The following is a 72089-nucleotide window of genomic DNA, read 5'->3' on the forward strand; positions in this document are numbered from 1 at the left end:
ATCTAACTTCAGGAGTTAAATTTCAGCATCCATGTGTTTTTGCTTACCATTCCCTGACAGAGAAGCAACATCTACTGACAGCTGAAGCATGCATCAGATCAGTGAGTAGTTTCAGACAGAGCCCACTGCAAAATGGGGTAGAGCTATTAGGGTCCCAAAGATTCAACAGTGACTTTTCCTAGATTAGGGTTTACATTCCTCCCCAGATCATGCACATTAATCAAAACTGAAGAAGACAACAGAGTGACATTTGTAGTGACTAGCATTTTAACCCAAAAATGACAGCAAAGTAGAGAATATATTTATCCTAAAAGACAAAAATTACTTAGTAGAAGATGGGAAAAGGACTGAAAGACAGTGAAAAGCTTAGAAGAGATTCAGGCAGAGGAGAAAGAAGAGATAAGTTGTCTTTTCATCCCCTAAAAAGGTAGCACCATGCAGCAATTTCTACGATGCAGACCAAAGGCTCTTCTTTGCTTCACAGAGTTTGAAAGAAGGGAAGAAAGAGCCAAAGAAGAAATGGAGCTTCTCCAGCAATGTGTTATGCCAGGGTGCTTTCAAGAGCTGCAGCACTGGTATCCAAGTATTAATTCCTCTTCACCACATTGCAGAGAGCCAGTGGCATCTCAGCAGATTCCAACTTTACCTTAGCAATGCCCAGCAGAGCAGCTGCACTCCAGAGAGCATCTCGCTTGCGCGTCCCTGAGCTGTCAGTTTGCAGTACATCATTCCAGCCATCCAAATGGGAGGCCAGCAGAAAGGGGAAGGCTCACAGTGACCTGCCCAATAACATTTTCTGCAGACTGGAAGTCCCAGTCAAAGCTCATACAGTCCCATTGTAGCCTCCCACAACCAAACCTGACAAGGAAAGCCAAGTATGGAATGCATTTCAAGCCTCACCTGATCTCCCAAGAGCAGCTCTACATGCTTGAAGCATTTTGATGGGCTTCCTCAAATGTCTGCCTGGCTAAAGTGACCTACAAATGCCAATGTACAGCACATCCTTTATTCCACCTGCCTCAGTTTTGGAGCCCAAGTGCTGTATTTAATGTTGGGGTTACCTCAGAACAAATCAACTCAGAATGAGGAAGTGGGCAACAGAAGAGCAGGGACCAGCTACCAAACTCTGGTGGAGGTAATTATTATCATTTGAAGGGTATGTTGACAAATATGATGGGGACTATTAATCCTTATAATGAACTATAAAAGTGCCTCCAGAGTAGAATTGTCTTTACTAGCTATGAACCTAAAAGAAGGAATACAAAAAAAACAACTTGCAAAACTTTACTGTCTGATCACAGCAGCCAATCCCTGCTCCACCACTGAAAAGCCCCACATGTTGGCACATGTGTATGCCAACAAAGAGAGCAGAATGCTGTGTACACAGATCTGATCCTTAGCATACTACCTTCTGCTAATGATAAAATAAGAATCATTTGAGGACATTAAAACAGGCCAAACAAACAAAAAGCCTGGGCTGATGTTCTCAGGCAAAGAAAATCAGTGCAGCTTAAGTGATACTAGTCAAGTTACAACAATTTATTCCTACTAAAGTTCTCGTCCATTAAATGCTAACACTATCCTTGGGTTTTATTTTCCCTCACTGGGTTTGGGGAAATAGGCTCATTTTTTTTTGAAATAAAAACTTCCTCCTCACTGTCAAGCATCTGTATTTGAATTCAGCAAAAAGTGAGCAGCGGAAATTACTCATTTTTCAAAAACACTTTTATCACTGCATATACAAAAATAAAACAACTAAGGTTGTGTATATATATGTATGGATAGATTAAAAAAATCCCATATATATGTCATATGATATATATGGCACACACCATACACATACCATATATATTCATATGCATACCATACACACATACACACACAGAGAATATATACATGGGCTTGCATGTTTGTATGTAGATATTTGTGGCAGAGATGTCTGGAGAAAAGGCACAGAGAAGTCTTCATGCAGTCCCGACTTTCAGGTATGGCCTTATCAGGCCCTAGGATAGATATCACTCAATGACCTCGTGGAACAGAAAATTTTCCTTTCTGTAGAATCAGGTGTTACAGAGCATGCAAGCAGGCATTTCCAACCCTTTCCCATCCTCCAGTACGGTTCTCAGACAGAGTAGTTCCCTACTAAATCCTTTGCATTTTCAGAGTTCCTTCAGTGAGGCCTGACAGGTCTCACCCCATCATATCTCATATGATATTTTCCATAGGCAGCAAGAGCAGAGGAGCCATGGCAGCTCTCTCACTTTGGCAGCAGCAGGTACACCTGGGGGGTGCACCAGGGGACAGCCACAGATCATCCTGCCCCAGTCCCAATGGACTCTGGGTCATCATTTTTGCTGGTGCCACCATCGCCACCACGATGCCTGCATGTCCCTCTGGAGTGGGGCTGAGCAAGGATAAGTGAGAGCAGCCAAGTGACACAGGAGTTAACCAGAAGCACAAGGCCTTACATGGAGAAGGAGAGAAAGTCCTCTGGAGAAGGATTTACTCTCAGTGAATGTTTTGTTTGTGCCTTCTAACTGTGCTAACATGGCAAACCATAATTATTTGTGCATTGTCAGCTACTTTGAAAGGGAAGCAGCAGTTACAACCTGAGGAATTTCCTTTTCATTGTTAAATATGTTCTAGGAGAAGCAACGTGTTCTGTGTACGATGGAGGCTCCTCATGATGTGTGCCTGTCACATCCATATAATGGCAGCTTTCAGCATGTGTATCAAAGCCCATTCCTTGGAGCAAGAGGAAGCTAGATCCTGCATGCTTCCCTCCCCCTGAGTTACACACAACTTTAGGCATTCTTGTGCTGCAGCATCCCAGTGCAACACTGCTTAAGATGAAAATGGGAATAAGCACAAATCAGTCATATACAAGGAGCCTAAACTTATGCCCACATTGGAGTAGCCTTATCCTTCATGCCTAAGATAAATGTTTTGCTCAATCAACATTTCAGAGAATTTTTTTTTCTAACAGGGAAAGAGAAGATCTGTTGCACAATTCCTCCCAGCCGCCTCCTGCAAGCAATGGTAAGAGTGTTCTGGCTGGAGCAGACCCAGGTTCCCAGGGGTGCCCCTCTCACCTCCCACACAGCAAAGAGGCAGGGGGCAGTGCCAAAAGGAGTGCCAAAGTTTGCCTTTCCCTTTTTGGAATGTCAGTGCTCATTGATCACTAAATCACTTCAACTGCTTATTAAGTAGATGTCACAGAGAGTTATTGCTAGTCTTCTATTAATTTAAAAATACTAATGGAGTTTTTTTGAATGTAATTTCTTTCTGAATGAAAAATGCTCCCTGTGTTAAAATATGAACATTTTAGACCTCGCTAGCCAGTGTGCAAGGCTGTTGATAACACAGAACACACATATAGTAGAAATTTTAACACTGCAATAGGTTTATAAGGTTGCTCCATATCTTTGTTGTCTTACTTTTTTTTATCATTCCAAAGGATCCCTTCCATTTGGTTTTTCCATTTGCAGACAAACTGACATTCTTCTGATATATATTATTCACAGGTTCATATCAATACCAGCATAAGCAGGAGCTATCAATCACTTCTCTGATGATAACAGTAAATAAATAATGCACACTTTAAACCTTCAAAGAACTGTATAAATATCAGTTTGTTTTTACAAAATTCCTCTAAGCATTGAGGAAAGTAGTTTAACCACTTCACTAGTTTGTTTAATGTTCTCTGGTAGTTTAACCATTTAGGTTCATGAATGGCTTAAGACCCCAAGGAATCATTTTGTACATTACCCACAGAAGCACATACATTCTGATACATAACCTATATTTACAAGACTAGGAAAAGCATATTTGTTCCCCCCACCTCCCCCCTAAAAAAATGAAACTGAAGTCAACTATTTCCTATTTTAGAAGAAAGATAGAAAGCATTTCCATAACATTTCCATGCAGCATTACCGGGTTATGCTGCCCTTCCCTTTGGATACTGAAAGCTTCTATTTCCCAACAAACACACAGGAAACAGGAGACACCACTGCATGCAATCTCCTAGTGCCTTCTTTCCTGCAGGACATGAGGTTGGGCAGAGCAATACATCTTTTTGGCACCTGCAGATACATCTTTATGGCTACCTGTGCTGTGCCACTCCCACACAGGGACAGTACATGTCTGCCACAGGCAGGTATGTGTCCTGGGCACAAAATTAAATATGGGCAAAAAAGCTTTCTTGTGGTGAAGGGGGTCAAACACTGGCACAGGTTGCCTGGTAAGCTTGTGGAGCCTCTGTACTTTGAAATACTGAAAATCCAGCTGGACACGGCTCCGAGCAACCTGCTGCAGCTCCCTCTGCCTTGAGAAGGTATTGGCCTGAATACTCTCCAGAGATGCCTTCTTTCCTCAGTTGTCTCTGTCTTTTGCATAAAGAAGTTGGTAATCCCTCATTTGAACTGCTACATGCTCATGCAAAATAAATACCAAGGTTTGAGGATATCGAATCTGTGAGTACAGCTAGAAATGTCATGCCCATGGCTACAGATGTCATCAACTGCCCACTCCAGCAACAAATGATAAAGGGAACCAGACACATGAAACAAAAAAGCATACACAGAGGACCAAAACTAGACATCTGATTCCAATATTCAATGCAAGGAGCGGACGGGTGTTCTTTGTGTTTGGAAGCCTTTCAGCTCTAAAATAAAACTACTGTTCTTTCTCCAACAAAAGGCTGGGATCAAGTATCAAACTTTTTTCTTTTTTTTTTCTCTTCTTTTTGTTCAACAGCTACCAGCCAGACTTCGTAGCATCCTTCTCCCACAGTTTCCCTTCACAGATAAAAAAACTTTCCTGCCCATTACATCTTTGGTTATTCCACATCCATTGATCATTCTGCCTGTCCACCTAGCAGAACAGGAGCAAATAAACAAGAAAACTAAGATAAGGATAGATTTTTGTCCTGGAAAGCTTCAGCCCTGTGCTGCCTCCCCTGTGTTCTCTCCTTTTCTCCCTCCTTCCTGTATCTGCTTTCATCCCTAGAGACATTTCCAATAGCAGATAAATCAGCACTTTGAATTCTTCTTCTGATGTTGCAACAAGCTGGCAACTGGCATGACATGTTGTAGAGAGACGTATGTGAATAGCTAAGTCAGAAATAATGAGATTTCTCTCTCATATTCAGCATGAAATGAGAGGCAAATGACAACACTGCTGAAAACAGGAGTGCAAGAAGAGGAGTGGGGAAGGGAGGTAGAAAGAGCGGATGTCTAATCCACTTTGCTTACTACAGTGGATTGCAGACGAAAGACTATCTCACAGGCAGCACCCCGGGAAACACTGACTCAGGAGGATGTTGCAGAGCACAGTGTCTCAAATCTGGGCAGCTCCACCCTATATCCCAAGGACACATTCCCCACGGCCTGGCACTGCTGCGCGATGCGGCCAAATGAACCAGCCCTTCAAATAAAAACATAGGAGACAAAAGAAGGAAACAAAAGAGAAAGGGAATAAAAGGTCCCAGTAAATCAATTAATGCAAAAGTCTGCTTCAGTTTATAGACAGTACTGGTAATTGCTGTGTGTGTTGCCTGTGATGAATAGGGGCTGGTTACCGTTGCACAACTCATCCTTCTTTGCACGGCTGGGAACCGGCAGAATGCTGATCTCCACTGAAAGTCTTTAATTATTGTTAAATTAATCAGGGCAGGGTGTCAGGTCTGGGTTCATGCCTAATTGTCCCATTTTCTTGCAGCCTCAGACCCCCATCTTCTTCCCTTATCCTCCCACCCCTGCCCCTGCCCCTGCACATGCATTTTTGGATTGGTGTTGTTTACACAGCAATGAGCCACACAAAGGTTTTTGAGATCCTGCACTTTCACTATTTCAAGGACTTAGTGTCTTCCAAAGTCACAGTGTAACACAAAACTCTGGAAAGTAGAACTCTGGACATACTTAAAATCACAAGACAGAGAGTATTTTACCCCCAGTGCAGAATTCAGAGATACTGTTGCTGTTGTTACTACTTAACACTGCACATGCAACCACTTCCCAGTCATGATCTTCTTCTCCAGGGTGGCAGAGAACACAGGACATCACCATCTTAAACTTCTTCATTCCTATTAGGGATCACTCCACTGAACAGTTTTTGCCTAAAATGCGCATAAGCAAGATGAAAATCTGGTCCAAACTGTTTCACATTTTAGTGTTCAGAGCAGAGGTCGAGAGCCTGTCAGTGGTTAGAGATTACTTGCACATATTTAGAAGTCTTCTTCACAAAGTCTTAAGTCCCTATTTTCTCTCTTCTCTGTCTCCCCAAAATGCTGGATGATTAGTGGGATTTGACTAAGATATTCCACACAACTTTCATGTTAAGCCATAAGTACATAAAAGATTACAGCAAGGAGAAAGAGACTGTGCTCCATGAGTAGAGAGGATGGGACAAGAAATAATGGGAGTAATTAAGGAATAATTAAGTTGTAGGAGAAGACATCTAGGTTGGGTGTAAGGGGAAAAGAGCAGTAAGAGCAGGAAATTACTTGAATAAATTTCCAAGGGAGACTAGGGGATCTGTTACCACGGGTTTTTAGGAAGAATATGAACAATCAGCTGTCAGGAATGATGCAGATGGACACAGCCTGAAGACATTGAGGTGGTCTGAATAACTTCTTCCAGACCTACAGTGGAGAATCCGACTGGTCTAAGGGGAGGGAACTTACAGATAAGTCAGGCAGCAGCAGGGATCCTGAGGACCTCCTCAAAATAAAACTGCAGTGACAAATGCAGTACTCAAGGTTTGACTCTGTAGAATTCTGAAAGTCACCCATGCTTCAGTGTGGGTCCAGTCTTTACAAAGTCACATAAACATGATGGAATTTTCCATGATTCTTATGATGCAAACATAACACTTACAGCAAAGTTTGGAGGGAAAAAAAGGTGCATTAAATTTGACAGTTTATTTATTAATCAAAAAGCATAATCATCCCAACAGTCTGAATTCACCATTTTCCATCACTATGTAGTTACTTCTATAATGCAACCTGTATGACATAATCATACTGCTCCCCTTTCTCACCCAACTGAAATGATCCACATGGCAAGGCACCAAGGGAAAGCCACAGCCAGCACAATCAATATTTTACTGTTCTTTTTTAGCATAATTTAAAGAATACTTCACAGAGATCATTCAGAAAGTTCCTTCACTATTTCTAAGTTTACTGCTTTGAAGAAAATTATCAAGAGATGCCCAATCTAAATAATCTAATGCATCTAACACTGTGGGGTTGCTCATAAAGAAATTGGTCATGAATCTGAGAGCAGAAGCACTTGAACTCTGAAATCTCAGATAAAATCTCTAGTCATTCATTCCTTCGTGTTACCATAAGATTCCTTTACTTTTGGTTTCTCAACAATAAATGAAAAGTCTTCAACCGCTGAAGTTAGGCTGTATAAGAATATGTCTTTGTATAATTACATTTGATAAAGAAGCACTTTAGATAAAATGTCCTTGTATCACTACAATGATTCTTTCTTACTTCCTAAAAATGGAGACAAATTACCAGGTCTTTATTATCCTAGAAAAAGGCATCTAGCTTTTTATTGGCGCTCCCATATTTGCTTGGCTCAGTTTTACATTCATCAGGGGTGACATCATTTACATATTTTTATTTGCATTAGAATGGCAATTTAGATCATTGTGCAATCCCAGCAATATGTATCACACTGCACAGATATGATCTCCTCACTGTTCTGGTAGTAAGGAATCTAACAACAACATAAGTGATGCAATAGTTTATCTTTAGTTAATTGAACTGCTTTCAGCTCCTGATACCTTATTTTGGGAAGGTTGGGAGAAGGGAAATTATGGGAAAGAGAAGGACAAGAAAGAAGAAGAGGGATAACAATGAGATTCACTCTCTCAAAACAAAATGTCTTGTTTTTTATTCAGACGTAAAGCAGCAGAGTTTATAAGTTAAAACTGGTCTTTAAAAGATATGTTTTAGTCAACCCGGTTTTTTCCTGCTGAAGAGCAGATATGGAATGACCTACTTCAGAGACAAATGTGTTGGGGTCACACCGTGGCAGATAGAGGGACTGTAGCAGGCACTCCCACAGCACTGTCCTATCTTTTTCTTCTCAAACCCAGAGTCATGAATTCCTTTGTTTTCTCTTCAGTCCCCAAATGGCTCTAGTCTAAGCAGGCCAGACAACTAGGCTTCAACTGGCTCATTATCTTGGATTATTTTTGTTCTAAAGGTGCTTCTTCTAAGGAAGATGGGTCCCCATTCAAATACTATTATCTGTATAATAACAGATGCTCTCTCATATGTGTGCATTGCATATATCATCTAATTTTCTGAGGGTCACTACACATCTTACCAAGAATGGCATTTGTGGGAGGGTTCTTACTTTTTTTTTACATATACTAAAAGATCTGTCTATTTGACAGAAATCTGTAGCTAAGATGTTATTGATTCCTTTTTATCTGTGTGACACTTGCATAATAAAATCACTGGGTTTCATACTATGAGGAGAGAGTAAAAAGAAAGAGTGGGTAAAAGCAATTCTAGGCACAGCGTAAACCAAATCAGGACATCATGATTTTGCTGGCACTTATTATTCTTCTTTTCTTGTCCATTGTAAGCATCACAGCATTATTTCTGAAAAATGTTCTTAAAGTCTTTTTCTGAGTTTGTTTACCCCTGGGGCTAGCATTTTGTACTGGAATTTTAGCTCTGCCAATAGAAGAGTCAGTTAGACAGTGTTAACCAATGCTTGAGCCCCCATGCTTTATTCCCAGATGCCTCTTTACATTGTAGCAATTCCTGTGTTATCGTTAAATAATCAGAGGTGGAGAAGATGTGAGAAGCAAGTTACATGTATTGGCTTCCACAGGCGAGAATGTAAAAGATAGTTAAACTTCTCTCAAATTGATAATTTCTTAATTATCTATATAGATTTTCTGTCTGTCTTGCTATTGCAACCACTGCATCTCATTAGGGGTTCTTTAGCTTCAGATGGTCTCACAATTGTTGTTTCATGATGCTTTTGAAAATTACTGTAATTTGTTACTTGTGTTAAAAAAAGCTTGAATTATGAGCTTTTTCAACAAATGTTTACCAACTATTACAGAAACCATAATGAAATTTCACTCTGTAACACTTAGTGGTTTATTTTTTATTATTATGTTCTTTTTTTTATTCATCCGAAGCATAACAACCCTACCAAACAGTTAAGCCCTAAGTAGAGTTCTTAAGAGTTAAGTTTTGGTTAGCCTAAAATACTGAAGTAGGACTTCATTAATTTGAGTAGCATGTTATTACAGCTTATACATAACAAATCATAGCCATTAGTAGCTGAAAATTATTACTTGAAGGCTAAGCAGAAACAAGATGACAATCTTGCTTGACCTTCCAGGACCATATGTCACATCTCCCTGCCATAAACACGTTACACCGGATAAAGCCACAAGTGAGGTCAAATCCAAAAAAAAAAAGTTTTTTCCCTCCTATGAGGGAGGGAAATGGACAAAATGTGCTTCAGCAGTTTTGTATTTGGAGAGTGGAAAACAAGAGACATGAAAATGCCCTCTTCTGACACCATTTTTCTAAAGTGGAGACTCAAATGGTGAGTGGAGGGTCTCCTCTGCAGTACTTGTTAGCAGTTAACAAGGTAACAACAGGGAACACTTTAAATGGCCCCAACTTCCTCCTTGGGCTTAAGATGTGGGATATAAACAGCCCTACTGTGAGGTGCCTGAAGGTCCATAACCCCAGACCTTTAAGCAGGGAGAACAGAGTTATTTGTCACATTACAATATTGCTTTTCCTTCTCAGAGTACTGTGCTCATTTTAGTTTATATATATATATAAAAAGAAATCCTTAACATGCTAGCAGGATTTAGCAAAGGTATTGCTTTTCTCCATTTTTAGTCTGTTTTCCTTGTGGACTTGACAACAGGAATCTGTGACTGGCCTTTTTCACTGCATGATGGAAGGTGCGTGTTCTCTGCAGGCTCTACAATAGGACACTTTCCAGAAACAGCAGCAGCAAATCTGAGAGCAAAAGGCCCTCAGGAAGATGAGTAATGCAGAGAGAAAAGGGAGAGATTTCTGTGGCACAGGGCCCAAACTGCAACACTTTATGAAGATCAATAGGGTTTGGATGTCACTAAGCCTGAACAGAGAATGCCTCTGTGTATGAAAAAAGTGCCTGCCCATCACTCATCGCTGTCCCGCAGGAGTCAATTCAGCCATTGGGCTGTCCAGTGTCTCTGCTGTAGAATTTGGTGTCAAACCACATCAGCCTGAAAATTGTATTTCTCCAGGCTAGTACTGACATTCATAGTTCAGAAGACTGCAGGCCTGATTCATCCTCATTTTATGCCACAGCAGTTCCACAGAAGTCAATGGAGCTGCACCAGCACATACCTGGAATGGGTCCGGCTCAGCAGTCAGGAAAAGCTGGGCTCTCTCCTAGACAGTTTCTTGGGAAGAAAAGTTCCTGCAGGGAGTTCCCACCATGTGAGCAACAATGGCGCTTCTGAAAGTCTGCGCAGGATTTTTGAAAGGGAAAGATTCACCTCTGTGGGAAACATAATCCCACTATGAGCACTTCACGTAGATATCCTGTACAGAGGAAAATATGACTGGCAGGGCACTGATTTACTTTAGATCCTAACATTGCTTCAATGCAATTGCTGCTGCATTTTGGTGATGTTGTAGTCTCTTCAAAAGGCATGTTCTGTGAATCATTCTCAGTGCTACTTTTCATGTTAATATTTTGAATTATTAAGCTATGTACTTTGAAATCAGCCCTGTGGTGAGCCTCTGTGAGGCTTGACCAGGTGACCTCCAGTGGTCCTTTCCAACTTATAGTTTTCCCTGAATTTAAAATTCAAAGATTATTTGCTTCTGATGATGCTTATTCTGCCAAGGCCTGTTTCAAACCAGACTCTAGTTAAGCTCTACCTTTTGTAACCCTTTTATCACAAAGCACTAACTTTCCAGTTACTATCAGACTACTAATTAGAGTGTAGTACTGCAAGATCATTTCCAATCTCACTCATCTACACCAAATCTGCTTCCAAATCTGCTTCCAAATCTGCTTTTAACACTTACGTTTCTTTGTGTATGGGAGTTCCTTGTAATTTCTCCTTTCTTAGACATTCCATACACCTGAGAAGCAACATGTTCCAGACTGCCATCATCCATTTCCCCAGAGATTCCATATGGCTTTGAACATCTCGCCATTTCTGTTATCCCATGGTAAATGAAGAGAGCCTGATGGCAGCCAGAATAATGAAGTAAATCTCATTTTGTTTTTTATTTAAAAATAAATGCACTTGCACACTGATTGGATATGTGGTGATGTCTCCCTGTGCTCTATTCTGTGTGTATGTCTATACACCATGTATATGTAAAGTCTGTACAAGCAGCATTCTTTCCCAGGAAAAGTCTGTCTAAGCCGCAACCTGACACACCCTGTTCCTCTCTGGATACACCACTCAAACACAGACAAATTAAAAATGTGAACATGCTACATCACTCTTGTTTCTCTTGGCACTTCCCAAGATTTTTTACACAGTTTGCCAGAAGTGCTTCTCTCCATCAGTATCCAGCTCCTCACCACAGTGGCAAATGCCGAAGTGATAGAGTGGGCACAGATTTATCGAGGGAGGATGGCAGGAGCAAGGGGCTAGGACAGGCTTCACCCTCTCCACTAGTACTAGCTGCCTTGGCCACATTTCTCCATGTCTCTGCTGCCCTCTCACCTCTACCCATATTCTTTTCAGCACTGCGAACACCCTGGTGCTTTCCGAAAGAGCTGCCTCTCCTGGTGGCACTGCTGAAGAAAACCAGTTCATTCAAGCTGGTAAACCTGTCAGTCATTATTTAAAAGATGTTCCAGTTTTGTAGTGTATAAATTAAGCTTGACACTACTGCAGCAGGACCTTTACTTTTCCTGCACATCCAGTTAGACTTGATGGGAATTAATAACTGGAGGCAGCAAGAGCAAGATACTGCTTTCAGGAAAAATAGTGAGGAATAGCTTTCAGGGGACATGAAGATGTTCCTTGCAGTGCAGAATTTTAAAATTAGCTGACAGTCAAATACCCCAAAACACTTACTTTTGTATCCCTTTGATCTTTGGTGCTCAGCCCTGTGGCTTGTTGGACATGGCCTCTTTACTTCTGCTGCTTGCTTTATGCAGGAGTTGTATTTCAAGGCATCAGAGTGCTGAAGCATATTAGTAGAAGGTATCATTTGTTTGGCCCTTATCCTGATTAGCTGTATTTCCACGTCCTTTAATTCACCCAACTAATCCTAGTGATAGTGTGACCTTTATCTCTCACCTCCTTTATCACTCTCAGCTAATGAACTAGTTCCTATAACCTAGGTCAACCATTACAAATAATCAGCCAGGACTAAATTCTGTAGCTTTTGTCTGCAAAACCAACGTACCTTTGCTTTGCCAAATTCAAAGCACAGCTACAGCCTAGGAATCAGATTGTAATGTATTCGTAGGAAATATTTTATGCAAATTCTGGCACCTTTTTTTAATTAAGTATTCAATCAGGTATTTGTCTGTTATTCTAGACTTTGACTAACTTGACTGTAAAATAATATGCTGCAGACATTTGCCACAAGTCATTGCATTATGTTTGAATACACACTAATATAAAAGCAAACTGGAAGAAAGCAGTTCTGCCACAGCTGAAGACATCACTTGTGTTTGGACTGTGCAACCAAATCTAACCTATGGGGAAAAGATACAGCAACATGTCAGGAGACTCTCCCCTACTCTACTTCAGTGCACACACAGCTTATCAGCAAACAAATAGGGCAGTATTAAGCATGAGAAATGAAGAGTTAGTGCTCAAGCCCTGAGCATACCTCCAGTGCGGAAAGAAAGCTAAGAAGGCAGAAAACCCAGCAATCTGCAAAATTGGGCATTAGGTGTTTCACCTGGAAGAGTGGAGCCCAGACCTCTCCTTGGGGTAAGGAGGTAGTCAAAAGCCATAACAACAGCAATGTGAAATGCCAAATACGCAACCAGACAGCAGGTATCCCCTCGCTGCATATAGAGTCACCAGGAGCTGCCATGCACCTGAACAGAGGCTTCCTGGGCTCACCACCAGCAGGCCCTGGAGAGCAGCCACAGATGCAGGCTGTCTTCACCCACAAGAACTACTCCAGTCTGGAGAGTGGTCTCTTAGGAGGGGAGCAGACCTGGGCCAGGCTATCTCCGTGGATGCTTGTATATGCCCCATCGGCTACATATATGCTGGATTTTCCCCCACAACACCAGGAGGTTGTTTTATTGGTCTAAGCAAACTAAAAGAGAAAAACCGAAAACCACACCAACCAAAACCTCAAAAGCATCCTGCTTCTCCATATTTGCACAGCAAATTCAGTGACTCACAGTGTCACTGAGCGAGGTGGTGTCAATAGGACCAAAGCACACAGAGACCAGTGACCCACATCAGAAGTTACCAGCCTGCCTGGCACAGACTCTGAAAGAGGCATCCCCCCCCTCTCCTGCACAGCCTGGCTGCAAACAACATCCATTGTGTCTTTCCAGTGATCCATTCTGTTTGCTAAAAGCTGAAACAGGGCCAGTGGCTCTTCTGTTGGCATCCCAGCCCACTTTTCGGTTGCATGCCTTGTTCTCTCCTTCTATCCCCAGCCGACCAGCCCGCTTAAACAGCCAACAGCATTCATTTGGATTTATCGTGCAGTTATGGCCCAGGTCCAGCCCCGAGCTGGCAGGATCAGTGGAGGACCAGAATCATCCTATTCAGCTACACACAACCTACTTGTCATCCTTTTAGGAACCAGTGACTCAGATGTAACTTTATTGAGTCCTGGCAGCTGGTGGGACCGGGTGAGACGTACAAAGACAATAACTCTGGCACCCATCAAGCCCTGGAGCGCAGAGCAGCAAGCCTGCTTGCAACCCTCATTCAAGCACTGGCATAATTAAAACAACATTACCATTCTTGGTGGCAGATTTTCACCTTCTGTAAAGCCAGACTTTCTGTGAGTGTTTTGTTTTACCAATTGACTATGTCTGAAAGTCAATGGATTATAAAACAGAAGAGTAAGTTCTCTTTCTTTCTTTTGTGCTATTAGCAAAACCACTGCAGCCTACCTTTTGGGCTGTACATATGGTGGTTGCTTGACTGCACCCTTGGCAGCTACCTGGGAGACATCAAATGAATGTAAGAGTTTACTCTTTTGTGAAGTTCCAGATAAGATCTTTTTTCAGGTGCTTTATCTAAGGGGGACAAGTGAGATACATCTTACATTTATCATAGGCAATCTTTCCCTCTCAGGTTGTGGTTTCAGAGGAGAGATGGGAAGCCCCATAGGCTCCCTGTGCTGCCACATTCTTTCTTCCTTGCCCACTGCCTGCTCCCACCCACTGCAGTGCCCTTCCAATCCTGCTGATAGAGCTGGTTCTGTAGGCTTACGGAGACTGGACCAAGGAACTCTTCTGGATGGATGAAGAGGAGAAAAAAAGTATTAAGTCACTCTAAACTGAAAACAAATGCAGCTTGTTTGTCTCCATGCAGTGTATTATTCACAGTACCTGCTCCTTCCCAAAGGGCTACCGCCCCCACCGTAAGCACTACAACATCCCTGTAATGCCCTGCAGAGAGCGTGTCCTGCGGGTAGCTTTGTATATGCTCTAGCTAAAAATCCAGCTCCTCTCTATTTTCTCAGTTACCAAAGATCCAACCAGTACTAAACTAAATTTATGTTTTTCCATAAATACAGATTTTAGCCTGTCTCAACACTGCAGATACCAACAGAAGAGGATTGGGGAAGAAGAAATGCCTTCAGAGCAGTTGCAGGGGAGAAACTAAAAACATCTCCCTCCTTTTCCCTTCCCAGAATGCAAGAAAATGCTGTTATTACATCCCCAGACCTGTGTACATGGATGTGCAGCCAACGTATGCCCCATTCACCTGAGGCAATGCCCACTCCCAGTCTAGGCAACTCCAGCAGCTGATCTCCCTTCTCCTCACATTGCTGCTCGCTGTCCTAACCCATCCCCCAGCTTCAATTTTTGTCTGCTCTTCTAGAGGGAATAACTCCTGCGGTTGCCTCAGCAGCTGCTCTTCGCTTTCCCAAGCAGCAGCAAGAGCTAAATTGACCTAATTCCTGCTTGTTTCCCTGCCACCCACAGAATCTGAAATAGCAGCAGTGAAAACTGCCAAGGCGCTCGTCAGCGGCCACTCTGCCACAGCGCAGGACCAGCTCACGTTCGCTCCATTTTCTGCAGGTCCCGCAAGGGTTAGAAACTTTTCAGACTGCAAGTTTTGAAACCTGCAAAAGTGGAGGACAACTATTGTAGACAGCTCTTTAGGCAGCCTCAAGGACAAGTGGATTTTTTTGTACCCTACGGCACATCCTTACCAGTGTTCTTTATACTGCAAACATCAGACATATCTATTTGCAAAAATCTATGGATAAGTCTCTCAGCTGCTCTCTCACCTACTTTTCAGCTGCAGTTTGGATTTCTAGTCAAGTTTGGACTATCAGGCTGATTTTTTTTTTCTCTTAATGAAAGCTGGGTCAGTCATGATCAAAACTTTGGCAAGAACAGGAATTAAATTTGTATATGTAATTCTGTAGTGAAATTAGCTGTCACCTGCCAGGTAATCTGAGGGACCTGTTACAGCTTCATCAAGAGCAACCTCCTTTAGCTGAAGTCTACAGTCTCAGATATTTAAAAAAACATATAAAAAATTATTCTTTCATGGGAACACACTGCCACAGCCCAAGCTGCCCAACTGCCCCCAGAACTTAACAGCCTACGAAGCAATCAGAAGTGGGAGCATTTATGTTAATTAGTGTGTGGAAAGGGAGCCAAAGATATGGTAAGATTTGATATGGCATATGGGATCTGATAACATGTCATTAGAGGTAGAAAGCAACTCTTCCCAGTGTAGCTTTTCAGCTGCTTATTAAGGCTTTCTGTTCAAACATCTAAGTGCACGGGCTGAAATTTTCCATGCCATAATTGCTACTATTCTGGTAATTAAAGCTTGCTGTAGCTCAGAAACACAAGGGCATTTCCTAACTTCTGAGTGTGTGTCTCTGCAATCTTACTCAGTTTTGTTTCTAGTAACAGCTGAAGGAGGAGGAAGGCTTAAGTCTCTCAGTCTGAACATGAGCAACGCTGGCATCCAAGTTCTCCCAGACTTGATGGGCATCAGCCAATATCATGCAGGGATGTAAACTTTACCAGAACATATTTTCTGTTCTTGCATATGCACTGGGTTTCTACTGTTCTTGAGACGCAAGGTAGTCTCAAATTTAGGTGGAACTGCTGTATCAGTCAGACAAGAGACATCACAAAAAATAATGTAAAGAAGCACTCTCCGAATAATCCTCCTCTTTCCCATACATTTGGCAAAGGGAACTGTTACCAGTGGAAAAAAGCTTATAACTTATCATAACACGAAACATCCTTTTGGATTCAAACTGAATCAAGTGATGCACTGGGCACCATTAATTAAACCTGCAAATATTTGCAGGATAGTGAGAGGGCTTCATTCTAACTAAACCTTGAATTGCTCAGATTTCAATATTTAATTGAAGTTTCTATAGGTATCTTGCCCACTTCCGTATCACAGCCCTCATCAGCACAGTGACCAGCGAATGTCATTCACTTAAAGCTTGCCAAAGCTTCCACTATGAATTTCTGGCACTGCTTAGACTCTAAGGAAACCTCAGAGCCAAACAGCCTGTGCAATAACTATGAAAATTGTATTATTAGCTTCTAAACAGAAGCAGCATGACACTCTACAAAGGAAATATGCAGGCTGTCAGAGGCACTGAGAGAAGGTGTCAGCTACAAATTAATGGCTATTTAAACATATTATTTGTTCCAAAGTGTTAAAAATGAGATTTTTAGCTCTGACGGCAGAAAAGGTGGTGGTGTCAGGTCCCACACCGGCATGCCATCTCTCCCAGCTGCTGCTGCCAGCATTTCAAAGCTGTTGATTGGTACCATTTAAGTACTCACATGGGGAAAGGAAGCCTCAGAAGCAAAAAGAGGCTTTATTCCTTCCCCTTGGTTTAGCTGAGATAGAGACATTTCACTTTTGGCTCTGCTGACAAACATACATGATTAAAGAAAAAAAGGGAAAGGAACAGAGATCAGCTTAAGTTAACACAGATGGACGACTTGTACACAAATCTAGCTCTGCAGTGAGAAACTGAAAGTACAACTAGTTAACCAAGTGTTGGCTCAACTAAACAGTACAATGTGGCCTCTACATCCCAAATCAGGGTTCTGCAGGTTGCCAAAGAGCACTGTGAAAGCAGAAAGGCCCTCACAATCTCACATTTTCACTGCTCTTCCCATTTTGCCCATTTAAAATTTACCGCCCCAAATATGACAGAGTCTAGGAAAATTAAATGGGAAAGTTAAAGCTGAGCCAATGGTAGGCATAAATCTCTATATTTTCTGTAACAGGCACTGTCTTAGCTATCATGCCAGCTCTTTTTTGTGGGGTGGGTATGTAGGGGGGGGGCATCTTAATCATTGCTATTGTAGATGGAATTAATTCCACATGTGCTGCCATTGAAGGTACTTAGGGACTAGAGGCTGGTACTGCTAAGTGGAATTACTACTGAAATATTTTCACAGCACTTGCAAGGAGAGCAAGCAAGTGTGATACACACTAGTACTGTACAGCACACAGGTGGAGAAAGGACCACTGATTTTAATCTATTTGAAAATGTGTTTCTTGAACCTACTGCAAACATAATGATGAAGACTTGTAGGTCAAGATAAATAATTTGCCACACTCATCCGCAAGAGTGAGTTGGCATAGTCAGTGCTTGGCATGGCATGCAATACCCATATTTCACATCAACATTTCTTGAAAAATCTTCCTACAGCTCCCTGAGCCTTCCAGGGATGGAAATGCTCAAGGATATGGCATGTGCAGAGCTTCTGAGGAGTTAGGCTGATTTCAGAGTACTCTACCACCTGAGTCTCATTGCTCCGGTGCTGCAAGACCAGGCTACCAAGGACACAGATCTGAGACTTCCCTGCTGCTGGCTCCTATGTGACTGCTGGCTAGGTGGGGATTTGGCAGGGAACAAGGCAGGTTTCAGATCCTGCATTGCAGAGAAAGTTCTCTTGAGAAGCTGACTGGTGCCTGTCAAAATTGTATCATCACGAAGTCAGAGTCACAGACTTGTCTGATTTCAATTTGGCATTGTCCAATAGAAAAAGTTTTGTATCAGAATATGCCCAAACAACACATCTGAATATAAAATGATGAACGAATTTCTCTGAGTCCACTGTGTCTTGGGGCAGGCCATCTGAAAAGTCTGGGATAGTCCAGATATTTCTCAGTTATCTTTTGAGCCTATAATCCAACAGCAACTTCAAAACACTAGCCTTTTAAAGCCATTTCTGTCTAGAGAACTTTAGAGAAGAACTCTAGACAACTAACCAACCTTTTGTACTTATAGCACACCTTCCTTATCTGGTCAAAAGCACTAAAACATCACAGTATTGGTGCATCCATAATTACATTGACACTGTCAGCTTTTGAAAAATAAAAAAAAAAGAAAATCTAAGAAAGTACCATATGAACTCAATATGCTATCTAATGCCAAATAGCAGGCATCCTAGCCTAGTTACTAACTCATTTCTCTTTTCAGTGAATTACATCTTTCTACAAAGTTGCACAAACCTCTCACATCAATCTCAGACTCTCACTAAATGTCAGTTCATGCAGAACTTGGGTGCTCAGAATAGCTGAGCTGATGAAAGGATGCAATAGTCTGAAGTACAAAAAAAGGGAGCCCAGGGATAGAAAGAGAGGCAAATGCAGGCAGCCTGCACTGGTAAACACTCCAGAAAGAAATCACACTATGGAAGTTAGAAAGGGAGTTTAAATTAGAGGAGGTGCTGTTATTCTTAAGGTTTGTAATAAAGAGCCTGTGGTTCCAATTAGGAAAGCAAAGATGCCTGGCCAACACACTATTACCAGCCTTTTTGGCAGGCAAAGCCATTTACAACAACCAGGCTGCCTCTCCTGCACTCAAGTATTTGTTTTTACATTCGTGCGTTCTCAGACTCAATAGCTCTTGGAACAGACTCCAGCCACACTTGTATAGGGCAAAGTCTATATCAGATGGATCATCAAGCAGAACAAAGTGTTATTACTTTTTCAAAGCTGCTATTCAGTCACACCCCTTACATTATTTCTGTGAAAATGAGGGAGTGATTTCAATTATGGAAGTATGGAAATTTCAATTATTTGAATATGGATAGAAAGAGGCTGAAAATAGATGAGGTTTTGCTTTTTTTTTAACGTTCAAGGCTGAAGTTCATAGTAAAGCTCTCCAGAATAGCACAAAGCACCTTCCTTTTGCCTTTCATCTATCAGTCTTTGGAATGTGTCTGGGAGCACAGCAGTGCTGTGCAAGTTGTTGAGTGTTGGAGGTGTTTGGTTATACTGGAAAAGAAACAAGGAAAGGAAGGGATATTCAAAAAGACTAGCCTTTGCCTAGTGAGAACTGGGGCTCCTAAAGTCAGACTCCTGCTCTGCAGGAAGACCTCTTCTATCTGTCTCTCTTTCTGTCTTGATATGTCTTGATCTTCAGTGACTTGAGTCCCTTGGGTAAGTTTCAGTCTTCCACGCAGTCTCAGCCCAATGCAGAACTGCATGTGTTCAGCAGAAAACGTCCTCCACTTTTTATTCCATGTTTATTTAAAGCTCCACTTCATTATATTTACTGATATTCTGACTTTAATAAATAATAATTGCATGCTTCTTGGAGGCTCTAGGCATCTTAACGCATAATTAATCATACTATCAAACCCCATGAGCCTTCAAATCATCATTAGAAAGAAAATCTTCCAGCCAAACACCTTGCTAAAAAAGTGAGATCCTTTCCTTTAATTGGTCTGGGAAGCAGAGAAACAGCTCTTAAACTGATATCTTCCTCACAGTACTCTCAGATCTGGACTCAGACCAAACCAGGGAAATAAATTGCAGAGATGCACAGTCCCCACAGGGGCACATCCGGCCAGCACCCATCCCTCTCTGCAGCACAGTGTGTCAGGTTGAAATGACCATGAGGAGAAGGAAGAGGGAAAGAAAAAAAGGGAGTACCTTTTCTCCTCAAGTTAAGTAAGAATAAATACGTAAACTGATACTTCAAGGACAAAACACTACACATGGTTATGGGTGACTTCACAAAGCTGCTGTTAACTGACTCATGCTAGTCTTCTCCAAAAGGTGGAAGTGTAAGAGTAAGGCTTCAGAAGTGCTTGAGCTCTTTTTTCACCCAACACCTCCTTAAATCTGGAATTTAAGGAGGTGTTAAACCTTCTTAAATCTGATTTCCTTTACAGTAAATATCAGCCTTGATTACAGCTGGAGAGTCAGCACTTATCCCTAACAATAGCAGAAGGTTGCTTCTGGTCTATACAATAATACTAATCATAATCTAACCTAAATGAGCACCATGTTCACAGGCCGAGGGTTTTCTTTTGCCTGGACACAGGTCCAGGTTAGCTCTGTCCCTGTGTTCTGTGGTAGCTCAGAACTCAGGGAGAGCTTGTGAACTCGAACCTCCCTGCCAGCCTCAATAAGCAATAAAAAAGTACAGCCATCTGGGAGCAGTGGCATAACGTCTCCCATGGCCTTGGAGCATGTGGTCAGGCTGCCCTCACTGCACCCCCTATATGCCCCACTGGGCCCAGCCACAGTCACTGGCGGGTCCCCATAACACAGATGTGGTGCAAAGCTCCAGTTTTCCCAGTTTGTAACTCCCAGCTCACTTCATTCACCTGCGGCACTTGCCATCGGCACGACCCCATCACGGGGTCGCAATTCTAACAAGTAAGAGTAGACAACTTAAAAGACAGCTAATTTCCTTTGTATTATCTAAATTCCTCTTCAGTTTTCACTTCTGCTACACAATGAAGAAAGGTCTAATATGTAATGGACTACCAGCAGGGCAGAACGAGCAAATAGCTAACTTATTTGTTTTAGATGGAGTAACACAATAAAAAGCGTGCAACCTACTATATTGTGCCCATGAACTTTATCCTTCTGAATAACACACAGTGTCCAAGAAAAATTTCCTGCTCTGAGAGTCTGCAACCTGGGACTGGAGCCCAAAGACTCCCAAGAAGTTCCAGCAGACAGTAAACAGCTGCATGTCCTGAGGGAATGGCTAACCTGGCAGTGGTTTCCCATATACTAAATCCTTATTGCTTTAACAAGGTTGCCTGGAAGTGGCTTGAACAGAAGTAAAGGGAATGCCGCTCTGATCAAGCGACTCATAGAAAGAGGGAGGGAGGTCTTAAGATACTCTCTGGAAAGGATTTCAAAGCTGAGCATATTGTTCCAGGAAATGTTTACAGGCTGGAAAAGAGGAAGTTTTGACTTTCATTGGCTTGTTCTGTTGCAACATGGCATGTTTACCAAAAACACATAAAGAGAGGGAAAAGAAAAGCTCCCTTCTGAAGAAGAGCTGGGCAGGAGGCAAAAGAAGTGCAGCTCTGCCCACTTTAAAGTATGAGCCAACAGGAGAAAATTAACTCTGTCCTGGCTCCACAAGGCACACTCATACCTCAGCCCCAAAAACATATCAAAAAGGAACAAACGCCAGAGTAAATCAGAAGAGGTCAGAGCATGAGGAGTATACCTGTCATATACTGCTTGTTCTGCAGACACCAAAGAAGATGGTGTTCCTCCCTGGAGATGTTAGCAATGACTGGGAGATGAAGCAATTAGAGGAAGACTACATTTGGGTTTGTGGCGAGGTAGGAGTTTTTTTGTTTTTACAGATTGAACAAATTCATAACAACCAAGAGAAAAAGCAGGACTTTAGGGATGCTCCTGTGGAAGGGGCTCAAGAAAATCATGTCATGTTTTAGGTCAGTGGCTCCTGATTTTTTTACAGCTGAGATTACTTTGAGAAAATGTGCCTTTTTGTTTAGTCCTGTGACTGCTTCTTTATGTCTCAAGTCAGTGCAATTTCATTCCCCTAATCTACTTTGGATGTTTCCTCCTATCCATCCCTTACCAAGAAGCTGCAAGATTCTCCTTTTGCTGCCACTGTTTTTTTGGCAGCAGCATAACCCCAGAGGCAGAGCTCATGCTCCTCTCTGACCTTGCAGAGGTGCCAGGTCCCAGGGCTGTGAGACAGCCTCACTTCAGCTGCTCCTTACCCTGGTTGAGCTCTGACTCTCCAAGGAAGTGTTCTCCCACCAAAAAGAGCTGCAAGAACAGAGGCCTCTAGAGGAACACACTTTAGCCCATCAGAAAGTAATGGCTAAAATAACAGTGCAGCTGCCTCTCAAACTGCATTTCCCCTCCCCTGCTATGAAGCTTCAGAGCCTCTCCTCTTTTTTTCCCCGCCCTATAAGCCTGACTCCAAAAAGGATGTGAGCACTTTCAAATAGGCCCCAGAGCTTTTTGGGAGGAAGAACAATAAAAATGAAGGGTCATCACAGGCCATGACAGCAGAGATAATCCAATACCCATCAAAAGGTAAAATGATGTTCATTTAGACTGACAAAAAGACAAGGACCTTGATCAAGGAGGGAAAGAAAGTTTGGCAAGAAGGTAAGCATTTCACTCCTGGAGATGTGTGCTGAAAGATGACAGAAGGCGCAGAAGTCATCTTCTTTATCCTTAGCTCTTTTTGCAAACCATATATATTTATTTTCTTACACTGCAAGAAACCTAATGAGGGAATTAAAAAAAAAAAAAGGTGACTTTGTTCTGCAAGCTATTTTTTTTAAGAAACAGAAGTCCTTCATATGTCAATACCTAACCTGCGGACCTCTATGTGGAATAACTTTAGCTTGGGAAATGAAGGATCCCTGCAGTTCAGTGACTTAGACATTTTGAAATCCTAACCTATTTGATGAGATATTACTCAAAAAGCAGTGCCAGAATGTGTGAATTAATAGGACCCATATGTAACTGCTTAATAGTAACCACTTGCTTAATACTGTGTAGCTAAATGGTATAACAAAAGAATTAGCCAGTGACATCCACTTAGGAAATATGATCCAATCGATACTATGATTTCTTTTTAAGTGCTGAACTGCTTTTGACACATATAAAAATGTGGTTTCAATCAGACCAAACTGCACCACAAAAAAGCCTTGTAAAAAAACCCAGACCTGTGGGCTTTAAACAATGCACTGAAGTGAAGAACATTCACAATGGGATTGAGAGTAGGAGCATGGGGGGAAGAAATAAGTGGTCCCTCAGTCATTATTACCAGCCATGAGATCACACAGACCTTTCATCTTATATTATCAATCTCCCTTAGTGCCAGACCTACAATAAAATATGTAGTGTTGGGCAGAGCTGTAACAGGAGGAACAGTCAAATTCCCCTTGCTTTTCTCCTCCTGACTGCCCTCATTTACATTAACTCCTCAGCAAACAGTAATAGCTAATAGAGTAAGACTGTTACAGTCCTGGTTCAGTGACACTGACTAACTGGGAACACTGAAAGGATATTCAGAAGCATAGACCAAAATGACACCAACTGACACTTGGGGGGAACCAACTAAAAAAGAAATAAGAACCCTAACCCCTCAGACTAAAATAGCCCCCACACCAGGGCCACTGCAGCATAACATTTTTATGAAGAAACCCCACTGATCACAGCTGATCTAATTTTTTGTAAGTCCAAAGAGGAGCTGAATGAACTTTCCTCCTGGCGATGGTCTCAGTCCAAGGCCTCAACCCACCAAGCACTGTAATTGCCTTGGCTCAGGCAAGACACGGTGCCTGAACAATGTCCCACCTGCAGTTTTAAGATGGTGTTTCATTAAACTGAATTATCTTTGTGCAAAATGTACAGATTAGCTCCCAGGCTAGCTCATATTCATAAGTATACACAAGCACCAATGAAGCCGGTCGGGTTTGATCCCTTGCAGAGACCAATGGCAAAGCTAACTAAGCCTTCACAGACCGAGAGTAACACAACTGCACACAGAAAGTCGAAGAGGAAGGGCCAGAAAGAGCATACACACACTGAGCAGTATGTAGGGAGTGTGTGTGTGTTTGTCCATCCCCATATTTGTATGCTTGCATGCCTACCCTCTGACTGTGCTTGCAGATGACAGAGAACAAATATGGCTATGAGCTCTGCACGCATAGAGTGCTTAAAAATCATAAGAGCTATGGCAGTCCATGGGAAACAAGGATACTTCAGTTTAAAAGCTGAAATTATCATAAGGACCTCAAGAAATAGGCTGCCACACTTCCTCAAACAGGTCAGTACTTGTTTTACAGCTTCTGGCATTGCTGCTGTTCCCCCTGGAGCTGCCCCAATGGGTGCTGAGCCCGACACCTGCAGCCTTTGAGGGAAGCCAGCCCAAGCTGTCCTCAGGGTGCAGCTGCAACACAGTCACTGCCTTGTCACATGTACCTCCACAAGATTCATGCTAACTGGGCTTGTGCCCTTGTAGTACTCTGGGTCCATCGGGGTGCTTGAGTGAAGCTGCTTGCTGTGGTATTTGACCAGCCTTTTCAGGCTCTTTGGCAGGCTGCAAAAATGAGGTTGTGGCAGGGAAACAGCTATCAATATCAGGATGGCTAAAGACTTGGCTGTATTTCAGCAGGCTCTGCAGAGCACAGGTGGTGTGGTCCTTCTCCTCCATTCAAGTTAGAAGGTGTAGTCAGCACTCAGTTACTCAGACTACCAAACATTAACTTTCCCAAAGCCTGTCAGGATCAGAAAGAGATTTGTTTAAAAAAAACCTAACAAATTGCTGCATTTAAAAAGCTTCAAGTTTCTTGGCTATTTTTTTTCACAGGTCACACGGGGTAGGTTTTAAGATTCAAAGAACTGTTTTCCTTTTGGAATACTTGCCTACTAGCTTCACAGCTGAGGGAGGGTGGATAGACAAAAGTGGGCTTTCTTTGATTTGCTTTCTGAAACAAATATTCATTCCCACATATCTAAGTCAAACATTAACAGTAATGCCTTACTCTAGGAGCCCGTAACAACATGAAAGGTGAATGTGCAGATATAGAACAGTCATCTTTTAGAAAAAGAAAAATAAGGGTGATGCCAGCAATATCCCTGGGAGGCCCTCATCCCTTTGTACAAAAGAAATCCCAGGTCACCCAGCTCTGTAGTATCTATACACAAAGAACAATTCCTTTGTTGCTTTCATCTATTTCTTTAGTTTTATTGTTCTTTATTCACATGGTTACACTGGCCATGTCAAGATGGCAAGTTGTCCTGAGAAGGACAACATTTTGCCAGTTAGGATAACAAAACTTTCACCAGAGAAAGGATGATGAAAAGATCAGCACAGTCCAAATCGAGTCCTCCCTCTTCAGAAAAAAAAGTGTCAGGAAACTCAATGTTTCAGCAAGAAATTTTATCCCTAGCAACTTAATGTTTCCTCCATCTTCATGAACTGCCTAGCACAAAGCTAAAGAATCCCCACAGCTCACATGGGACAAAAAGATGAGACTGGGGCACATCTCTTCCTCTGAAGATACAACCTCATACAAGAGGGAGAGAGGACAGAGGTTCTGCAGCTGGAGCTGCTACATGGGCTGCTGAGACTGAGCCCACTGCACCACGTCAACTTCACAGCAGAAAGCCAACATATTAATAGCTACAAATTAAAAAATACCAGTCAAATGTTTGCCAAAGCTCTCGTAAGGACCACCAACAAAGGTTATTGCACAACTAGTCCAGTCTAGGAGCAGATTGATAATCTGGTGAACTGCGAGGACAATCCCTCTGCTTCTGAGGATGGAGTTACTAAAGCTTCTGAAATCACAGAATCAATCAGGTTGGAAAAGGCCTCTGAGATCATCGAGTCCAACCTGTGACTTCACACCACCTTGTCAATTAGACCATGGCACTCAATGCCACATCCAATCTTTTCTAAAACACCTCCAGGGATGGTGGTTCCACCACCTGCCTGGGCAGCCCATTCCAATGCCCAATCACGTGAAGAACTTCTTCCTAATGTCTAGAACTACTTCCTAAGGTCTTCCTAATGGCCCACTGGTGTACAGATACAGCACCACGGCAATAAAAATAGAGCGGGAATATGCGAAGAAGTGATGGATTTATTCATATTTATTTTGGGGTAAGCTAAAATCAAATGGAAATTTCAAACAGTGCCCCTCAGCTACATCTCATCACTTTTAACCCAACTCATTACAAAAATCCAAATATACTGTAATGAGCTTAGGACTTGCATTTGCAATTCACTGGTCACTGCATTAAGATCCTAAGTGCTAGCAGGACTCAGGCATGTTTTTATTTATCAATTTACACATTCAGTCATAGCCTAATGTTCAGAAGAGAAATCTTCTTCTTTGTACAGTGGGCTACAAACAATGTAGGGAGACATTTTCCCCTTTGTTCAAGAGAGTGCAATAATATACCACCACTAAATCCTGCAATAGTGTCCTTGAGAAAAGGTATGCTATACATGCTTGGTACCCATTTAAATGCTTGTTGACATGGGTAAGTCCTTGAACGCTAGTCTTCCCACCTGCTTATGGGAGAGGCCCTCTACCATTGTCTTCAGACACTTGTCACTGTACTGCAGTTCCCAGACACTCTTCCTATTCCCTACTGTGCCCTGAAAGGCAAGGATCTCCCTCAATTGCTTCAGGCAAAAATCAGCTGGGTTGGTTTAAATAACTTGGTGGTTCAAGCTAAGCCAGTCCCTCTGGGTTTTAGTTCCTCTAAGACTTGTTCTACCCAAAGTCTCCATAGTAGTCTGACTACTTCAGCTGGGGGTGTGATGTTTTACCTGTAAAATTGAAGTGGTAGCACAGATGTAGTCACACTGATATAAATATTTTGCAGCACAGTAATTTATTTTTCCTTTGTGCTGTGAATACCTGCAGCAGCGGAAACACCTTTGCATTGTTACTAGAACATTGATGAACATCCCATGTGAACTTCATGAGGTTCAACAAGCTCAAGTACAAGGTGCTGCACCTGGTCAGGGCAGCCCTGAGTATCAATAACAGGCTGAGGGACGAACAGATCAAGAGTAGCCCTGCTGAGAAGGACTTGGGGGTGCTGGTGGATGAAAAGCTGAACATGGTCCAGCAATGTGCTCTTGCAACCCAGAGAGCCAACTGTGTCCTGGGCTACCTCAAAAGCAGCATGGCCAGCAGGTCGAGAGAGGTGATTCTGACCCCTCTGCTCTGCTCTGGCTAGACCCCACTTGGAGTAGTATATCCAGCTGTGAGGTCCTCAGCACAGGAAAGACATGGACCTGTAGGAGCAGGTTCAGAAGAGAGTCATGAAGATGATCCAAGGGCTGGAGCACCTCACCTATGAAGACAGGCTGAGAGTTGAGAAGTTGCTGGATGTGGTTACTAGAGCCTGGAGTAGAGAAGGCTCTAGGCAGACCTTATACAGCCTTTCAGTACTTAAAGTGGGCCCACAGGAAAGGTGGGGAGGGGCTCTTTATGAGTGTAGTGATAGGATGAGAGCTAATGCTTTTAAGTTAAAAGGAAGACATTTTTTACAGTGAGGCTGGTGAAACTCTAGAACAGCTTGTCTGGAGAGGTGGTAGACGCCCCATCCCTGGAAACATTTGAGGTCGAGGTGGATGAGCATCCCCCGGTCTTGTGGAAGATGTCCCTGTTAACTGCAGGAAGGTTGGGCTAGGTGAGCTTTAATGGTCCTTTCCAACCCAAACTATTCTATGATTCTATACCAAAGAGATGATGCCATTCTAAGACTTCTGCTTTCAAACCAACATAATGAAAAGACTTTCTAAAAAAACCTCCAAAATCAACAAACAAACAGAAACAAAACCAAACAAACATACACACACCCCCAAAACAAACAAACAAACAAAACAAACATACCCTGCAAGCAGTCTTGTTCAACTGTGTCCTGCCTCAACCATTTGTACTGGCCCCGGCTCTGTATTGCAGTCCCTGTATAACTCAGTAACTTCTGAAAATGCTCTCCCATGTGCAGCTGCAGGTGTCACAATGCTGGAAAGGCAAAGGTGGGGGTGAGCCCAGGTGACAGAAGTCCTCACTTTGAAGGCCTCCATAGCTCCAAAGCAGTGGGACCAGGTCCCTGGTAGGTTTTATTCAATGCAGCCTGCCTTTGAGCATTTTCCATCATGCAGCACAAATGTGGGCAGTGTGAGTATGTAGGGGCAGAGAGCAAGGAAACTTTTCTCCTAGGTTCTCAGTGTCACTTTAATGGGTGATCTGTCTGAGGAGACATATGAGCACATGCTCTTTGGACCGAAGAGAAGCTGGTTGCTGTAAGCAGGGTGTGTGCACATTCAGTAAGACAAAAGCAAATCCCCCTGTCAAGAGCAGTACCAGCAGGCAGGAGACCAGCTCTGAAGGACACACTTTAACAGGGTGAGAAGATACTAATGCTCCGTTTCAATCCTGGCCTCCTCACCACAGCTGCCAGAAAGAAACTGCCAGATGGGACTGTGGGGAATGTGTACAGATTTTCTGCCAATTAGCCAGACAAAACCACCCATCCATTTCATTGGAGGCTTTGCAGTCATTGCTAGTGACTTGGAAAGTGATCCATCCAGTCTAGCTTTTAGATTTTATAGTTTTTAATTTATATTCTCTAGATTAATCCTTCTATCTTTCTTTCCTGCTGTACTGGAAATGGTAATATATCATAGGCAGAAAACAAAAGTGAGGAGGAGGGCAGGAAGGGGAAAGAACAACAAAACTACAAAAGTGATCAGGTCAGCCAAAGCAGGCAACAAGAAGAAGAATATAAAATGTCAGCAGTAAAAGTAGAGGCTGAAGAGACTGGCAAGGCAGAAAAGACAGCAGTGGGATGTGGGGGTTTTCAGCAGAAGATAATCTTTAAAACAACAAATCCGTTCAGGGCATTGTCATAAAATACTCTCTGTGCAGAGAGTAACACAACTCTCCAAACATGGGTGGGGAATAACCTCTCAAGCTATAGCTATAGTCACCCCCTAATCTTTTCTGCAAAGGACAGAGAGGGAGACTGAAGTGAACTGGCTAAATACTGGCAATGAGTCGTAACTCCACCCTGCCTTTTAGCTATTGGCAAGGAAACATACATCCAACCGAATACAGTGGATTTTTATCAGAACTATTTTTTTAATACATCTGTAATATTTAAAAAAATTCTATTTAAATTTTATACTGATAGAGACCACAATTGCTGATCAAGATGACACCCCTCAAGAAAACCTAGTAAACACATCCAGCAACTTTGTGAATTGCATATGGTGGTTTTCTTATAACCCAAGCTGCTGAAGTCAGGTGATTGAGTGGAAGCCAAGATTATCATTTAGTGAGAAGAAAGGAAGAAAAGGTATAAAAAATTAAACTTTATAATTGTGGAGAAGTAGTTAGAGGTGAGCAAATTTTCAAAATAGAGAAAAAATTGAAATAAACCAAAGTATGTGCAAAATTGATTTGGGTTTTTTAAATAAATGTCACTGTTTTAAGACTAGATTATGACTACTGGATATTGAAACTGAGTTCAAATAGATTAATAAGGTCAAACATAATGAATCTGCTTCTCTGCAATTCTTGACTGTTTGACATTTCAGAGCAACCTGCACCAATCCCCAGTTTCAGAATTTAAAGCCTATGAATTAAAAGGAAACACCAAGAACCTACACTTTGTTCACCACCCCTCCTTATAGACTGACAGATAAGGGATCACTGTCAAACAAATATTTTCTGCAAATAGTCCAAAGAAGAGAAATGAAAAAGATGCAATGTCTAAAAAAATTATCTGGAAGTACAAAGTGAAAGAACTGGCATTGCCTAGTCTGAGGAAAAAGAGGGGATGTAGGACAACAGTCTTCAAATACATAAAGTCTATTGTGGAGAAAAGTCAATTTTCTATATTTATGACAAACAGTAAGTAGCAGGCTTATATCATGGAGAATACAATTCCAGTTGGATAGCTGGAGACACTTTCTAATGGTAAAAATAGCAAAGCCCTGGAACATGCTGACCATGAAGTCTTCAATATCAGAGGCTTTTCAACGTAGGTTAAACAAACACCTTCTGAGAAATGACATTGTTACAGTTGATCTGCCTCAGGGTAAGGAGATGGACTGCATGATCCTTGGAGGTCCCTTCCAGCCTGAGCTGTCTGTGACTGCATGAGTTTTAACAGTTGAACTTGATGATCTTAAAGGTCTTTTCCAACATAAATGATTCCATGATTCTATGAATTGTTTATTAAACTAAACCTACTTGCACTTTAGAAATGCTGTGTTTTACTCTGCCGTATAACATGAAATAACCTCTGAAAACAAGTTAGTTTGTGGAAGAACTATCCTTTGCAAATAACTACTGTTCATTAAAAAAAAAATTCTAGTTTTCTTCTTTATTGTAGCAACAATATTTACTCGCTGGTCTCATTTCTGTAGCAAGGTGAAAGCCTTACAGAACATTCCTTTTAATGAGAGTGAAAGCTTAAAATTACTACTCTCTCCTTCCCTAATATTTTGTCTGTTTTTCAGATCACTTGTGGGTGTCTTACCTTGTCTCTCCTCAGATGATCCCTGTCCTCACAACAGCTATACTACAAGGGAACTCTTCCGTTAGTTTCATTTCCACCTCTCTGCTACACTGTAAGTGTAAAAATATGTCCCAGTTGCATATGTAGCTGACCTTCCCCTCACTTGAGGACTGATGGCACCTCTCCCTAAAACACTCTCTCTAAATTTTGCTCACATGAACGTTAAGAGAGTAAAATACAAGTAGATCATCCATGCAGCAGTAAATGAGATTTCAGAATGGCAATATGCTAGAAACTCATCCCGCTTTCAAGGAGTCAGTCAGGAAATGCCTCAGTACTCAACCCCAGACAGTGATCTGCAACCATAATTCAGCCAAGTATGTGAGAGTGTTTGTCAATAGTACTGTGAACCCATGGCATGATGTAACAAAACCCTTCAAAGGTGGCCAAGTCTCCCTTTACAGGATTACCCCTCTCCTCCCCAAACCCTGACAAATGAATCTGAAAACTTCTCTCATTTACAAGTTCAGCCCAGCTCTGAAACATCACAGGGACTGTTCCAAACTCTTTCCCTCTCTTCCACTGAGAAAGAAATGTGAAGTGCAGTAAATTCTCTCCATCATGACACACTGGTATAGGCAAGTTTTCTTCCCGGAAGTGCCACCTTTCTTTTAAACACATTTGTGATAAGCAGTAAGGGAGAGGATGCTACTTAACAATGTGTCAGACCCACCTCTACCCTCCCAGGTAAAGTTCTCAGGGAGACAAGACTGCCATCAAAATGTGGGTTGCCCGAGGGCAAGGGATCAAAAAGAAAGGCCATTTGCAGAAAAATGGTTTAAGATTCCTAAGAAGAGAAGATGAGGAGCAAAAAGGTGAAGCTGTTGTGTTCCCAACCAGAGTAGAGAAATGGTAAACACCAGCACCTTCACAAGTTCATAACAAATCTCAGTCTGGGAGCAAATAGTTTGAAAGAGAGCACTTAGAGGTTACAAAAATATGGTATGATGCATGAGGGAGACCTCCCAGGCATCCACACTACCTCCTAACCAGCCAGGATTATTTCCCACGATTCATCAGTAATATGTTGCACTTACAACAAAAAACATTGTTTTGAATACTGTTATCTTTATTGTAGGGCTCCTGAATAGCTAGGTGCACAGGGGAGAGAGTGAAGAGATTTAAATAAATTAAGTGAGCAGAAACTATTATAGTGGTTTTTAATTTTTCTTAAAGACTTCTGCATCCTACTGTAATGAGCACATCTGACACTTAGGAGGTAGCTGATGCTCTTTGGAGGACAGTGCATTTCGGACAATTGGCCTCTTGAGGGAATATTGAAACAACTAGACCTGAAACAGCTCTATTGTGTCAAAGGCTGACATATCACTGACCAGATAAACCTTAATGTTTCCAAAGAAATCATTATGTTCTTAGGTTGCTGAAGCATGCACTGAAAGTTTTCTGAACAGGACATGCCCTTTTTGGTTTTAACAGCTCTGAAGAGCCCAGAGGAAGGTTGCATGCCTTTCACTTATATTGTTGTAGCTTTTTGATTAAACTACACAGAATCATAGAACTGCTTAATTTGTAAAATACCACTAAAATCATTGAGTCCAACTGTTAACCCATGTCATGGTTTAGGAATGGTACTCCCCAATTTAGAGTTCCCACTGAGACTCTCCAAACCACGTGCTGCTTGCTTGCTCCTTCTCTCACTCTCCACTCCCCCTGTGTGTGGCTGGAGATGAGAACTGGAGGCAGAAAAGGTAAAGATCATGTACTGAGATAAGAACAATTTACCGGAGACAGCAATGAGGTAAGAAAACAAACAGTAACAGCCCCAATATTAATAACATTAATTAAGGTGTACAAAAGAGAGAGTGATTCACCTGCAAAAATGATCACCATGGAGCTCGACCTGACTGCAGCCTTGCCACCCTGATCATTCCTTCTGGCTCTGAACTGGAGCCACCCAACTGCTCCCTCCAGGTCAGAACTGGCATTATCCAACCACTCCTTCTGGGTCAGAACTGGCACCACACTTGCTCAACCGTAAGGAACCCCTTCTCCTCGGAAGAGACTCCTTTCCCCCATCCCCAACAATGACATGAGGTGGTACAGAACAACCTCCGGGTCCTAGCCATGCCCCCTCCCGGCTACTTCAAAAATCAGCCCTGTCCTGGCCAGAACTAGGACAACCTGGCACTGCCAAGTCCACCAGTAAACCACGTCTGTAAGTGCCCCAACTACAAGTCTTTTAAATACCTCCAGGGATGGTGACTCAACCACTTCCCTCAGCAGCCTGTTTCAATGCCTGACAACCCTCTTGGTGAAGAAATTTTTCTTAATGTCCAATCTAAACCTCCCTTGGTGTAACTTGAGGCCACTTCCTCTTGTCCTGCCACTTGTTACTCATGAGAAGAGATCAACCCCACCTGGCTACAAGCTCCTTTCAGGAGCCCGAGCTCCCTCAGCTGCTCCACATGAGACTTATGCTCCCGACCCTTTGTCAGGTTTGTTGCCCCTCTCTGGACACACTCCAGCACCTCAATGTCTTTCTTGTAGTGAGGAGCCCAAAACTGAACACAGGATTTAAGGTGCAGCCTCACCAGTGCCAAGTACAGAGGGACAATTGCTCCCCTAGTCCCGCTGGCCACACTATTTCTGATACAGGCCAGGATGCCATTGGCCTTCTTGGCCTCCAGGGACACTGATGGCTCATGTTCAGCTGCTGTCAATCAACACGCTCAGCTCCTTTTCTGCCATGCAGTTTTCCAGCCACTTTTCCCCAAGACAGTAGCATTGCATGGGCCTGTTGTGATTTAAGTGTAGGACCCAGCACTTGGCTTTATTGAATCTCATACAACTGGCATCATCCCATCAATCCAGCCTGTCCGGATCCCTCTGCAGAGCCTTCCTACCCTCCAGCAGATCAATACAAATAACCAAATTGGTGTCATCTGCAAACTGACTGAGGTTGTGCTTGATGCCCTTGTCCATATCATTGATAAAAATATAAAGCAGGACTGGCCCCAACACTGAGCTCTGGGGAACACCACATGTGACCTGCTGCCAACCTAAGAAAGTGACTAAAAAATCTTTCCCAACTAATGTCACCTGCTAGATCAGCACCCATTACAGATTATTAAGTATTAAAACCAGACTCCTAAAAATGCAGAGTTGGCCTTACTAACCCTAGAAAATGGAGGTATGTGTGGGTGAAAATATTACTTCAGTGAAATAACAAAGCTTGGCTTCATCTTCAAGTGATTTTCCATGAAGCATTTCACCTCAGCATCTTACCTCCAGGGGCCAGGTACTGCACTGGCAAAGGTCGCTTGCTCTACCCCTTGAACTGTTTCAGCCTTTTTTTTTGGAAGCACTCTCTCTTGCAATGAGATTAATTAGAGACAGAGAATGCAGATGGGTGCTGTGGAGCTAATAACTAACTTCGGGGACATAGGAAGGAGAAGTACAGATTCACAGTCTGTTTTGCTGGGTCTCCCATGTCCCTAGATCTATCTTATTAACAATCTCTCTGGGTTCTCTCTTTATGAAAAACTTCAAGCAGTTTTTCATGTCACCCGCATGCACAATAACAAAATGCTACAAGTTGCACAATATAGCAAAGCTGACACAAACTTCCTATCTTCCTTACCCTTTTCAGCCGTTTTTCTATCTGCAAGGTGGGGAGGGGAGGAAGGTAGAGGGTTGCTCCCCCTCCTTGCTCTTGTTTTGCCCTCAACCTCCCATAAGCTACTGACAAATATCAGACTGCTGGCTCAGCTGGAGCATTCGCTAAACAAGAGATAAGGATTACTTATATAGGAACTGTAAACCCATCATCAAAACACTTATAATTGCAGGAAAAACCAGTTGTCCAAAATGTGAAGGTCTCACATGAATTTTGCACACAGCCTGGGGCTCTTGCTTTCCCCTCCCCCTTGTACTTGTTCAAACAGAAGAAAAAAATCCACCTTTAGCTCAATTAGTAGGGGCCATTTCCTCTATAGGAAGTCTGTGTCTCCATAGGTAGTCTATATCTCCAAGAGAGCAAGCATCTGCCAATTAACTGCATTAAGACAAATACAAAATCCCAGATTTTAAAAGGCTTTCAAAAATGATGCCTCTGGTCCAAGACTTGCCTCCCTACCTACTTCTGCAGATAGTGCAAAGCACTTAATCTCTCTCCCTTTGCTCTGTAGCTTGGCTTCTCTAAGGTCTACCAGACACACACACTTACAAGGAACTTTTCATTAGAAGCAGGGCTTTTGCCAGGGTACACAAATAGGAGAGCAGACATAAGCTATCTTTACCCCAATATTGGTCTCTCCATAATCCACCTTCCTTTCTTTGCACCCAACAGTGACCTAAACTGCTCACCTATAAGATCTGGAATAGTATTTCCAGCAACTCATAGAAGCCAAAGTCAGGCAATAGCCCCTCTGTTTTGGTATGTCAGAAATGCTTGATCTCCACAGCACGCCAGCCCACCTCTGAGTAACAAGGAGTCATTTTTCATATACTTTCACAGAAAGAAGGATAAATGGAGGTTCACGCCTGATAAAGCAGCCATCTCAGCCTGTGATTGAGTCATGACGGCTTCTTCAACCATGATAGCATGGTTTTAAGGAATTCTATTTCTGTGCCCCTCTCTCTTTCCTCTGCAGTCTCATTTTATATTTTAAGCTCAGATTTTTATTTGGTTTTATTTCTTCAGCCATTACAAAAACTATGGATCATTTGTACCTCTTGAAATTCCCAATGACAAGTACAGTTTGTACTGATCGATGTTGACTTTAAGTTGTTTTGCAGAAACTAGGTAAATGACAGACTATGAACAGAAAGGGCCAATTAAAGAGGACAGACAACCTGAAGGCTACAAAGGTGACCATTAGTGAGATGAAAAGTAAATCTCCAGGTTTAAAAACACGAATGGAAGTTTATCATAAACAGCTGGTTTATGCATGACTTAGATAAGGGGTTAACAGACCACCAGTGCTATTAGTGAATTAATTATTCATTAATTATTTCACTAATTATTATTAATTCGTGAAACTTACTTCACCTCAACTTGTCAGAAGAAAAGAATATGTCATTTCTGGCCAGCATTTCACTCCTTGTGCCGTTCAAAGCAGCAGCAGACTGACAGAGCTGTGGTGAAGGTAAGCAAAGAGCAGAAAGCCATCCAGAAACAGCCAATGTCCTTATACTGTATTGTTTGCATCCATCATAGGGCAAGATAAGAAATGAAAAAGCAACTTCCTGTTCTTGTGAACAAAAATAGACATTTGAGTTCAGTTGTTACAGCTGTAGTGTTCCCCCACTCTCAGCTCTGTGCCTTTTTTTAATAAGACCCACAACACTCGCAACAGCTTCCAATTTCCTTTTTACCGAATGACCTAAATCTTTGCAGAACCTATCTTCCCCTTGAAACTTTCCTACATCTGCAAGATTTGGCCTAGTGTCTTTGCACTATTTCATGGCCCAAAACATCATCCTAGCGCCGGCAAACTACCTGGAAGAGGGCTGTATTTCCTCATATCAAGTCCCTGTGCATTTATGCAGTGTTGTATGCAATAGGAATCTTGAGGATAACTTCCTGCACTATGTGCCATCTTACATCACACGCTCTCTAGATTTCATTACAAAGAGCCCTAATCCTTGCACAGTCATGCCTAAATCTGTCTGCTGCTACAGCTATGACACCAGCATGGCGATGAAGCAGCTGTATGGGGGGAGTTCAAAAAAGTGCAGCAAGCTTCTTTTTTGTTCAACATACATTTTGTCTCCCTCACACTTATGTTACTTGCAGTAAAGCAAATAATTCATGGTCTCAAATATATATATGTTAATTTTGCTGTTAATGTTATTATTAATGTTTAATTAGTCTTTGCTCTGAAGATGAAAAACAGTGAAGCACATAAGTTAGGCTCCTGCAATTACTGTGATTGCACTCACAAAACCAGCTAATTGCACTTGCAAATTACAACTTAGCTATTTGCACATGTACTTCCGCAGTCTGCCGGCACCACCATGATAAATGTGGAGACAGACTGGAAAAAAATAGGGTGAATTATAGTAATTCTGTGGACCATTACTGGGTCTTTATTTCCCTTCATACACTCTAGGATTTTCTGATTCTGTTCACATGGCACAAGGGTTTTAAGGTGATCGCATCCTATGATGCATGTGAGACCTGGAGCTGATCCAGGGGCTGTAGGCCCCAAGAGGTGCCATTGTGGTTTCCCTCAGCCAGAATGAGCAAAGAGAGGTCATCAGGTGAGCTGATGGACACGGGCCTTCTACCCTCACTGCGTCAGCCCTAAAGGGCATTGCTTCACCCCCTCCAGGTGTGAAGTCCAGCAGGCTCATCCCCTCCGTGATGCATCAAAGGCTGTTGGCCCTCAACCTCTGCTTTCAGTGTGCAAGTGTTTCCTAGTGCCATGGTGGCCCAAAAGCTGGATGTGGGCTGAATGAGATTGATGAAGCTCGAAACAAAATTTGTGGGCATGTCTTCTGCAGAACTTCGTATCTTGAGCTAAATGACTGTTATAAAATGGTCTTTTTGGGATACTCATACATGCTTTTCAATCCAACACAGCACGCTCAGAAACTCCACCATGTCCTTTAGGGAGGTGGGGACACTGAGGTAGCTTTGGCTCTTTACCCCTTTCATCATACCATGCCCTCAGGAGAAACTGAGCATTTGTACAGTGCATGGGTAGCACATCTAATTGCTCAGAGCTCCCTGATGTCTCTATCTGGCAACCCTCAAACCCTTCACAGTGTCACAGCAATGCAGAAAGGACTAGACCCATCAGTAGCCTCCCTAAATGAGAACTGGAGAGAGTCTGCAGTGTCTCTGTGGCACAATTCATTCATAATTGACCACGTATTTGACAGGACATTAATATGAGTCAATGGTTGTTAATTTTTTCCTGATGATTCCTTACGAAATGCACATGACCTGGATGTCTGAAGGTAGCAGGAACAAAAGGGTTGATCACAATTCTTTTTCGTGATGAGCAGATTTCAATAAGTCTATTTTGTAGCCATCATGTTCCCCAACAGCAGCAGGGTCGTTGAAGCCTTTCCCTTCCCCCCTCAAAAAATTAAACATTTGCTTGTTTTTCTAATCTTGCTATAGACAGCCTCCACAGGTCACGCACAGAAATGAGGACATGATATTAAAATAAATCTGCACCACATACTCATTTAAACAGAGGGGAAAAAACAAAGCCACAGAGCAGAACTGCAGGAGTGGAATAAAAACCAATAAAGTGCCCCCTCTCTAATTTCTCTGAAGGTCTTTCTAGAGTTTTATTCCCAACAGAGCTCCTTAGATGCCTCGGTTTGCCTGCAGAAACACTCGATATTTCTGTGGTGCAAATCAAAGTGAATTAAACATTAAAGCACTGTGATAGCATAGCAGGTCTGCTATAGGAGCAAAACTGGTTAATGTGGCACTGAAGTTTATGAAGCAGTGGACTGGACTTTCCCTCTTCTCCTTCTCCTTCTTCTTCAGACATATTTAATTATTTATTAGTTCATTCATGCACCCTTCATTGCAAAGCAGTGAAATTTTCTTCCAGTATAACTCTCTCCTTATATTGGTCTGGCACTTGGAATTTTCTGCATATTGCAGGACACAGTTACATACACACAAGCTGTGGGTCATGCTGCATTCTGATGTGTCCTCACAGACAGTGCTTTCCAATACTCCCTCATTAAAAGGCAGCACATTAACTGAATCCCAAACACTGCTTGGAAGAGGAATCCCTCTTCCTTTAATGGAAGGATAAGGGGGGCATAAACACCCACTGTTTGAACATCATTACCACCAATCTTCTTCCATCCCAGGGTATAAAAAGCATCGAAGAGATGTGTTATTCACAGGTGAGACCCTGGAGCATCTTGTACTGACTCCCCTTCTCCTATCTGGCTCACAATGGGGCTGGCAAGCTGACTGGAGATGACCAGGTGTTTTCTGTAGTTTTCTGCTTGGTTCCTTCTCCCCCTTTCTTGACCATAGACACTCCCTGATTGTTTTCCCTTGGTCCCTCAGCCAACCCTGCAAGACTACAAAATGGGAGAGAAGCAAGGACCTGTAAAATGTCAAGGGGAGTCAGCTCTCACACTGGTACCAAAGGGTCTACAGAAGCCGACTCCATACTCAGATGTAACGAAGAAGAGTTTGGCATCTGCACACAACCACAGCAAAAGCTGGAGCTTCTGGAAAGAAATGAAAGAAGTAATTCAGGGGAGCACACTAGAGAGCCAGCAAAGAGAAATAATTCTTAAGGCCAGCTAAAGGGAGAGACTCTCAGCCAGGGCCTTGACTTCCATATAGTAGAACTCTGCACTTCAATTAAGCCTAGAGGAAGTTTATCCACTGGAGCTGAATAATGAAACCATCACTCAAAATGATTTCATGTAACTTTCGTTGGTTGTGGTTTTTTTTTCTTTTCAAGAGAGAAGCTGCAAGGCAGTTTAAAGCTCAACTGCATTAAGGTTCATGGGGGCTAGGTCATCTGGAGAAGCTCTGATTCCCTCTGGGTATTTTGATGATTCTCTCCCCTCCCACACATTTCCCTCTCTCTCTCAGCATGTCACATCCATGGCTATCAAGCCCTGACCAGCAATAGCGGAACAGGTGAAGATGATTCGGATTCCATCCTTATTCTCTTTAGAAATATTTAGCAGGTTATCTAAAGATGATTTTGATTAATTATTATGTTGGACAAAAAGTTCAAAGCCTCTTTCAGCACTGGTAAACCCATTCCTTGCCCTTTTTTCATACTGCAGACCTTAATTTCACAGCTTAACTTTACTTCAGAAGGATGATTTCGCATAATCAAAGAGATGGCTTTACACCTTCGTTATGGTCCCTCCACCATTGCGAAAAGGAGATGCAACATGCATGTGTATATATCTGTATACGTATATATATATATTTATCTGGATCAACTCCAGTTGAACACCTCAGCCAAATAATACTCAGCCATGTTCCTGAAGAAAAGACACTCTTCATGCATAGATCCCCAATGTCACTAGGATACGACCTAACATGTACTATGTTTGGAAATAATATTTCTGCATTGGAAAGGAAAGGTGAGAAGGACATAGAAATATCCCAGGTGAGTGTTTCTTTTTATTTCAACAGACAAACATACAGAACTGCACTGGAAGCCAGCCAAAAAGCTCACACATAAGCTTGATCAGAAACCGGCAGATCAGATTCCTTTTTTCCCCTGTTACTATTATTTTGAGGACAAAGTCTTGGGGAGCACCAGCATTGAGGAAAATGAACATCAAATGTGTTTTTGTAGTGATACTAATGTGAAGACAGGATGACATTTTATATCTTAAGTTCATCTACTATCTTTCAAACATTCTGTATGCATTCTTCATCTTCACTTTCCTTTGAGAGCATGGCCATAGCAAGTATGCACTATCAATTATTTATGAAAATCCTTAGCTTCTTCTGCTCTGATTTCTGACTATAAACATGAATGTGCCTAATCAAGATGAATGGGTGAATCATTGATTCAAAAAATTGCTTCTTTGATTGATAAGCAACTTAAATGGCCTTCACTGCCTGCTTAGTTTGATTTACATTAAGTGCCCAAACTCCTCACTAACATCAGAGCCTCTTTGACCCAAGAACCAATATCTGTGAAAGAGACTACCTCTCCCCCAAGAGTTTTATAATCTAAACACTCATGAAAAGTTGAGATACAAAAGGGTGAACCAGACTGCCTGCCAACCAAAGCAGGTTACAAGCCAGGCATGGAACATAATCCATATCTTCTGCCTCTCAACAGGGATGTGGTGGCATCTTGCCATATTGCTGCAAGCTCTGCAATAGCTTTCACCAATATACTGCTAGTGATTCAGGTTGACTCAATGAAGCTGGCTCTTCTCCACTGCATATGAGATGCTGGAGTTCTATTAACTCACAGTTTCTTTGTCCCTTTCACTGGTTGGCATTATCCCTCAAGAGAGGTTCTCCAACTAACAAAAAAAATTACTTGGTTAAACAGGCAATACAAAAATATAGAAAAGTGTATGTATAGAGATTTGAAAAGAGTTTGTTTAAGCTTACCAATCTAGGTATTTAACTTTGGTTTTGAAATGTTTTCTCAGAATGAATGTTTTTATTGACAGGAAATGTTTGGCTTTTTTCCCCTGAAAATCATTTCTGAGAAAAGTCTGTATACTCCTCAGGCAAACTGCTGACTTAGAGAGCAACAAAAGGATAATAATAATAACCTGACACTACCTTCTCTCAAAAAAAACCAAAACAAAACAATAAAAAAGCAAGTATCTCGATTCCCCAAGACACCAATGTGTGTAGTGTGGCTTGTCCCCTTTTTTCACCCCTATAATCATTGCACTTCTCAGCAGAGTCAAGGACATGAATTTTTAGTAAGAACATTTCAAAAGGTCTCCTAATGTCCTACCCTCCTGAAAGGGCAGCAGCCTCCTGCACACATGGAATTTCTGCTGAAGCTCAATTCCAGCTATAGGTTTATGTGCCATTTATATGCCTGCACTGGACCTACCTCTTTTTTTCCCTCAGGGAGCACCCCAGGTTTATCCTCTTTCCTTACTGTATTCTTCCTCCCTTCCACCCCTAGCATCCTGACCTGTCACACAAGGCTCAAAGAACACCCGACTACTTTCATTTGCAGCAATAATGCTTTGAGCACACGAAGCTGAATGGGACTAGATGGAACTGCACTTTTGCTATAACATCATGTGGGTGATTTCCATAGACCAAAGCACTCCATACGTAAATAGTGGAAAAGTACCAAGAACAGCTCAGGTCCCCCTTTATCTCAGACAGGATCTGTTTTGCAACGTAGCTGTAGCATAAGTTTGAGTGTAAGATTTCTTATCCTGTTTATTTTCAGGAATTATCCAGGCATAAGGAATTTTATACTGGGAAAATCTGACTTAATAATGGACCACATGAAAGCACCCGGTTAATACAGCAAAAGCCATATTTTGATGTCAGAAGTTCAAAACTCAGTGCAGAAGGACAGAAGCCTCATTTAAACTGCCCTCTAGATAAAATTCCTTAAACTTCTTATTTAGCATGAGCATAACTGTGACAGATAGACAAAGCATGTTCCACATTACAGTATTGCATGACCTAATGCAAATTATTTATAGAATCACAGCACCATAGAATGCTTTGGATTGGAAGGGAGCTTAAAGATCACCTACTTCTAACCCCCCTGCCATAGGCTTTGATAGACCAGGTTGCTCTAAGCCCCATCCACCCTGGCCTTCAACACTTCCAGGGATGGGGCATTCACAACTTCTCTGGGTAACCTGTTCCAGCGCCTCACTACCCTCACAATAAAGAATTTCTTCCTAATATTTAATCTAAATCTACTTTCAGTCTGGAGACATTTCCTCTTGTCCTATCACTACAAACACTTGTAAAAAGTCCCTTTCCAGCTCTCTTGTAGACCTCTTTTAGGTACTAGAAGGCTGCTGTAAGATCTCCCCAGAGCCTTCTCTTCTTCAGGCTGAACAACTCCATCTCTCTCAGTTTGTCTTCATAGGAGAGGTGGTCCAACCCTGTGATCACTTTTGCGGTCCTCCTCTGGACTCATTTTGACAGTGCCGTGTACTTTGCTGGAGTGATAGTGGAACTGTGTTCCATTGACAGAGTCTCTGTCACCATGGGTTTAAATGTTGCAACTCGCACCTAAAAATACAAATAAAACCATAAAAGGCACTAAAAACAGGGACACTATGGCAAGGGTTTATGATTATAATGGAAAACAGGAAATACTTTCATAGGCAAAAATCTGGGAGACAGCAGAGGGAGAACTTAAAACTATATGCACACACTTTTCAGGAATGCAGACCTTTTTAAGGCACATTTCTAGCATTCTGTTATCAAAAACCTTTTAAAATATTCAGACATGATTAGATCAAACATTTCCCTACAAAGCCCAACGAATGAGGTATGGCATTTCAGCTGTCTGAAAGACATGACTGCAGAGTGAAGCCTAGGGGAGGAGAAGAGACTTTAAGCTTCACTGACATATACTCCATATAAAAGGCATGCTAGGCAGACTTTTTGGGTCAGTGGTAATCAGCAAGAACATTAAAGACTAGCTGTACTGTAACCATGGAAAAAAATCTCTTTTTATTCTCACATAGCAGAAGCAGTCACAATGGCTGTGCTGAGCAGCCAAGTGAGAGGCCACTTACTCTCCAGCCCAGTCCTACTGAAGCCAATGGTTCTCCAACAGCTACACCAGCAAGTGAAGTCAGCTCACCAGAGCCAGAAGACACCATTGTGCTCCTAAGCTGCCTAGGCACACTCTGTTTTTGCACCACCTGGTTAAGGAGACAGCTTAAGCAGAGATGGATCTAATGAAAATGTTCCTCCCCACCAAAACCACAGCAGTGAACATAAAAGTGCACCGATAATTGGTATTGAACTAATGCATCACCAGTCCCCTGATTTGCACACTAAGGAAAACTGTTACATTTATGAGGTGCTGGGTGTTGCTAAAATCAGATGGTAAGAGGCTCGTATCCCTTGCTCAGGTTTGCATTCTTTTCTCCTTGCTCTGTTTGAATTTTTTCAGCTGAAAGCAAGACTGTCTCACTGACTGTCAAGTCATTCAAGTCCCAGATTTCACTTCCTATCAAAACAGCGCACAGTGACAAGAAGCAGATTCTTCTTTTACTCCAGCAGAGTTTTTCCCTCAAATTAATCACTCACCCTATGAGCCATTAAAGGAACTGAAATCTATACACAGCACTTGAACAGATACTGCACTTGAGTATATGTAAATAGGCTCCACTGTTACATAGTCTGCTGTTTGAATGGGATTTCAATTACCTTATGATCAATTGGAAATTGTACTTGGATGACATAGGGCTCTTTCTCAAATGCAAAACATACAACTTTAAAATGAGCCCCATTCCTTCAAAATAGACCCCAAATAACCAGATACGGTCTCTTCAGAGGTTGTTCTTAGATGTGGCTTAAAGAAGGTTTAAATCTTTGCTAAACTTGCATTAACAAACAAAATCAGAACTTCACCATGAGTAAGACAGTATAGAGGCTATCAAAAACCTTCCAGCAAAATACATACATCCTTGAAAAGAGTTTGGATACTCCCTTCTCATGTTTAGCCCCCTCTAACGCCTGTCTGCCTCATCACTCAGTGCTACCTTAATCAAGAGGCACGATAGGCCCAAGTAAGTTTGATTTTAAATCAAACTCAGGAGAATCAGGAGAAAAATTCATGAAGAGATCCCTTGAACAAAACCCATGAAACCTTCCATCACATGGTGAAGACTTGCTCCCACTAAGTACCCAAAGGATCTGGCTCCAAACCCTGCAAAGATCTTGCAAGACCATCTCATATGTAGAGTCATAACTTGTGTCTTCCCCAAAGCCATCTGACAGGATGAAGTTACAAACATGGATATTTGCTTGCTCATTCCACAGTCTTAGTGATGTGCATAGCTACTTTTAGGAGAAAAACAAGGAAGCAGTCACCTGGCAGTCAGTGTGTAGGGAAACATCCAGGTAGACACAGAGAGCTAAGGAATGCAGCAAATAATTCAATGCAAAAACCAGAAGCCTGGGTTTTAGCAGGTACCTGGAGCTCCCACAATTAAAATTCTAATAGCACAGGCTCAAAATACAGAAAGGCATGGAAAATAACAGAAGAGAAATGCTTTGTCTCAATGAAAGCATCTCCTAATGTTTAAGGAATGACAGAATTACCTACATGCATTGCAATTACTGACCACCTTTCTTTTCCTCTGTTCCTGGAGCCAGAGCACCTGCACACCATTACAACATTACAGGTCTCATTTTGTGTGTGTTGTGAGCATTATTATGTTAGACTGAGCTCACTATTCCATCCTGGAAGAGCTCTGTTTTTTGGGAAGCTACTGGTTGGTGTTTTTTACCCATCAGGACCAAGGTGTCAAGCATATAATGCGGTTTTTTGAGCAAGTAAAGAGGTTCTTGCTGGCATAGAGGCAAATGAGCAGCTTTCCCAGGAGTGTTTTCACAGGACACCAGCTCAATATTTAAAAAAATAAAAATAAGTCAAGGATTATGTATGATGAACAGCTGGAGAATGTTAAACATATTTTACTTTAGGTTTGGCAGGGTTTAGTAAATCATGATTTAATCACATTCCCAGGCCATCACTGCAAGTGAACTCTGGAAATGCTCAATAAGACATAAAGAAAGGATAAACAGAAGAATGGAAAAGACACTTCACCAGGAAGGACACAGTCATTTGTTATTCAGCTTTGGAGTGAAACAAATGTGAATAAGTCTCAGAAAGCAGAGATGTGAACAGCTATGAAAGAAGACCGTGTCACCTTCCTCCCTCAATCACAGGCACACTTCAGCTGCAAACCTGACCTGGACCTCTGGGTGGGTGTCTCCACCCTGCACACACACAGTCACACGCAGAGCTCTAGGCTCCAGAATGCTTTAATGTGAACTGCCTATTCCTTACTGCAATAAGACTTCAATGTCAGGAAACGCTGCCAGCTTTTTCAATCAGCTAGGCAGTGCATAAGCCCAGATAAATTCAAATTAGTTCCATGCAAGTTTTGAGGAATACTGTCATATGCTTTCCTGAAGATTAAGGGAGAAGTCAGTGAAAGCTGTGAAACTGACTTCAGTGGCACAATGTTTAGCTGTCTGAGCACTGCATTTACCTTATTCAAGCAATTTTAATAGCTGTAATAAGTAATCCAATGCTCTGATTTATTCTTTATTAACACCGCTTGTTCATTATTAGTAAGCCAATGCTCTGATTTATTCTTTATTAACACCACTCGTTCATTATTTGTGGTTTCACTACCTTCTAGAAGCCAGAGGTTTATAGATTCTGGGCCAAACCCAGAAGCAAGGCTTATAAAACTGGTATTTACTTGGGTAAATTATATTCTACAAAATTGTCTTAACTCCAAAAGAAATGTGAAAACAAAATGTTAAACTGGAGGTCGAAGTGATCATGTCTGAGTCGTTGCACAAACCACACCATCTTCTGCCCTCCTACTAACTGCTTGAGCTCAGTCTTCAGTCCTTTGACTGGGTTTCTAGATTACAAGACATGGGCCTGTGAGACAGTGCAGAAGCTTGCTCCATCCACTCTACACAAACCTCCCAAAAAATAAACAATGTCACCAGAAGTTGACCAAGCCAATGTAAAAGAATGTGCCATGACTTTTCTCCAGAGCAGTCCATTTCCAGCAAGGTGCCCCTCTGGAATTTCCTGAAACAGAGCAGATGCCCCTGTATTTATCAGCGCTCAGTAGATCTCCCTTTCATCAGTGGTCCAAAAGTTGAGGTGAGGAGCTCCTCAGTTGCCCGATGACCCACTTGACATAATTTTGAACTTGTCACTTCCTAATTTGCTTCTGTGTTTCCAACATCCCTCTACTGTACCCAGCTCTTCTGGTTTCCTTCATGACAAACTACAGTAATCCAGGGTTCCAGTCAGTGGCCTAATAGTGTAATAGTGTAAATTTTATGTGGCTTTAAGTTCAATATTTCCACTGTCTTTTTTTATTTTACATTTACATTATTTTCCAAGAAAATAGCATAAAAATAAAGAATTCATTTTCCAATCCATTTTTTTACATGCTTGTGACTTTTCACATTATAAAAAATGTTTACACCACAATGTAAACATTTTAAACTCTTGTTTTTTATTCTTCATATCTCAGGTTTTTACAAGAACTTCACAGAAATTTTGGTGTTTTCAGTAACAAAACTTCCATTCTAATGGAAATTTTTGTGAAATCACTGCTTACAAACTGTGCTGATGTAAATTAAAGAAGAAAACCCTACCTAGTGTCTTTTATTCTTTCCTCTGCCCTGAAACAAACTCCTCTCCCTTGCTTAATAATATGCAAGTTACAAAGAAAATAAAGTTATACAACATTTTACAATACAAAGAAGTTTGCCAAGCATTTTGTTTTAAAGGATAGCCTGAGACAAAGTGGCAAACATCAGCTCTTACCAACACAGCTAAGTCTCCTAGCAAATAGCTAGATTGTCTTCAATTAGCTTTCTTAAGCATTTATTTTTTAAAGTATTCATGCACAGCTGCTTGATTACTTCTAATGGTTTGGCCAGAAAGATTGTTCAAACAATCATGGAATGGAAGGCTTGAGGGCTTTCTTATCTATGTGAGAATATTTTTTTCAAGCTTACTCTTATTGAACATTTACACTCCCCAACTCTTGAAGCAAGATGGCACAGTTGGCAGAATACAATGAAACCAATCAAGGACTGCAGTTGGGCCATGCTTTGAAAGTCAGACATTGAAACTTAAATACAAGGAGCTCACAAGTCAGTTGTGATGGACTTGTATGTTACCAGTTACATGACATAACAAAAATGCCATGTTCACAAAATGTTATCAGTTTTGCCCCAGGAAAACACAGTTTTCTAAAAATTAACAACCAAATGAACAAATTCAACATGCGCTCAATTTGTCCTGTCTTGGGACTACTTGTGCTCAGTTAGATTCCTGCAAGGAACTGGCTGGTTTTCTGGAAGGAAGATATTAAAGATTGTGGTAGCAGTTAATCCTTTTCATTTAAGCACATTTTAAATGCTGCTGCCAGCCACTAAGATATAAGAAAACACATAACCACCTCTTCAAAAGGGAAAACTAGGAAAAAAACATAATAAGGAAAGGAAAAGCCACAAATTGCAGTCCTCATCTTAATCATTCTTTGGACAGCCTAGTGGCAACTAGGCTGAAACACAAACAGTCTCCATTCAGAATTAAGTCAGTTTTTCACTTCAGAATATACACTTCAAAAATCAGTGTGTTTACCCATTATCAGGACCTAAATATGATACTTCCTGCCATTGTAAGCCCTACACAAACGGCTTCAGTTCAGATACATAAGCCGAGACAGTGTGTACTAAAGGCTTTCCTCCCAGCCCTGTGGCCTGTGGTGCCTGCAGGAGCCCCAGGACAGAAAAGATGACCTCAGTGGGCAGCTGTACCCCCACCACACCCAAAGCCAGTCACCAGAGGCCCACGCCAACCAACAGTAACAACAGCCCTTGTGGGACCACTTATTAGTTCCTTCAGTGTGGGCAATGGCCAAGATGGCACCCCCACTGAAATTAATGGTAAAACCAGGACATCATGCTGGATGCCCAACAGAAGCTGAGACAACAGTGCCATCACTTTAGCCACCTCAGAGAGAGCAGGAGACACCAAAAAAAAAAAAAAAAAGAAAAAGAAAATTAAAATTAAACCTAATGGAGGATTTTGCTGTGAAGTCTTAAACTGAAAGAAAACTCCTTCAGAGACTGATAAATATGATTCGCAGCTTTTATCTAAGCATCAGCTCAAAGTATTTCCTTCTTTTCTAGTTAAAATAGGGATTTGAGTACCAGAACAATGATCTCTAGTCAAAGACTCTCACAGACGGAGGGATCACACCAACTCATTTCCTACTGGAACAATGAAATCAAACCAAGGTTCGGGAGACCAGCGTTTGTTGCTATTATTTGAGCTGGCACCATGTGCACTCTGCAGTACTTTGATGTGGCTGCCTTAGGCAGCCCATAACAGAAGTAATAGTATTGTAAAATATAAACAATCCTAGTTAGCAGTTTGGGAAAGGATAAAAAAAAAAATCCAGAGCCCCTGCTTTTGGAGCAAGAACCAGTATACTGCCTTCTCTACTTGCAGGGCCTGGTAAAACAACCCCAAATTTTAGCAGTGCCAAGACTGTGCTCCTGAACGTGATGAAATGGTATATGTGCGCCAGCACAGAGGCTCCCCTGAGCCAAAATGAGCAATGCAGTGCTATCCTAGAGTTACCTCAAGTGTCCCCATGATTGCTGATGAAAGGGTTCTCCTGCTGACATAGAGGCTTTCAAAACTTTAAGTTGCCAATGAAAGTGATAATCACAAAAATAAATTTAAGCGCTGAGAAAATAATGCTCACATTCCATTGCACCCCTGACACATAGGAGTAAATAATTTTTTAACTCATTTACTGCTTTTCAAGTGCACATTGCAATGAAAGGGTAAAAAAGTGGGCACTGGAAAGAGTCATGGAGCACACCTAATAGCAGACAAACCCACACAACACATGCTACGTGACCAGCCAGGCATCCATCCTCCCAAACGAATGGAAAACAGAACACATGTACACAATAGTAGTACTTAGGAGTACTACTACTTTCTTGATTCTGCACCAGCTCCCTTTTACCTCCTTGGACCTTCTTACCTCTCTTCTTTTCACTGCCAACCTCATCCAGTGCCTCTTGAAATCAGCAGGCTTCCTGCTACTGCTTTCAACAGCCTTCAGTCAGACTCAACAACAATTAAGGCTCTGCCATTATGAGCAAACTCCACCAAGTGAAGAATTTCCATCATGAGATGTGATATGCATGGGAAGGCATGGCCAGCAATGCTTGGAGACAAGGTCTGCCATAGCGGAGGTGGAACAGCATGCCTAAAATCACAGAAATCCCACTTTAGCAAAGGAAGACATAACCTAGCCTTGAGATGGGAGGGCAAAACTGACTTTGTTTTAATAACTACAGTTCTGCCAGAGGAAAAAGAAAAGGTAGCACATGTCACAGAAGTGGAATAAATTTAATGGCATTAATGCTAAGAAGCAGAGGGCTCCAAGTGAATCCAAAGCGGTTATTGTTCTTCTACTATCAATCGCTGTGCTAAAAGCCTTTTGTATTTTAAAGCCTGAAGCCAAGCTCACAAGTCTTAAGATGCATTAGATCAAAGGAAGTGGTTTATAGAAAAACAGACAGATTTAAGGACATAACCAAACATATCTATTTACAGGTTTAATCCTTTAGGCATTGGTTGTATTACTCAGTCTGTACATGGACAATGGTATTGATGGTGGTGCTGCTCCAACTCCCTTATTAAAATACATTCAGATGGAGATGTAAACACTGAGTTGTGTTTTCTAGAAGTAAATTTATAGCTATCAAAACCAGACAGTATTCCTCACTTCCTTTATCGCATTATTTCCAGATGGATGGAATGCATGATATGAAATGCTGATCATAAAATAAGCAACTTGTGATTAATAAAATGAAGACAGGTTTTAACTAAGTCTATTCGGTAGCTTAAGAGATTAAAAGCCTTAAAGAAGAGTGTCAGGGGGGAAGAATTAAAAATATGGCAGCTCCTTACCATTCATCCAGATTCCTGTAATTTAGAAATGAGTTCGCAAGAGGAATGTCAAGAGAAAAATATCTAAGCACTGTCACATGCATTGGCCAATTTTGAAAGAAAAATATCTCAATTCAACCAGTTTTAACTGTTATTCTTTTATAATTTTTCACTTTCTTCGCAAAAATAGAAGGTACTGTCACTGCCAGGTATCACTACCACTTCCAGATTAAACAGCAAAATCTACCAAGACCTCCCCCATAAAAATAGGGGGAAAAAAGTACACGGTGAAAGCAGCAGCAAAAATCCTTTGAGCAGGATGGAAAACTGCACTTACAGAAAACAGCAATATGCCTATCAGGAAGTCCTCTAGACAGACAACCCACAATTTATTTATGTTTTGGATTTATTTTAAGGTGCTGAGATCAGTTTCAAGTAAATTCACCTTAAAAGGGAGATCATATGCTAATCCGTTATTGCCAAGCCCAAGTATTTAGAGATCAGTAGTCAAATGCTATTGGCTCCTAAAACAGAGTCTGCATACATATCATCCAGATAAAAGTGCCAGGGCTCTGTAGGTTGTTTATTAAAGGGTAGTTTAGTGCTTTTCATTTACCTTCAGGGCCCTGAACCTCTAGAGTTCAAAATACTAATATTTACAAATAAACTAGTTAGTTTCTAACTTGTTTCTTCTTAAACATGAAGAACTAATGTTCAAATGAACATATGATTCTAGTTTTTGGCAGTCCAAGATGGTCAATAAAATCACAGAAGTTGGCAATACTGCCCAGAGTGACAGCAAGCCTTAAACCAAGGGCAACAGTTCATCTACCATTTTACAAGGTCCCCTTCCATCAGTGTTTTTGCAGAGTTACTAGCAGCACCTCTCAAATAATACAGCCTATGCTAGCACAAAGTGAATAAGATTAATAAAATAGTTGTTAATGGCATTCAGGGACAACGTTGTAGCAAAAAGAGAACAAAATGCTTTAGCTTCATTTGCATGCTTGGCAAAGTGTGCATGGCACACTGCATTTTTCTTGTGCACAGCTTTCACTTAAACTCAGTGAAGACCTTATAGAGTGCCTCCGCTTCACTGTTTCACTCATTCTCATCTTTCAGAGGCCACAACTTATTCCTAGGCTATCCACTTTTTCTTCACATCAGGAAGTGACAAAGGGTCCAAAACCAATCAAACTAATTTCCACACAGATGAAGCAAGCAGCACAATTACATACTTTTTTTACTGCAAAGAGATCTCTCTGAAAGCTTCAGTGTTTTAAGCATAAAACAGTGTCTCTGCTTGCAAAAAAACAAGCATACAAAAAACCCAAGGGGGGGTCAAACCATAGACACAGAAATATTTGGGACTGTGCCACAGGTTGTGGAGCAGTCACACTGGTCCACTATGCCTGTCTCACAACAATAGACCTCTCAGGCACCTTCCTTCCCAACTAGCAGAAAAGCCCTAAGTCATGTCATGGAAAAGGGGAAGCACCTCAATACTACACTACTTACTGGGAGATGTATCACAACCCTTGCCTCTGGTCTGCCACTGAGCAGCCCTGCCTCTCATTAGAAGTTTCCTGTTAGGTGGTGTAACCCGGTTGCGCCACAGCAATCCTTTTTCACCAGACCCAGTTAATTCCAGTACATATGGTCAGTCACAGGATGCTATTGAAATATGTATGAAATTCAGGCCTGGCTGCTAGGAAGGAGCAGGCAGAAGTCAAGTGTGGGGTCTCAGAGTAATATAAGCACCAGTCTGCTCCAAGCTAGGCAGAAATCACACAGTGCTCTTGAAGCACAGTTTCTGAAGCCAGAGTATTGAGGCTTTCTCCAAAGTAAATCCATTTATTTGTAGCTAGGAAATCTACACCTAGCAGCCCTGACTCTGGAATAAAAGTAAGATAAACATGGAGGCAGTAACAAAGTATGGGTACTAGGAGGTAATGAAGAACCCATTAGTTTAATGTTCTCACTTTTAAGCTAGATGACCTTAGCCATGCACACAGTACATAAAGGAGAAAAGTTAGCACAGATTTTCTCAGTAGTCCACTAAAAGACCATAACCATGCTAGTCTTCAAGAAGAAATGCCATTCAAAGGGGCCAACTTCCAGAAAACAGCGGCAACCCACATGAAACATATGGTCCTGTGCTGAAAGGCTACTGCAGTATTTCCAAACCCCACAGAAGCTCAGCTCCAGTCCTAGCCTGACTTCAGGCCTGCACAGGGATGCAGCCCCACTCCACACGCTTGTAACCATATTCCAAAAACAGCCATCAGCCTCCTTCCTCCACGAATATTTGCAGACATTATCCTCACCCCCCCTACATGCAGCCTAAGTCTCCCAAGTGAGGTTACCCTTTGAGGGCAAACACTTCCTTCTGAAAGGCCCTGCCACGTGCCTCCTGGCGTCGGAATGAGAAATCCACACACCCTGGTGACTGATAGACAGTAGGTGACTATTTTGCTATGGGACATGGGGTCTCGAAGTTGAGTTCAGGCCATTCAGGCTCTAGACAATCAATTCTCAGCTGCATACTGCAGCAAGTGGCCATATTAACATCACCGGCATCATTTCTACCTCCATGCCAAGATAGGACAGTCACTTTCTCCCTGCAGTATATCCCAAAATGTTCCAAAAGGCAGGCCATACTTAAGGAAATCCCCAGCAGAGCTAGAGCATCACTTTATCCAGTTCTGCATCAACATGGGGACAAGAACACAACCGTGAGAGAGTTAATTGTCCCAGTGTGGGTATTTTTCTTTATTTTTACCTTACATGGAGTAAAAGAAAGTAATCCGGCAGCACAGGTATATGCTAACCCAGGTCCACAAGGACCAAAGCCTTTTTACCACCAAATCATCCATTCCACAAAATTTTTTTCCACATGCTTACAGTTAAGGTGATTTGTTTGAGCTTAGTTTTTTGGTTTGGTCTTGAAATGAAAAATGCGAAACTGTAAAACTGAATGTTTAGGAAGTCGTTTATATGAAACAAAGTATCCTGCACTGTTTTAATTTTCTTGCTGACATTCACATGGGCTCCTCACAGCACATTTGTCAAACATTGCCCTTTACATTGCCCTATAAAACCATACTCACAGCCAAATTTACCTTTATAGCACTTAATATAGAGGACAGCAACAGTAGCGTGCATATGTTTTCTTAAGTTCCTGAATCGTAGCAAAAAGATGTGATTTTGAACATTTCAAGACAAAGATGTAAACATTAGCCCCTTTGATACAGATAGGAGGAGGCTTGTACCTACTGACTGAGCTCCTAACATTCAGTAAGAAAACATGTAAAATGAAGTACGTAGCCCATTTTCTCAAGAAAAGAAAGGTAACACTGTTCCCAAGCTCAGTACCACTGATTAGCAGAATATACCCTCATCCACTGCTACTGTATAGCCTAGACATACATAGGCCCTAAGTTCCATAATTAGTGTCCTCTGTTACAAAGATAGAGTATACATTCATGTCAGAATGGAGGGGAGAAGGACAGGGGTGGGGGAAGATACTTTTTCTGTATAAAAGAAGCTACTGTATTTTGCTGGCTCTCTACAGACGGGTTCTGTAGGTGGCCATTTAAACAACAAAGGAAGTTCAAGGGTTCAAAACAGACTTCTGTTTCTTAATACACAGAAATCTGCATTTTTAAACTCAGTCTCCCTGCTGTGCAATTATGTATGAATTTAAGACCAGTCGTTTTCTTACAAGAGGCTGTGTTGTGCAAGTGGGAGACAAAATCAGGTCACTCAATCATGAGAAGTAAATTTCCCCCCACCAGCCGCTGCACTCCTGAGAGAGACAAAAAGGAAAAGACAGATTTTATTCCCTGTTCAGACTAGTCCAATTTCTAATCATATCCTCTGGAATTTTGAATACCTTTTCCATTTCCCTTCAGACTTGGGTACTAACGTGGGAACCTAATTAAACCATAAGTATTGCTGTGTAAAGACCAACACTGTGTTAAGATTTGACTGAAAGAAAAGATCAGCCAAGGCTGCTGCTGTAAAATATACATCCCCTGTTTAAAACAAGGCACCTGTCCTCTCTGAGACTTCTGTGTCTATTCCAACCTCATTTTCTTTCTCTTATTTGCCTTTGAACACTTCATTTAAAATTGTTTCTTTCCTCTGACACATTTTATATATCCACTCAGTATGTTCATTATGGTCCATATTCATTGAAGGTTATGCCCTTCCAGAGAAAAAAGGCTACAGAATAATAGACTAGTCCCAGTTGATGTGCTTTGCCCCATTCCTCAGCTTAGAACCCCTCCAACTGTCAGCAGAAATTCCTCCAATTTCACAGCAGCTTTGCACAGGCAAGAGAAGTCACAGCAGCAAAGCCCAACCCATGAAGAAGTCTCCTCCCCACCACCCTCTGATGAATATCCACATACAAAGAACATTAATATTTTACAACTCTCCAGAGATAAAAAAAACCAAAACAACTTATCTCCTGGTATCGAACCAGAATTCAGTATTAGTGAACCTCTCTGAGACAAAACTTCTATTACTAAAACCAGCTGACTTCTTGTATGCTTTCATAGGGAAACCAGTAATTAGGGGTAAGGCGTTTTCCAGAAAGACATGGCAAAGTAAGTACATCAAGCCTAAACTATATAACTGTGTCTGTCTCCTTTGTTCCCAACACAAAGATGTGTTTGGAATAGCCAACCTGGAAAGAAATTACGTCCTTGACTATCTTTGGGGAGATTACTCTCAAGTCAGCTCTCAACAGTTGCTTCTACAGGAGAGATATGACCAAGGTCCATCAGCTTCATTTATGGCAGTTCTGCTCTGCAAACAGTTCTGATACACAGCACAAATTCAGGGTGTGCTGCACTGTCTCACACAGGTTGGCTGTTCCAGGGCTGCCAAACAGTGTCTTATTTCCCTTATGAGTAGTCATTTTTTAGATTCTGTATAAAAAAATGAGTACTATCAGACATTTCTATTTATTAGGCATTCAAAAACGATTTTGTTGTTGATCAAATGTCAACAGTAACTGTATCTGGTTATTCAAAGCTTATTTGCAAAAGAAATTGATGCTGTACACTAGAGATTACAAAGTTAATTCTGTTTAGTTTCAACACGTGCAATATACTGCACAAGATCAAAAAGGAAAAACAAATCAGAAAATGTGTTTTCCTGCTCTGATCCTCCAACACAGCCCACAGTTTCAACTCTGACCCAGTGTAGTTCAGTGCTGAAAAGCTGTGGACTAATTCATGGTTAGTGAGTCAAGAAGGAAAATCAATCACTGGATCACAATAGTATCTTTTATCTATAAATAAGAAAAAGCCTAGGGTTTACCCTTTCTTTCCATATACAATGAAACACAAACTGATGCAAAGAATCTTGAAAAGAAAATTGAAATATGTGAATAAATCTAATAATTGAAGATAATATAATTTAAATATATGAATGGACAGATATTTAACCTGCATGTATTTATCTGTGGATGCTAGAAATTACAGCTAAGGTTACCATGCTTAAACCTTGTTAAAGACCACAGTCTGACAAGCTGCCTGCTTTCCCAGTTCCCCAGCGCTTTCTCTTGCTGTGAGAGCGGAGAAAGTAAAAGGAAGAAGAATTTTGAAAACAATCTTTTTTTTTCAGTCTGAATTGCAACTTTTCTATCTGAAAGAGGCATCTGCGCACGGTCTACTGAAAACAATCTTTTTCTTCTCTAATTTTCCTCCTAATTTGTGAAGCAAATCTTTTTCTGCCTGCACAGAGTAGGTATCATAGACTATGTTCAGAGGGAGGAGAGACCTCTAGTAGCCCTAGAAGAGCTACTAAATATCTGTGTGTGACTTCTACTGACTGAAGTGTTCTCCTGAAATAAGAGTAAACTCTAACACTACAGACCTAACTGCTGCTTTTTCAGCAAATATCTTTCAAGGGCAAGTTGAGGGACAACTGCTCTCTGAAACCATCATCCTCCAAGCACTTAGCAAGCCTCATTTTGAATGCACTTCAAAGTCTCCTTCCCTGGGAGGAGCTTTCCCATCAGCCCATTTTTGTAAGAAAATGCAGGTTACTTGCCAACTACATACCCATCTTTTCCTACATGATATGTCCAGCTCTTGTTGAATGCAGTTGTCCCCCCAGCAGTGACAGAGCCTCACAGGTCAGATGCAGACACTGCACAAATGAGGGGACTAAAACATTACGTTCTGCCAAACCTGTGCTAGCTTTGGGACTGCAGCACAACATTCATCTCCAGATGCACAATTGGCAACATCTAGCTGTGTGTACTAATGCTGTGGTGGAGCCAGCACTCTGGCCAAAGCCAGAGAGGCAGTGACAGCCTGAAGGATGAGGAAAGCATCAGCTGTGCTAGAGTCAACTCAAGGACGGAAATGGTACAGTGAGGTGAGAAACTGGATCCAGCCAGGCCCAGGATCTACTCTAAGCTGTTTCATGTGAGGCATGTGACTGCAAAAAGATTAGATGGAAAAATTAAAAGCAAGCCCAGCATTAAGAGTTCAGATGATAAATCCTTCCAGATGGGACCCATGCATCACTGTTCTTTCTGTCCAATCTCTTGTTACAAAGGACTGAAGCCACAAAACTGCCCTCAGATCCCACACATCTATAGTGAACTACATCCTCTTTGAATTCAATTTCAGCAGGTATTAAAAGGAAGGGATTTCTCTTTCAGCTCTTGCTAGCATTTTCATCCCATTCTGGAATTTGTCTATCATTTTTATCTTTTGATTTAGAAATGTTAATAAAGATTGATGGTCTCCCTGAGGAAAAACAGGTGAGGAGATAGCACAAGTCGGATTATATCATCCCAATAAATCTTCCTTTCAAAACAAACACAGTTTTCTCTTCTTGCAAAATACTGCTCTTTAAAGACTGTACTTTGTTTTTTAATAAAGAAAAAAGTCTTTCAACTGTGTTAATGATTAGCAAATGAATATGGCAGCTCACCAAGATGCTTAGGCCCGTAGCTTCAGTCACTTATCAGATTAATACATATAAATGAAGGGGTTTGTAGTCTTCACTTACAATGGCTGAAGTCATCGGAATTAGATGGCACAGTACGGAAAGGCAACAGCACTGAGCCTGGAGAAAAAGGGAGGATGGAGAGAAACTAAGGAGAAAGGAGCTCCCAGAACACACACATAAGGATATTGCTGTCTGCAGCCTCCTTTGAGCGGTGAACGATACCGAGAAACAAAAGAGTTCCAGAAGCAGCTTATAAAAATAATTAGTGGTATGAAAAGATCTACAGATGGAGAGACACTGAAGAGGTCTGATATGTTTAATTTAGATATAAGGACACATGAAAGAGGTACACAAAGTAATGAATAGCACAGAGAAAGAACTCCAGGATTCTTTAATCATCCAGCTTTGTAATGCAAGAACAAGTGGGTATTCAGAGAAATGAAACGAATTCCAGAGAGTTCCCAGGCAATGCACAGGTAACCTGCAGAGCTGCTGGCCATGTTTCATCACTGAGACCAAGAATTTAGAAAAAACACACACACACACACACAGCTCGTTCAATTAATAGTAGCCTGTGCAATGACAACATTCAGAGTCAACAAACAACACATAAGGAGCTCATGCTTCAAAGACCTGTCAAAGCCAAGCCTTCCTTCTCTAGGATAAACCTTCATGTGTGGGCAGTTGTTACTACTTTTTACTACAGAGCTTCTTACATTTTGCTTGCACCATCTGGTACCAGCCATGATTTTTCCGGTCAAAACTATTTCTCTAAGTGTCTGAGAATTGCCATTAGGCTCACGGTAGAAAGAATACTCTTCCCCCCCCGAGCCCTCTCCCTGTGCTACCTCAGCCTGAAGAAGCCCAGGCCTGCGATGGGGGAGATCCTGTGCTGCTTCCACCACTGTTACAGCAGGAACACTAACATTGTCATGTGTTTGTTTCCATGGTCCTGGAACACCTCCCCAGAGGCACTTCATTCCCTCTCCAGCAGCAGCAAGGCTGCATGTAGCATCCCAGCCTGGCTGTCATCCTCAAGCACTTTCACAACAACTGAAGAGAGTGTGCATGGACACAGCTCCACAGTTTTTCTTAAGAGCTGATAAAATGGGGAAGCTAATGCCACTGGTCATAGCTACAGAGTCCTCCTGAAGCTGTAAAAGCAATTAAAAATGTCTCAGTAGACACAGGACCAGTGGTCTGGGCTCATTTTCACAACCGAAAAGAAAACCAGGTTCTCCCCAGGGAAACGGGGAGAGGAGTCAATCCTGCACCACATCAGCGTCTGGGGAGCACAGGGCAGAAGGGGCACCCTCAGTACAACTCAGGCCATAAGCACGGGACAGCTTTTGCCTCCAGAGGGCAGAGAAACGTAAATGGAAATGATCCAGCTTGACGCGACTGCTCCGTATGCCCGTTCCTTTTAGTGAGCTCCCTCGGAGAGGGAGGGAAAGAAAACCCCAGAAGTGATTCATGAGGGAGTGAAGCTTTGTCCGCCTGAATAATGAACTAACGGTTGGCCCTGCCGACAGCCCCGCGTCCTCTACAATCGCATCAGTCTGCGCTTTGTTCTCGGCCCGCTCAGCCATCAGCTGAGGAAGTTCATCTGTCTCAGCAGTATGCAGTAATGATGGCAAGGGTTAAATACCACTTACATGGAGGTACAAAAGGCCAGTATAATTTTATATGAGGCCAGACAGCTGGTTTGGGTAATTCCAGTTTTCACAGAGCTTTCTTTCCAGTAAGTTCCCTTTAAAAAAGCTTTTCTCTGCAAGTTAATTCTCTCACTGGAGAATGCCAGCACAGCTCCAATTATCTGTGAGATAATCTAAAGCTAAATTCACTGTTAAACTCAGACCCAAACTAAGGCTTCAGGAGAAAACCCGTTATAAAAGACCTCACCCTGAAATCATTTAAGGACAAGGTGGAAAGTTTGGTTTGTGTTGGGTTTTTTTTCCCTAAAAACCCTCACCACTCAAGGTTTCTAAGAGTTTCCAGATAAGAACATGTGTTTTTAAATCATCTCAGTGCTGCTTTGGAGTTTCCACAGCATACAGTGACACAATCCGCTGCTTTTTATTAACTTATTTGTTTGTGCAACAGCATTGGTGAATGTTCATCCATTCATCGCTGCACATCGAGTAACTGGGGCAGATCCAGTAGCAGGAGTGTTCAGTGCTTGCCAATTCTGGAACATCAGCACTAACTAGTAGCTGAATCATGCTTGCCTTGCCTGAGCAGGCACTCATTGAAGACAAACAAACACACACACACAGTTGCTTACTAAATCCACTTTCCTTCTTGTTTTAACAGCTAAAAATTGAACTGAAAACATAAGTCAACAGCAAGGCATTCAAGGTGCAGCTGAACCCTCCTTTCCCTTGCTACCTCATTTCCAAGATAATTCCAAATCATGAAAAAATGTCCTTCTCAGAAATACCCCTCCAATCATGAGTACAGGAAGGAGCTGATCCATCAGGAGTCCTGTAAACAGATTTTAAGCTACCATGCACAGCTCTGCAAAGCTTTGAAATACCATCCTAGAAGCTCTTGGGATTTCTCACAGCGTGAGCTAACAGTCTCTGACTGCCAAAGAACTGAGGGGGAAAGGGGCAGAGCAAAGCAGGCTCACAGTTTGATAACATGCTTTATGCCCTTTACCTCAGCACACTACTTGCAGCCTTTGGCACATGAGTCTGCTTTTGAGAACAGATGGAGGATACTAGGCATCACTCTTCAATTCACAGGACAACAAGGCAGGAGCAATAGGTGCACTCACAGGTGCACAGTGTGCCACAGCAGCCCTCAGAGACCCAAAAAGAAGAGCTTCTTCACTTGAACAATGTGCATGTTATCACAAAAAGGAGAAAGTCCCTTTACTGCACTTGGTCTGACTGACAGGCTATTAAAGGCAGGTGGGTTCTGTCTTCCTTGCAAGTCTTCTTAATGGCTCAGAGCAGAGGAATTGGTGACTGTCCTTTTAGAGGATAAATGAAAAAGCATGATCCTAGAAGCTTTTAATTAAGGCACCTCAAGCTCTTAAATGCTTCAAAGATTGGATTATAGAGCAGCACACAAAAGAACAAGAAAATCCCATAAAGTCCAGTTGGATTTCTGCAACTATATATTCTGTAACTACCCCTTTGACAGCAATATCCTATCTGATCTGATTTTGAATTTTTGCAATGAGTAGAAGTGGACAAGCTGCTTGGATGCTGTGAAGATGCTGTGTGTGATGGAGCAAGGGGGTGTTTCAGTGAAAGGCAGGTTTCAATTTGTCCTACAGTGCCTGATGATCTTACAAGAACAGATTGCAAGTAGTTTTGAAATGTCTTGACCAAAGCACTATTGCTGTCCCTGCTGGAAACAAAAGCACCTTATAATCATGCCACAAACCAAGAAGTTTGATAACAAGCCCTCTCCTCTACCAATCTACCACTGTAAATCCAAGAACAGGGATCTCAACCTCCACTAAAATGAAAAAAGCTGTAGATCTGGGTTTAAAAGGTAAGGGGGATCTAATTACACTTTACAAGCCACCTGCAGATCTTGAGTAAACTACTATTTAATTGAGCCATTCTTCTGAAATTTCCTTTAAAGAGAAAAAAAGATACTGACTCATTATACTTTCTTTGATCCTTTCCAACATAAGCAGCTATGTGAAGAAAGTAATTTTCCTTCCCTGGGTCCTCTCCTATTTGCTTCCTGAAGTGTCATCTTGCTGCAGGAGGCAATCCCCACTCATGCAGTAACACCGCTTATCCTGCCCACGATCTCTTTTAAAGATGCAGCAGATCTGAATAAATACCATCAGCACTACTAATGAGGTAGGTCTACTGTCATGGGTGATAAGCCAAAATGATTTCTGATGTCTACCTGGGTATAGCAAAGAACTACCACATCAGGATGCTGCTTGTGACTTTCCCAGCCTCTACCAGGATTTTGGGAAAGGGCTAACTTCTAATATATCCTGTTCTGGCCACATCCCCTCAGGAATAGCAAACAAACTTAATGTTGCCCCGTAACATTTTATGCTGGAGCAGCTCTCTCTCCCTCTAGACTTCATATGTAGACGATCATTTAAATATTCTTCTGCATGTGAATGGTTTCTACACTCCCTCTATCCTTGCGAACTACAGAGGAAAAGGAAATATTAGTTTAATAATGCACTAAGGTGTTGGTAACAAAAGCAAAGCTACAGCTTTCCATAACGTTAGATTTATTATTCGAAGCTTTTAATACTTGAAGAGATTAACAGTGACAGATTCTCTTGTAGACTAGCAAAAGCTATTGCAATTCTTGCAACTTTCACATTAATCACATTTAAACATGCTGCTAACAGATGGGCATCATGGAGCGCTAGGTCTCTCACAAGCCAGTACTAACAACAAGCATGTCTAGGAGATCTTGTGGCTTCTACAGTTCAGAGAGATTGTATATGCAGGGACCTTGTTATTGTTTTTGTTTTATATAATCTGTGATTATTAGAAAAGCTCAAGGTAATAGATGACAGGCTTCAGCATACATGAGTGGGAAGGGAAAGGGAGTAGAGCAGAAAGAGTCAAAACAAGACCACCCACACAAAGTTCCTCTAAGTCCACATTTCACATGCATGATCCTGACTTTTCCACTACACAGGGAAAGCCTTAGGTTCTGTACTGTGAGTTTTCCTCTGACACTACTACCCACACAAACCTTTCCCCAAAGCTGAGACACAAGCCTGAGCTGTGCAAAGCAAGCTGCCAGGCTTTAACCTGGTTGGACTGAGAATTACAGTCTGTCCTCCCTCCCGTTTTGTTAGTGCAGATGTCAAGCTAAGATGGTCCTTTTTGACTGAAGCTGGGAGAGCACCTGAAGAAAACATCAGCGTTAGCACTTGGCACCCAGATAGAACATATCAGACATTTAATAAATTTCCCAGCACTGTTTTTTAATTAAACCAAGTCCCAAGGTAAAAATCTCATCTTTACATGACTGTAATTAACCAAGACACACTGTCTGTAATTTAAGAAAGCTCAATCTCCTCTATGAGCCAGGCCTCAAAAGAAAGACTGGCAATTGCAAACTCAGACCAATCTAAGTTAGTCCTCACAGGGTAAGAGCTGCAAAGCTCTGTGACAAGGACTCCTGCTTGCTGAAGGAGGACTGGAGAATTCCACCTGCAGACACTGCCTCCGTAGGGCACCTGGAAATGTTTGCCCATGAAGGACAGAAGCACTCCTTATGTGGAAGGATCTCAGCCTTGCAAATTGTTTGCCATTTACAAAGCACATCTGTGTATATCATGTATCTATCACCACACAACCCAACCCACCCTCATTCTGCCACAGAGCCGAGGAAAAGAGGTCTACAGAGACTGTGGCAGTACCCACTTCACATTGTGACATTCACAGAAGTTAAGGGACTCATGCAATTTAGAAACTTTCTCTGCTCAAGAGTGAAAAGACAGGCTCACCTTTAAATGGAATGGATGGCCCAAAGTTTACAGTGCTAAAACTTGGTGATCTGAATCCCACTAACAACATTCATCTAAGTTCCCATGAGAAATCAGTGGATGAATCCAAGTCTCCTAAGCACTAGTATTTTAGCTGCTGCGTCCTCCTCCTCCTCCTCAGTTCCAACCCGCAAAGCTGAACATTCTCAGGTGAACCCTCAAGAATTCCTCACCTAGATGGGTCTGGGTCTGCTTTGCACAACTATCTGCCATTTAAAGCTAGCAGCTGAGTCCACCTAAAAGCTATCTGCTATGTTTTCTCATAAATTAAATGGTGCACATGTGGACTATCAGCAGAAAAATAAACAGAAAAAATACTGTCGTGTGCTGTTTTCCAAACCACTGTGAGGCCAGCCACCTCAAGGGGCCAGATTGAACAGGGCTGCCTCTGAAAGGGGTTGAGGTCCCACAGCTATGGTCTGTCAGGAGTTTCTTCCAAACCGTATCACACCTCAGGATACATAGGGGTTGTGCAGGACAGAAGATATAAACTCCTGTCTGGACAGTTAGATGGCAATGGAATCTTTTAGCTAAGACCTATATTGTAGACTTATTCCAAGGGCTGCAGTGATATCGAAAATATTCTTCACAGGTTCCATCCTGGCCAAGCACGGCTGCCTGTGATCAAGTTTCAGTGCTACTCTGTCTGTAGCACCCTGCTCTAACACACACCATCTTGATCATAAGGCACATGAAGGAATTCAGTGCTGCTCCACAACAGAAAACTTCGCTGGTAGTAAAAAAGGAGGCTCTGATTTCTGAATACCTCCTGAAGTGGCTCTTCTCACAGCTGTACCAAGGTTCACATGTACTGTCTTTCACTCTCTCTCTAATTTATTTTTTTTTGGTAATCACCTCCCCACTATGCATACACACTACCACTTACAGTAACATTATGGAAAAATGACCCCCCTAACTTCAAAGTTTCTTCAGCAGAAATGGAGAGCAAAGCAGAGGAGACTGATTTTAAGCCACAGCGTGTATCGCAGCTTCTACAAACACCACTTCAGTGAGTGGTCTCTCAGGACAACAGAGACTGCTTCCTCACCCACTCCCTTCCCGCTGCCAACCCCTCTCCCATGCACCGATACCATCCTGCTGGAGGCTGCACAGCACCCAGGCAGTCACGCTGCCCACCAACATTACACATGGGAACATGCACCCTTGTAAAACAGAAAGGTTACAAAGAGGAAGCAGAGGAGAAACCTCAGCTGCTCTGTATCCCCAAAGCTGCTAAGAGGCCTGTCAAGGAAGGGGAGAAGAAGGGAAGGTGTGAGACACAATTAATTTGCTATAAATGGCATATGTAAGCAGGAAGACAAAACGCTGCAGGACGGCAGCATATGGTTTCCAGGCTCCTCAGACCTCAAACTCACAATGAGAGCTGCAGAGCCACATTTCAGTGTCGATAACGTGTTTGGCCAGGACCATGCTGGCATGGTCACATGACAATCACATGACAATCACAACTAAACACCATGACTCCAAAACACAGCAGAAAAAAGGCTGTACAGATATGAAAGGAAAATTCAGGTGAGCTTCCACAAGGTTGTAAAATATTCCTGTAGTGCTATCAGGACACAAAGTAGTAGAGAAAGCTCTGTATTATGTTGACAAAAATATTACTGGTATACAATTTAACATCCTCATACCCAAGGAATATGATCTGAAAGAAAAAAAAAACAATAATTACTTTGACACTAGAGACATAACTTGAACAAAGAAATATTGAGGTATTGGCCAAAGTTTGTCTCAGTCAGCTCCAGCCTGCAATACTACAGCACTTAATTATGCTATCCAGCATTTTGCTTTAGGGTTCTGTCCATCTGGCTCATGCCACTAGAATCCAGAAGCTACGGAAGAGCAGACTGCAGCAAACAAGGTCAATATGTGCCAACTTCTGTAGAGACATATTTAACAAGCCCAAGGTTGGACGGTCTCAAAAGGGAACAAAGGCAGGGGAAACATCTCTTTGCAATAATAAATACAAGACATTCCTTCAGTGCATCTGCAAACAACACTGTAGACTTTCATCACTTTACCTTTCACTTACCCATCTGTTTTCTTGGAAGATTTAATTTCATTAACTTGGCTTTTCTGCATTTTTATTTTATTTTTCAACCCTTGCTGTAATATAGCAGAGGCAATTTATTCAAGAGCAAAGGCTTTATGCCTGCAAGTATGCAAGTACAACCAAAGAGAATTCCCACATCCTCAAGCAAGATATATCTCACTTTTGATAACCCATTACATCCAATAGAAGAGTTTCCATCAATACTATCACAACCTCTCAAGCCCAAATCAATCTTCCACTGTGAGGAGGGGATGAGAAGGAAGTCAACTCAACTATGAGATGCTTTTGGATGAAGATACAAAGTTAAAACAAGGAAAGCACAAGATACATCAAATGCTTTCAATTTTTATCTTTGTAATGAGATCTATAATACTGCATATTTTCTCCCTTGTTTGACCGGGTTGCGGCTAATGTGGCTGTAAATTTCTTCTCCCATTTATTAAGCTTTTCTTATCTAAGTGACAAATATTATCTTGGCCAGTCTTTCCACTGGTCTTCCTCTTTTATCTAGATATGTGTTTCTCTGGGTATATATATATATATATTTCAACTATAATTTATAAAGGTCTGCACAAAAATGAGCACACTTATTTTATGGTAACAGAACCAGGCTGGTCTCACAGCCCAAAATGCTTCTTATCAAGACAGATCTAAAGCCAAACAGGATACAGAACGGAAATAAATAATCAACCTGAGCTGCAATATTTTGCAGTTCCCTTTCCCTCTTATTTTCTTTAACTAATTGCCATTCTGCTGGGTTCTTAGGAACAAGCAGATCAATGAAAAATACTTTTAATCTACACTAATAATTTGTGTTAAGTTCCACTTGGACAACTTCATAAATGAATAGCCACATTATAGCTGCTGAATGTAGCTGTAACCCATTCACTCATTTACCGCAGTTCTCAAATAGGGGTGTTCATTTCCACAGTGTACTTGTAGGCAGATGGTTTTATCACTGAATCTGATATAGAATTGCCCTGTAAATTTTGCATGTATTGACAGAGGTCCCTGAAATTGTTTACAGCACAAACTGGGTAAATACCCCGGGCCGTACTTCAAACAGTCAGCCAAGGGAAGCTACGAGCACAGGTTCTGCAGCTCTGCCTTGGCCTCTCCCCTCCTCCTCTGTCAGACTCAGGATCAGCCTCATCTGTGGTCAGGCTCTCATCCTAGCTTTCTCCTTCTGGCTTGCAAAGGGGCAGCTTGCAGGCTCTGGGGACCAATTCACACCAGATAACAGCGACAGAGAATTAATGATAAACCTTCAGGTGAGCCTCCTAGTCTCCATTAGAAGGGTTTTGTCCAGAATATAGCTTATCCAACCTCTGTCTGGGCACCAAGGCTATTTATCAAGCATGTGGCAGCTGTAACAGAGGACAAAAAATATTGCTGAAGTCATGAAGTGGTGATACTTATTTTATACTATTAGAAGAGTAATGACAAGATGATTGCCACAAAATATGCTTCAGCTAGAGTGCAATTTGAAAGTGAAGGAACTTAAACCAGTGATTTTAATGTGGCAGGCAAAATAAATGCATTTACAATATCTATTAAAAGCAGGTTATATTTGGAGGAGGGGGATAATTATATCTTAGCAGGTTAACAGTGGTTTATTAACTGAACAAGACAGTATCACATTAAAGATAATCAATGGAGAATAAATCACAGTTGTAAAAATTAATACTCTTCATTCATGCAATGATGGGAGTGGGGGGGTGTTGCCTTTGCCATTAAGACAGTTAAAAGTATAGCCCCTGTGAAGCCACCATGAAAAGATGAGTAAAGGATAGGATGGCCCAAAATGAAAGTCATTCAAGGCATAAGTTTAAAAAATAAAAAAAAAAATTAAAATTGAAAAGAAATAATCAGTAATTATAGAGGGGAAAGAGGAATATGCTCAACCAGTTTTGCAAGCAGCGGAACTAATGAAGCCTGGTTTTCTCCAGCTTTTATGTCATGTAAAGACTGACTTTCACATTGAAGTAAATGTGAGCTCCAACTGGAGTACTTTTATTTTATTATTAGTTTGGAACATTTATATGAGATTCTTTCCCCAGTGGATTTTCTAGTTTCTAATAAAGAACAAGCCCTTCCTTCAAATGCAGTAGGAATAATCTCTTCTCTCCCTTACCTGGCAGCATCTTTATGATTTCTGCATCATGGCAATGTAGTAGAAACTGTAGCTGAGTAACAGATACAAACTTTCTGAATGTCTAGTGTGAGATACACAGCCATGCCCACCTCGTAGCTGCTATACACACACAGTGTGCACTATTCCATAATATTGTTTTGATAAAAAAACAGGTAAAAACGGTATTGCCAGGATAATCCAGTTTATGGGGGAAATTTGTCTTTGGTATGCTAACTGTGTGCAAGACTTCAGGCAGTTTTCTGCAGAGACCAAGACTTCAGGTTCCTGCAGCAATACTAGTTGCAGGGAACAGTCCGCACAGAAGGGAAGGTGAGATCTCCTCAGCATGTTGAGATAGGAGACTCCATGATGGTGTTAATTGCTGGGGTACAGAAAGGCCAGAAAGGGTTTTGGATAAGTACAAGAAAGCCATCCCCCCAAAAAAAACAAGATAAAAAAAATGCTTGCACTCAAAACGTGGACTGCACAGAGCTACGTGTCTTCCAGGATTAAAGCTGGGCATGTGAAAGTCAGCGGTCGATCCAAGATAGATGATTTTCTTTTTTTAGAAATTAATTATTATACATCTCTTGACTCTCCTCCTGTGCACAACACTTCACCAAAAAGCACTTCACAAAAAAAAGGACCATGCATATGACAAGAACTGGCCCTATTTTTCCTGTGAGTAAACAAACCTTACAGGGAGAAAAAATGGAGCTGGGTAGTGCCCACTCTTTGCATCCACTCTAATTTGCATGGTAAGTGTTAAATCATAATTAATCTCTCATTTCACTTAAAATTAAATCGCTCACTAAATACTTGATGCTGTGAAATGTATATCATCTTAAAAAAAGTTTGAGCATCACAGCGAGTTACTGCTGCCTATCTTGAGTTTCATCATCCAGAAGATCTGATTTTTGCAATCATGGACAGTCATAGGCCAATGAACAATGCTTGGTAATGCCTTTTTTGGAAAAAAGTCCAGCGACCTTGAGCATGCACAGAGAGCCCAGTTTTGCCTTTAAAGCAATCCAAAGTCTCTGGACACACAGGAACTTTTCAATGTGCCCTGCATATTCTGCTCCTAAAAATGGCCCAATTCCATAGACACTGATACACACAGCTTCAAGAGAAGGATTAGTACCTTTTCCCCCACAATTCACCCTCTGTCCTAGCTAAACATCATCAAGATAACAAAAAAAAATCATCAAGATAACAGAAAAAAAACTTCGAGAAGGCAGGGAGAAAAGCTGCGGAGGCCTGAAGATGTTATACATATTTATAGCACAAACACACCGCCCTATGCTCATTTGCCTTAATCACATGCACATGCTAGCAAGACTTCTCCTCCAAACTTTCTCAGGGACTTGGTCTGAGCGGCTGTAGTTCAAAGTCCAACTGCCTTGGCAGCTGAAAAGAAAGAGAAAACCATGGTACCTTTGTAAGAATTACAGTGATCCTATTAAAAAAAAATATGTCATTCTCTGCCGGGACTTAACATGGCAGTGCCATGCAGCACTCATTGAACTGAACAGCATTTCAAGCACACAGCTCCTGGTGTAATTAGACTACAGGCTTAATTAGGTTCCTATCACTATTGCTTTCTTTCTGCCTTCAGCCAAGAAGGTATAAGAAAAGATTGTCCAACACAGATACTGCAATTTAAAGTCTCGAGTTAAGAACACAGTGGGTGTATATCTACTATAAAATCTACCCTAAAAACATGCCAGTTGTTAAACTAAGCAGTGCATTAGAAGCAGTTAGATATAATGAGAATGTAAATGGAAAGTATTCTAGGGAGATATTTCAGCTAAAAACAGCATACACTGTATGCTATCTTTTATTTTAATCATGCTCTAAGCCCTGCTTTTTTGAACTTTTTATAAATTCTGCTATCTCCCTTTGCAGTTACTTCCATATTGGTATATAAATTCAAAGACGAGAAGCAATTAGGAATGAAGCGAAGACTCCCTCTCTTGATGCTAATACATCAAAGGAAGTGAAAAAAACCTTCCCCCCCTCATACACACTGGGTAACACAGAGAGTTTCTGCTCTTCACGGCCTAATAACTCAAGTAGTTCCAATCGAGAGTCTGATGTCAGTCTCCGATTACATGAAGATGCCAAGTGACTGGAAAGAGCAGCTTTTGAAAAATTGCAGCTCTCTGACTCAGAAGACCACACAACCCTGCAACAATACTTTTAAAATGTGTCTGTTTATTGCTCACATCAGCTGGTCCTATTTTTTCCCCATTTTGGACATCATAACATTGCTGTTAAGAGTACCCTGAGGGTCTCTGCTTGATTTGGGTATAACATGGCATGTATAAAAGAAATGTGTTAGATCAGGGGCTTTTTTGAACAGCCATCACTCCCCTGCACCCAATTTCTTTTGCTCTCCAGTTTGGAGAGAGGAAGAGCCAGGTACTGCCTTTAAACAGCCACACTTGAGAAGTCTGCCTTTGCCAGAACTGAGAAGGAGAGGTTGGGACTGGCTCATGGCAGAGAGCAGTAAGGGCCGGCTCCCCTCTTTTTTTCCCACCTTTGCACATCTCTGCCAGACTGGCCATAATCTGATCCTTGAAACTGAAGCCACAGAACAGGTAAACCTATGTAAGAAACACCAACAAATCCTGATTGTGCTGATCCAGAACAGCAACTGAGTAGCACCCTTTGACTGGGTATTTATATTTGCTTCCTGCAAGTTATTCCCTCAGTTCAAGGACTTTTGAGAATTGTGCAAGAGTTTTTTGGAAACAGTCCAAGCCCTTCATCTTTCATAAAGGAAAACTACCATCTTTTATGCATCTGAATCAACAGGTGAATGACCTCCCCATGCCCTCAGTAAGTTATCAGTCTGCTTATTTCTTAATCTCCAGATCTCTCCTGTATCAGCGGGGGAACTAAGCAAAAGCAGGAATGACTCCATTGATTTCACTGCAACATTCATTTTATGTTTCTCTATGAACACACCCATTACATTATAAAGGCTTTTAAACAGAAGTATGGAGATTTAAAGGGGCTGTAGGAAGTATTTCTGTTAAACCATCAGATCCACAGTAAGTATATGTTTCTTTATGGGCCTGATTCTATCTTCTCTGCAGTTTTATTCCTATGTGAAAGAGACCTCATTGGTCTTAAAGGAACTAAAACATTTCCAGCAGAATTTCTAATAAACCCACCAGAGCCCCATGCTTGGTTCTTGAGCATGAGCCAGAAAGAAGTTCCACTAACTACTATTATATTACTCAGCTATGTAGCAGCAGTGAGGTGGGAATCAAGCACTGAATATTTTTTGGTATTGTGCCTTTTAACTGGCAGGCTCTCCATATAGCAACAAAAGCCCCAAACATTCAAACCTAGTACATTAGTTTAGATACTATTAGTAGAACAAAAAGCAGGGAGCTGTAAAACAGGCAAAGGCCTTCTGAGCTCCACCAATGGAAGATCAAGTAAATGACATTCAGCAAAACTCCAGAAGATTTAAATCTGTATAACAGGGAATGGTTTCCAAGGAAAACCACTGCTGTCTGCTCTTCATCTGTTACCAGGCTGTGCCAGGTAATGGCTAGAGAATCTACCTGAGCACTGAGTTCTCAGAGCCTTTCCACTGAGAGTCTCACTGATCTTGGCAGGACAAAAGATTTTACATTATGCTTTTATCTGCAAAGAGGCCAGTCTGCGTTCCACAAGCTAACAGGACTGAAGGTGACAACCCTAAATTCCAAAGAATTGAATACATCTCTGCCAAAGCCACCCGACAAATTCCATCCCATTACCTTCTATCACATACTAAATGCATGAGCAAAAAACACCTCAAGTCCAGCCTCTGAATGGTCGTGTTGTTGTGCAAAAGGTCCTCTATCACTTTCTGTAAACAAAGATAAGGCATCTTTATCCTAAATGACAGTACTCTAGCTAATGGTGCTCTAGCTAATGTTAGGTAAGGTGGGGATGGGATCCTTAAGTGAGCAGGTTTTTCTTCCTCTGTTCCTTTGTTGTTCTGACAGCAGTAAAGGTAAGCTGGAAAGCTGATGCTTTGGCCTCCTGTTCCTTTCAACTCTGATGACTTGCCACCAGTCCTCTGCATTTAGAAGAAGCTATGCACTGAGGAAATTCTCTAACTTTCCCACACCCACAACTTGGGTTATTTGCATTCATGGACAAACTACAGGCAAGCACACCAGCGAGGTGCATTCTCTAACTCAAATGAGTATACAGTAACCAGCACAACATCAAGAAACCACACCTGGCAAGTAAAGCCTTTCTCCTTTTCCAAAAGAATAAGTGAAGAGGATGTGTCATTCCATAGGGGCAGGTGCAGGACACAAAGCTGAAGGCAATGGATTACTACATCCACCGTACAACTGCTTTACTTTGGAGGTTTTATTTTGCACCCAACAAGGATTTGCCAAGTCATATAATTTCAGTGTACGAAGGGAGCTCTGAATACACCCTTGTGCCTCATATCCCTCAGGCTACATCAGTGTGTACCTCTAAGAGTGTAATAACTACTTAGAAAGGCTCATTCACTATAAAGGACCATAATACAGAGTCAAAGGAAGCTAGAAATCTGTTCAGATTTGTCTCCAGCAGTATCTAAGTTATTTTTGCATAAATATATCCAACCTACAGAGGTCTACAGTTGTGCCTCAGCACAATAGAATATCCATACAATGAAAATTGCACTTTAAATTCCCTAGGATTTTCAGAAGCTGAGATAAAATGCAACATTTATCTACTCATCTTGCACTTTTATTTTTCTTTCAAGATGGCACCTACTCTTAAGGTCTTACGTACCTACCTGAAGATCTCTGCAGGGATGCTCACCAACACTTAGCCTGGGATGGTCTTAAGAGGCAATCATATTCTGAGATGGAAGTATGAAAGTTTCTTGATTCCATTTCAACAGCAATTGAGACTTCAGCTCATTAAGTCAAGGGGGAGGAGATGCATTATCTGACAAGCTTTGGGTCCAATACATGTTTTGTAAAAATGGTAGGATCATGGCAGAAAACATATTAAAACCTTATAATGGATTAAACATTTCCCTGCAGTGCTTAAAACCCAAACAGAAGAGCATTATATCAGTGTGGTTAAAAATAAAATAAAAAAACCAACCACACTAACAAAAACCCCAAACCAAACAAAATCAAAAAAACCCACCCAAAAAGCACAATGAAAGAGACTAAAAGCAAGAGTGAAACTAGCCAGGCTGTTCTCAGTAACCAACTTCAATCAAGCAGAATAAATTAATGCAGAGCCTAAAATTATAAAGAATCAGTACAGAACTGTCTTTTTTATCTCAATAGTGACACTTCAGGAAAGAAGAAAAACCTATAGGGGAGCTCACTGTAGAGATCCAGGGGCCTCTGAAGAGCAGAGTAACACGGGAGATCCCCACACTTCTAAGCAGTTGCATCACTAACTGCTAGCACATAGGAAAATCAGGAATGGAAAAATGGAGCAATGAAGATACAGCAGGCAACTGCTGGAAACGATACAGCTTTTAGAAAGATTGGCTACTGGTAACACGTTGATGCTTTCAGAAAAAAAGTCTGGAATGTGTGGAATTCTCCGGGATGCCAGGGTGCAAAAAGGATCTCATTAGCTAGGGCTTTCAAAATCTGCTGCCCAGTCGATGCCGATTATTCAGAAAGCAAGATGGCTTACATCATCAGTTTCTGAAAAGTACAATATTCCACTTAAACTGCCAGATCTGTAGTC

This window comes from Manacus vitellinus, unplaced genomic scaffold (assembly GCF_001715985.3).
Source record: "Manacus vitellinus isolate BGI_N305 unplaced genomic scaffold, ASM171598v3 scaffold_7_pilon, whole genome shotgun sequence".
In the NCBI taxonomy this organism is placed as follows: domain Eukaryota; kingdom Metazoa; phylum Chordata; class Aves; order Passeriformes; family Pipridae; genus Manacus; species Manacus vitellinus.